The following is a 71,488-nucleotide window of genomic DNA, read 5'->3' as shown; positions in this document are numbered from 1 at the left end:
TAAGGAGGAATGAGAAATGGGATGAAATACCATATTTGGATTTGTTTTTCATTTTATATCAGAAAGAGGAATGGCAAAAGGAATGTGGTATTTTGGTTTTAGAAGTGAATGATGAAAGGGAGTGTGTGGGATGTAAAGAAAGAAAGGAGCGTAATTTGTATCCTTCAGTCGAGGAAGATTTGTCTTATTGTATAGCACCTCCGAGGGTTCCGGTTGCTCCTAATGTGCCCCCTGCTCCCTCTGCGGATATAGCTATAAAAACGGGATCTAGTGAGAGTGATAGTGATGGTGGTGATGGTGAAAAGAATGAGTGTGTTAAAAGAACTCCGTTAGCAGGGCGGACTCGCAAGGGAAGGAAGGGGCAGAAGGGGCCACATTTAATTGCGCCATTGAGGGAAGCTGTGGGACCACAGGGAGAAAGGATACTTATAAAGGTGCCTTTCTCCCCCGGGGATTTAGTAATATGGAAGCAATCAGCGGGGAGTTATCGGGAGGATCCTGAAAGGGTGGCAAGGGTGGTTAAAATGGTAATAAAGACTCAGGATCCGGACTGGAATGATTTACAGATATTATTAGATACTATAATGGATTCCACGGGAAAGGAAATGGTTATTAGAGCCACTAGAGAAAAGGCTGGAGGTAGCGTGGAAGGTATACAACAACAGGGAAAAAGAAACTGCAAAAAGACAACAAGCTAGTATTCTGGCTGTAATGCAACAGGCAGGGGCAGGAGGAAGACCCATTAGGGGTCGAGGTCGGGGAGGAGCTAATCACGGACAGAGGGGGTTGCCAAGAGGTCGGGGAGGATTTGGGTTTGCACCTAACATGGGGAGGTTGGATCCAAACCAGTGTGCGTTTTGCCAACAATTGAGACACTGGAAAAATGAATGCCCGGTTAGAGGAGGTATGGGCATGGGAAACATGGGATTAAGGACAGCCCCAGTGGGAAATGCCCCTGTGGGAGGATTCACGGGAGGACCAGCAGAAGTCGCTCAAGCACTAGTTTTGGGAAACTATCAGAATCAAAGCTGACTAGAAAAGGATTTAAGGGTAGTTTTAGAAATAGATGGAAAGGATCAAGAATTTATGGTAGACACTGGAGCTACTTATTCTGTACTCAATAGACGATTGGGACCTTCGAGTGACACAACGGTACAGGTGGTGGGGGCAACAGGGAAACTAGAGGAACAACCATTTTTACAACCTTTAAATCTTAGGTTTGGGGGGAAGGAATTAGATCACCAATTTTTGTATATGCCAAACTGCCCCACACCCCTTCTTGGCAGAGATCTGTTGTCCCGACTTAATGTGAAAATAATATTTGAAGGAGGAAGGGTGAAATTGGAAATACCTGAGGAACAAATAGCAGGCATTTTTGTAATCAAGGAAGTGGATGCCTCTCCTATTCCAGAAGAAATTGAGCAGGCTGTAGTACCCTGGGTATGGGAGTCAGGGGTCCCCGGAAAATCTAAAGCTGCGCAGCCAGTAAAGGTGGAACTAAAGGAAGGGGCCCGACCAGTGAGGGTAAAGTAATACCCCTTGAAGCTTGAGGCAAGGAGGGGAGTAGCCCCGTTAATTAAACAATTTTTGGTTCAAGGAATATTACAGGAATGTGAATCGGAGTATAATACTCCAATTTTTCCAGTAAAGAAACCTAATGGTAAGTACCGTTTGGTACAGGACTTAAGGGCTATTAATGAAATAGTGAAAGACATACATCCAGTTGTTGCTAATCCTTATACTTTGTTAACATCTGTATCAGAGGAGTTTAAATGGTTCTCAGTGATTGACCTTAAAGATGCCTTCTTCTGCATCCCACTGGCAGTAGAGAGTAGGAAATATTTTGCCTTCGAGTGGGAGAGTCCTGATTTTGGGAGAAAGAAGCAGCTTATGTGGACGAGACTCCCACAGGGATTTAAATGCTCCCCTACTATTTTTGGAAACCAACTGGCCAAGGAGCTGGAGGAATGGAAGATAATCCAGGTAACAATATCCTCATCCTTGTATGTAGTCCTGCAGTACGTGGACGACATTTTTCTGGCTACTAAGGAAAGGGAAATGTGCGTGGAATTAACAATTAAATTACTCAACATGCTTGGCCAAGCAGGGTATCGGGTTTCTAAGGAAAAAGCTCAATTGGTCAAAAATAGCGTTATTTACCTCGGTTGTGAGATCACACAAGGGCAGAGACGTTTGGGAGTAAACCGAATAGAGGCAATATGTGCTATTCCTTTGCCTCGTAACCATCAGGAATTGAGATCTTTTCTAGGAATGGTGGGATGGTGTCGACTGTGGATCATGAATTTCGGTCTCCTAGCCAAGCCACTATATGAGGCCTTGAAGCAGCATCGGTTGGAGTGGACGACACAGCAAAAGAAGGCCTTTCAGGAATTGAAGCAGGCACTAAAGGAGGCCCCAGCCCTAGGACTCCCTGACGTGACCAAGGAATTCCAGTTGTACGTGAATGAGAGGCAAAAACTGGCATTGGGGGTCCTCACCCAGAAGGTGGGATCCTGGAAGAGGCCAGTGGGATACTTTTCTAAACAACTGGATTCGGTAAGTTCCGGGTGGCCCTCGTGTTTACGAGCCGTGGCGGCAACAATAATTCTTATTCAAGAGGCCCGGAAATTGACTTTGGGGGCAAAAATGAAAGTGTTTGTTCCCCATATGGTCATGGCCGTTTTGGAGCAAAAGGGGGGTCACTGGCTATCATCCAGTCGAATGTTGCAATACCAGGCCATCCTGAGAGAACAGGATGATATTGAAATAAGGACTACTAATCATGTTAATCCAGCAGAGTTTTTACGCAGTGACCAGGAAGCTGGGGGACTGGTGCACGATTACGTAGAGGTAATTGAACAAGTATATGCCAGCAGACTGACCTAAAGGATGAACCGTTGGAAGAACCTGAATGGGAACTATACACTGATGGATCCAGTTTTGTCGAGAATGGGACTCGCTATGCCGGGTATGCAGTGGTAACATTGGATCAGGTAATAGAGGCAAAGGCTTTGTTACCTGGAACTTTGGCCCAGAAGGCAGAGGTGATTGGACTCACCAGAGCCCTGTATTTGAGCAAGGACAAAAGGGTTAATATCTGGACAGATTCTAAATATGCCTTTGGTGTGGTTCATGTACATGGGGCGTTATGGAAGGAAAGGGGGCTTTTGAATTCACAGGGAACCAACATCAAGCACCGGGAAGAAGTGCTACAGCTACTGGATGTGGTACACAGTCCCAAAGCAGTTGCAGTAATGCATGTTAGAGGACATCAGACTGCGGAAGGAGACGTTTACAGAGGAAATCGATTTGCTGATGTTACAGCTCGGCAAGTGGCACGGGAAGTATGGACTCAAATGGCATTGGTACCGGTAAGAACAAATCCGGCTACCCCATACCTGAATCAGGAGCCCAAATATTCAATAGAAGATGGAAAACTAATAAACTTGCTAGGGGCACAGAAGAATCAACTTGGGTGGTACGTTACACCAATGGGACAAATAGTGGTACCTACCCGCATAATGAAATTTATTTTGGAATCAGAACATAATAAATGTCATTGGGGGGCAGAAGTATTGGTAAAATTTTTGAAGAATGAGATAATCTCTAATCAGATGTTAACAATGGCAAAAAGAGTTAATGCAATGTGCCCAGTATGTTTGAAGAATAATCCAGTAGTTAGGAGACAAATACAAATGGGAAAGTTGCAAGTCGGGCCACAACCAGGAGATTACTGGCAAGCTGATTTTTCTGAATTGCCTAGGGCACAGGGATACAGATACTTGTTAGTGTACATATGTACGTTCTCAGGGTGGCCGGAAGCTTTTCCATGTAGAACTAATCAGGCTAAGGAGGTGGTAAAAACCTTGTTAAAAGAAATAATACCAAGATTTGGAGTACCTTTAGGATTGTCATCAGATAGGGGTCCGCATTTTATAGCTGGGGTAGTGCAGGAATTAGCATGAATGTTAGATATAACCTGGAATTTGCATACCCCCTGGAGACCTCAGTCTAGTGGGCAGGTGGAAAGGATGAATCAAACCCTGAAAGGACAAATCAAAAAGATTTGCCAGGAAGCTAAACTGCACTGGCCTCAAGCTTTGCCTTTGGCCCTACTCAGGATTCGAATTAAACCAAGGGAAAAGGTAGGCGTAAGTCCATATGAGATATTATATGGCAAACCATATCATGCAACTGTATTAAAAGGGGAGGTACATGTGAGTGGGGACCAGGCGATTGCAGAGTATGTTATGTCACTTAATAAGATCTTGAATTCTTTAAGAAATACGTTACAGTGGAATAGACCGCTCACGCTGGAGAATTCTGTCCACGACATCCAGCCTGGGGACCAGGTGTACGTCAAGAAGTGGATCACGGATCCGCTACGGGAATCATGGAGCGGACCCCACCAGGTGATGATGACGACCTACACGGCGGTGAAGGTCCAGGGGATGGATGCTTGGATCCATTACACCAGGGTAAAGAAGGCACCGTTCCAGTGGGAAACCCAGATAGTGTCTCCAACCCGGATGATCTTCCGCGCAAAGCCGCCTTCTTAATTATATTACTGCTAGTGATCATGAGACTAGTACCCGTTCAAGGGTCTACTCTTGTACAGGTTGAAGAAACAAAGGTTACAGTCATGGAAGGGATGGATGTTCAATTAACTTGTGTTATCTTTGACAGCCAGAAAGTTGAGGCCGGTGAAGTTATTGCAATATGGCAACGGGGGGCTGAAAGAAGCCGAGGCAAGATAGGAGTCGGTTGGGATCAGGATAAACAACAAGGAAACACGGTACTGAATCTTACCAAGGTAACCACAAACGATACGGGAGAATATACATGTTTGGTCAAAATACGGGATAGTTTTGATTACAAAAGAGTGAGTATGAGGGTTTTGCCATGGACAGGGGATCGTGCTGAAAACATAAAGGTTAATCCAGTATCAATGGCAGTGGACATGTGGGATTGGCCACCTCTCAGAATAAATTGTTCCTTCCTAGTAAGATCAAGATATCAAAGGAACCTTTGGGTCAAATGGTGGAAGCAAAATAGGGAACTGACCTGGGACAGAATAGAGGACGGGACCAATTGGTGGGGAAAGGAAGGCAAAGGTTGTGGGTGGTCGAGTGTCACTAATCCTAGAATAGGAAATGCATGGTGGAGGCATGACAGAATGATGTTATCCTTACAGAGACACGGTAGGAGTAGACGGGAGGTTAATGATACAATAGAACGAAATACTGAGCAGGAAAATTTAGTGGTAGGATTAATCAGAGATTTTGGGATCATGCAGAATGTGACTAAAATAACAGCTTGCCTGCCATTGCCACAGGCTGCAGGTGAACCAATTCCCTGGGGAATAATACCAGTAACCAAAATGCCTGAAACATTCAAGAATGTTTCATGGTCCTGCCAGTCAGTTCCCAAACCAGTAGATGTATGGAGGGATTTGTGTATGACCATTCGGGCTATGACTAGAGAGGAATGTGAAAAGAAATCCAATCATTATGGTTGGATTCAAAATACCAGGAGGTGTTTAATTGCAACCCCAATAGATGAGCCATGCAATACAGTACGAATAAGAACGAAATCCCAACAAAATGAGATTGGTAGATGAGTTGTCAGAATGTCACACAGAATTTTGACACCTGGAATAGTTGGAAGACATTATGGGGACCTAGTGTTTTGGAACACTATCATTACCTTGGGGAGGTACAATGGTGCATCCAATGGTCAGGAGTAAAGAATCAGTCACATTATAGGGCCCTTATCACGTCTACATCTTCCCGAGAGTTCAGACTGCAGAAAGAGGATTGGAATTGTACTGAGGTTTTTTACATGTGATACACCGGAAGACCGAATCGGATTGGTACCGGTGAAAATGGCATTAAAGTGGGGATGCGAGTGTAGGGGGTATGATCGCATGGTTAGCAGAGAGTCCATGGATGGGCCTATAGATTGCAGATATACTACTGTGCATAGCCCTGGAAATCTAGTCTGGGTGTTGGGACACGGACAGTGGACCACACATTTACCTCTAGATGGATCAGTAACACAAATCACCCTAGGGGTTCCCACATTGTGTCCATACTGGAAACAGAATAGATTGATCCAAAGGAAAGGACTCAGAAAGAGGGAAGAATCCCTAGAGGAGCAGTGGCATGAACCTGGCTCAGGAGAGCAATTTGGATGGATATTGGAGTCATTATTCCCTCCGGTAGCGACATATCGAAACAGGGAAATGCTCAACAATTTGTTAGGACAGACAGAAAGGTTGGCAGCAGCTACTAAGAAGGGATTTAAGGATCTAAATTTGCAATTGCAAGCTACATCAAGAATGACCCTACAAAACAGAATGGCATTGGATTTGCTACTGTTAAAGGAACATGGAGTTTGTGGTTACCTGAGTAGGAGAATAGATCATTGCTGTGTACACATTCCAAATGTTACACTTGAAGTTGAGAAAGATATTTCTCAACTGGCAGAAGTGGAAACAAAAACCAAGGAAATTGAAAGGGAAGCACAGCATAATTGGATAGGAGCAGTATTTGATTCTTTGGGGCTTCACCTGTCTGGCTGGATTACGTCTGCTATACAGTATGTACTAATGTTTTTAGTATTTTTAGTGACTATATGGATTGTATATAGATGCCTCTTAGGTGTGATCGAAAAGGAAAAGAGGCGATCTCTCCGGTTGCTGAAGGCGATGACCCGTGGGCGGCAGAATGAGGAACACTCCCCACCTCGTTATGAAGATGTTACTGTCAATACTGTTGATTGAGCATCCTTGCAGCAGGACTGAAGGATGCTCAAAAGGGGGGAAATGTTGGAAAAGAAATGAAATTTAGCAAAATATTTAATTATAGTGAGTTGTGTGTGAACTGGTTTGTTAAAAAGCAGTTTTGTAGCCGTTGAAAAGTGTGTTGAGTTATGTGTGTAACCTAGCAGGTAGTCTTAGGGATTTAATAAATAATTAAACTAGTGCAAGAAAGTAAGAATGCTAACCTGTCTAGAGGCAGCATACAATGCTCTTAGAATAAGATAAGCAGAGGATTAATGATCTTGTTTGTGAACCAAGGAATGTATCACAAGGGGTCTGTGACCAGGCAAGGGGAACGGGGAACTGTTTCTTGGAGGCTAGGCAAGGGGAACGGGAAACTGTTCCTTGGAGACTTTGTTGTGAATCGCATGTATAAGAGGGAAGCACCCATACGTGAATTTGGGGGGCTCGGACTTTAGGGACGTGAGTCCCCCAGTTCCCCGGGCCCTTAATAAAGCACCCACAAAACTTATCCGAGTTTTGTGTCATTTATCAATCGGGCAACAGGAACACGCAGGATGAAAGCGGCAGGAACTGGGAGCAACTGGGACCTTGCTGGGAGCAAATTGCAGCCTCCCTCCTCCTCCTCCCCTGTTCCCAAAGGCCAAACCGTGTGGGGAAAGGGGGCGAGGAAAGGGTGGGAATGGTGAGGGGAAAGGGGTGGGGCCAAGGGGAGGCACGGTCCTAAAAGGGCCCAGCTTGGTTTAAAATCACCCAAAGGCATCTCAAATGCAGCTGAAATCCAGCAGGTTTGACCTAAAATCAGCCAAATGGGATTAAAATTATCCTAAGGGGTCTAAAATCCAACCAAAGGGGCCTAAAATTGTGTTGGTATCGGTGGGAGAAATGCGGCACGCAATATGAATGATCAGCAAATCTCAAACCTTATTGATAGGTACACATCTTTATATCGGTGTTAATGAAGCTCATACATATTGCAAAGGCGAGCTCACTATTGGTTAGTTATTTATCAGCCAACTACGCCTACTTCTGCATTCTTGTGGATATTTTATTGAAACTACTCTTCATATTTCTGCCAAAGATCTTCTTCCCTATCCTGTTGTTGCACCAAGGGCATAATGTCCTTGCCTGTTATTAGACACTGACTGCTGATTCCTGTACTTGTGCCCTTCTAGCTTAACCAGCGGCATTATGTCGACGTGACCTTTCTCAGCTAACCAACTGTCTACAAAGCTCTCCACACTTCCCCCGTTTTTCTGTTGAATAAGCATAGTCTGATTAAACGCAGCAGATATCCTTTGCACCATGTTCTGTAAGCACCTGCAAAAATATGGCAAAACAGCACTACTAAAAGAGCTATATTGTTCACTATAATGCTAACTTTAACAATAGAGCGTAACTATGATCTTAGGCTTAACAATGAGAGCCATTTATCAATACTGAAACTTGATTTTACCTGTAAGTTTCTAGTTAACCTCTGCAATTTAGAGAGCTGGGCGTGGATGGACTGCAAATGGTTAGAAAGGTTCATGCAACACATGCTCTCAAATTCTTCCCAGCTATGGCTTTGTGCAAGTAAAAGAAAGTCAATCGCAGCTCTATTTTGAAGCGTTGCATGGTGAATAGAATCAACATCAAGCAAAAGGCTAGAAAGTGCCAAAGAGGTGGAATTGGTTTGCTTCCCAGGCCAGCACCCCAAATTATTTAGGGCAGCATGGACACCTGCAGCTGCTACTTTTGGAGTTAGAAAGGATGCTGCAATTATGGCTTCTAGGGACCAAAATTTTTGCATCGTCTTTGCAGTCAGCAGTAAATGCATGGATCATTCTCTTATTTCGATGACGGTGGCGACTCATGTTTAATATCATGGATGTATTGGGTGTAAGCAGAGACAGGTGTCTAATTGTACATGGCCCCCTGCACAGCATCGATGGGACACCGGGCCGAGCACGGTCTCTACAGATTAAGAAGTAACCTGCTGGCACTTGATTAGGGTCATTTGATGAGATTGACGCTTTCCCTGTGGTATAATTGCACCAAGCTGTTGCATTACGATACACAGCCATGCGGAAGTTACGATAGTGGAATGGTTCTTGGCTGAAAGCTGGCTTCTATGGTTAAAATTAAGGCATGCATTTGCCATCACTAAACTTAACAGCTCCAATTCTTGGGGTTCCTGTGGTGCTATGGGGAAATGAGAAACTCATTGGTCTTAATTATCTACACTTGTTCTAGCATTGTCGGTTTTGCAGGTCGGTACACATGAGGGGCATGGCCAGGGATCTGCTGGTAGCCTAACCAAACAAGTTGTAAATGGATTACCAGGAGAAGATAATGACAGGCAAATAGCCTCTTGGTTAGTTAAGTTTGCTAGGGTGACTTAAATGTTAGTCTTGGGCTGAGGTGGGGTTCATGCTTAATGAGTTTTCACTTCTCTGGCAGCATCTGCACTGTCTGTTAAGAGGGTGAAAATTGGCAGCATCTGCACTGTCTGTTAAGAGGGTGAAGATTGGTAAAGCAACAGCATAAATTTGCCACATCACTTTGATCTTCTTAGGCGCTGCTTTTAACCACTCAGACATTTGGGAGATAAACATGTTTCTCACAAGTCGTTAAGATTGTTTCTTCTTTCTTTTTCTTTTCTTTCTCCTTGATCTGCCTAGATTTAACTTCTTTAGGTCTCTCAGACAATTGTCCCACACTTGGTTGGGATCTTGATCTCTTGAAATTGGACCTATTACACCTGACTGTGAAAGGGGAATACTCTAACTACACTTAGACTGTAAAATATGCGACTGGGATTGTTCTTAAAGCGCGTTTAACTAAGTGCTGGGTTTCTCACAAACTATGTGAGAATTTTCTGTCTGGGGATTCATACAACTGCAGTCTTTGGCGGCTAGTTAATCCTGTAAAGGCCTGAAGTTCTGTTTGCCAGGAGATCAACTGCCAATAAAATTCACAGCTCCTGCACTACAACTCAGGTAATTGGGTCTGATGTACCTACTTAGTTTCTTGACAACTCTCGCAAAAAAGCAATACTCATGCAGCACACTCTCTATTTTGACAATTAATACAAGCTAGGTTCTTAAGTCTTCAAAATTCAAATGTAGAAAGCACTGGAAGCTGGCTTAGTATATTATCTAAGGATTTGCACTGATCAACCGCTCGGTCGATAGCCAAACTACACTGTCCTTTCAGCTTAACAAGTATTAGTCGAAGGATGATCAACAGCTTTGTCTCTACTCGCTGATGGTCTTCTTTGCTCAGTTGATGGAGGTCTGGTGGTTCCATCTAACACAGCTGCTCAGGTCCATTTAGCAGGTACCCATAAGGATCCTGTAGGGGTAGAAACACAAAGATATCCACGGCCCCAATATAACACCTTAGCAGGACCTTGCCATTGTCCTGTTTTGGGATCTCTGTATTTTACCCATACATCCTACTTTACACTTTCTTTCTCCTGTACATAGTGGCGAATTACAGCAGGAACTTTGCTTTCCCCAAAAACACATGAATGATTCAAAACAAATAGGCACCTTAGCAATCTTTCTTGTGGCTCTCTAATATCTTTGTATTTACCTAGATATCTTTTCAAGGTACTATTAGCTCTTTCTACAATCACTTGTCCTGTCAGGGAATTAGGAATGCCTGTCACGTGTTCTGTCTTCCACATTTGCATAAACTGCTTTATTCTTTTGCTGCAATAGGCAGGCTCGTTATCTGTCTTAATACACTGTGGCACTCTTATTACTGCAAAGCAGCTACTGAGATGCTTCTCTACTTGCCCGGCTTTCTCACCAGTCTGTGCTGTGGCTCATATAAAATGACTATGGGTGTCTATAGTAACATGCATATACTTCATCCTTCCAAACTCAGCAACATGTGTGACATCCATTTGCCAGGTCTCATTTGTATTCAACCCTCTTCGGTTAACTCCCAGACCTAACCCGCAGCCCCCATTATGATGACTACATATGAGACACGCTTTGACTATTGCCTGTGCTTCTTTCATAGAAACCTGAAATTCTCTATGGAGGCCCTTTGCATTTTGGTGAAACATGGAATGTGCTTCTCTGGCCATAGTCTGCCTGGGAATTGAGAGTTGTGTAATTGAGACTCGCTTATCTTCTTGTGCATTACTTTCTCCTAGACCAATATCTCACTTGTGACTTCTGATATGGATAACAGAAAAAGGATGTTTTCTCAGCTTAGTCACCCTCTGTAACTGTATAACCAGCTCATGTAACCTCTTGTTTTGAACTTCTTTTATAGAGGCATCCTCTATTCGCTCGCACACTCCTGCAACATACAAAGAATCTGTCACTATGTTGAGGGGCCCCGAAAAATGCGTCATGGCTCATACAACAGCCAATAGCTCTATCATTTTTAAAGTATCTGACTCGGAAGCCTGGAGAATCTGATGGTGCCATTGTCCCTTTTCTTGCCTGGTCACTGCAGCAGTTCTTGATTTTCTTTCTGCATCTGTGTAGGCTGTTATAGCGTCCAACAGGGGCTTCTGTGATCTTTTTGGGCATTGAATCTAACTTCACTGCCCTACTCAGTTCAACGGTATATTGGGAATATCATCAGTGGCAATCACGCTTCCAGCTCCCAGCAGCGCCTCTTGTAATTCCATACTGTTTATCCGCTACCAGGTCAATGTATCTTTCTTCATTGGTATCCGTATCTGATCAGGCTCCTTTCTTGTAATCTGTAATGCTCGATCACGACCTTTCTTAAACAAGTCAGCCAAAATTTCAATTTTTTGAAGAAGGGTTTTATGCTGTTGAAGTGGAGGAGATATCCATTCTAAGGCCCACGCTTCCCCTGTTTTCCTGTCATGCTGAGTAAGTGCACTCAGTAAAAATTTAGTTCTACACCAAACTGTCAGCTGTATGGGGAGGTTAAGATCTTGTCTTTGGACACTGCCTTGAGTTACACAGTCTAATATCTGTTGAAGTGTCTTAACCTGCTCAGAGGTTATATGGACAGGTTGTGCCGGATTAGTCTTTTTTAGTAAAGGTTGAAGTTCATCTAATAACTAATTTGGGATGCTTATAATAGGGTGCAGCCATTGCAGATTGCTAAGTAACTTTTGAGCATCATGCAATGTATGTATTTTAATATCAAATTGCAATTTCTGGGGGGTAACAATCTGAGTAGTAAGTGTTTATCTTAAATATTTCTAGGGTGCAGATAATTGAATTTTTTCAAAATAGGAGCTACAACTGAGCTATGTAGTTTCAGGGCTTTATGTATTTCTAGAATTTGTATGAACCAGTTGGGCTCCACATGCTTCCAGTTGCTGTCTTTCACCCTCGCTTTTGTTCCAGTTACTCCCAGTCACTCCCAGTGTAGGCCAGTTCCCTCCAACATGTTCCCAGTCACTCCCAGTTGCTCCCAGTTGGGTTTTTGGGAGGATGTTTGGAGAATGAAGCAGTCCAAGGCTGAGCGGAAAAGGCCCCTTGGGGGGGACATCGGGGGGTGCCGGTGGTGGCTGCCGGCAGAGGCAGCCTGGAGGAGCAGAGCCCTGTGTGCCCCAGGAGCCCAAAGTGGGGAGCCCAGAGAGGGGGGAGCACTGCCATTGGCGGGAGCCTCAAGAGCCTGGAGAGGGGCAGGGGGGACTCGTTGGAGCCGCTGCAGCCCCGAGCAGAGAATGAGGGGAGAAGGGAGCCCTGGAGCCCAAAGAGCCCTGGCATCCCAAAATGGGGAGAGCAAAGAGGGGGGAGCTTTTAGGATTGCTGGGACTGCCGGCAGCCTGGGGAGGGTGCGCACTGAGGAGAGGGGGGACCCCCAATCCGAGGGTGACCTCAGCAGCTGGGACAAGGGGGAACCCCTGAATACCAGAGGGGAGGGACCAGGGATGGGGAACTCCTGGGAGGCTTTCTCAGGGCTGAATCTTGGTGTTTGAGAGGTTTTTCTGGAGCCCAGGTGGCCAGTGACTTGTTGAGATGGAGTCAGGCAGAGGGACCTTCCAACTCTACGTGTGTTGGGTAAGATGAAACAGGAAAGCCTTATAAATATGATTGTCTGGCAAAAGATTTTGAGAATATGGAAAGTAGAAGCAAGATTGGAATGAAAGCAAGCTTTGAGATAACCTTAGTTACCAAACAACTGGAAAAAAATTGTGTGGCCCAAATGAAGGTAATCCCCTTTTGATGAAACAATTCCCTCTGCTTGCAGACAGGTCCAAGGGTCAGAGCAGACCCAACTAGCTCAGCAGAAGGGGTCCAAAGAGTAGTTTTTAGGGTTTAAAATGTAACACAGTATGGTGATGTAATGATTCTTACAGGCTGTATGTAAATGCTCTAGGATTTGTATCTTGCCCTAGATTGGTTAGTGAGAAATAGAATATTCAACCCAGAAGAAGACTTACTGTATTGTAACAGGAACCTTGCTCGCTTATGCTCTTCCCCTGTTACTCTCTTATCCTTTCATCCTCTCTACCCCTCTCTTCTCTCGGGCCTGCTCCAAGCTGTTGCTGGCAGCTCCAAGCAGGGCCCTGCACCCAGGCCCTTTGCAATAAACTGCAAGTTCCATGACCTGGCTTCAGATATCTCTCGTCTCCGTCTGTCCCTACCGTGCAACCGACGCTCCTACAAACGTGCCCATCCCTTGTTTTCCCCAAGCCAGGATTTTCCATTCCCAACCCCTGGGAGGCTGCAAGGACGAGGAATGTTGCCGGGCTTGCAAGGGTTCCTCAGGGGTGAAGAGAGAGATGAGAATCTTGACTCCATGAGCAGAAGGCTGGATTTATTATTTTATGATATAAGTTACATTATGACTACGCTAATAGGAATAGAGAGAAAAGTTCAGACGCTGCTAAGCTAAGAATAGAATAGAATGAATCAACAAAGGAGCTCTCTCTGATTCTCCCAGACAGAGCTTGGTCTCTGATTGGCCCTTAATTGTAAACATGGAACATGGGCCAATCACAGGTGCACCTGTTGCATTTCACAGCAGTAGATAACCATTGTTTACATTCTCTTTCTGCAGCCTCAGCCTTCCAGAATAGGGAAAAATCCTAAAGAAAGGATTTTTCACAAAAGATGTCTGTGACAGAGGAAGATGCCTCGGGACACTGAGGCAGGTGAGGAGGAAGTCAGTGCCCCTTTCCCCTCTGCTCCATCTCCCAGCCCAGCATGGCCCCGGCTGCAGCACAGCCCTGGGGGGATCTCCTTGCCCTTGCCTGTGGCACGGAGGCAAATCCCATCCTGTCCTTGTCCTTCCTCCCCCAGAGCAGGAGCTAAGCATGGAGAGCATGGAGGAGAAATTCCCGCGGCAGAACCTGGTGGAAGAGGCCGTTTTGAGCGGCTCCACGGTGCAGGAAACACACGGGGAGGAAAAGCCCTGGAGATGCCGCATGAGGAGGGGCTGCAAACGCAGCTGGCAGGGATCTGAGGGGGAAAGAGCCAGCCTGAGGCGGGAAGGCGGCTGCAGATGGAGGCAGAGCTCGGAGCTGGTGCTCCATGAGCAGCTCCATGATGGGGAGAAGCCCCACATGTGTGTGGAGTGTGGGAAGAGCTTCAGGAGGAACTGTGACCTGATCCTGCACCAGAGGATCCACACTGGAGAGAAGCCCTGTGAATGTGGGGAGTGTGGGAAGAGTTTCAGCCAGAGCTCCAACCTGATCAAGCACCAGAGGACCCACACTGGGGAGAAGCCCTACGAGTGTGGGGAGTGTGGAAAGACCTTCTGTGGGAGCTCCAGCCTTATCAGCCACCAGAGGATCCACAATGGGGAATGGCACTTCAAGTGTGGGGAGTGTGGACTGAGCTTCAGCCAGTGCTCCCACCTGATCGCGCACCAGAGGACCCATACTGGGGAGAGGCCCTACAAGTGTTCCAAGTGTGGGAAGGGGTTTCAGACCAGCTCTCCTCCAGCACTATCATACTCACAGAGAGGAGAGGCCCTTCCCATGCCCCGACTGCAGGAAGGGATTCAAGGACAACTCCACCCTCGTCCAGCACCAGCGCATTCACACAGGGGTGAGGCCCTACGAGTGTGATAAATGCAGGAAGAGGTTTCTGATCAACTCCCACCTCCTCCAGCACTATTGGATTCACAGAGAGGAGAGGCCCTTCTGCTGCCCCGAGTGTGGGAAGGGATTCAAGAACAATTCCAACCTTGTCACCCACCGGTGCACCCACACAGGGGAGAGGCCCTACAAGTGTCCCCAGTGTGGGAAGAGCTTCTCCTGCAGCTTTCACTTGACCCAACACCAACTGAGCTACCGGTAAGGGAAGCCCTGCGAGTGGCCCGACTGCGGGAAGATCTTTGTGCGCTGCCAAGATGCACCCGGCCATAATAACCTTTGCTCCATAGTCCTAGCCTCTCATAAAACTTTTATTAAAGTCCTTTATTAATTTTTTTACATTTTCACAGGAGAGTGAATGTGCTTTTGACAGGCAGCTTCACAGAAACTGGAAAACGGGGAGGTTCCCAGGAGGGGGCACTGCTGATCAGGGCATAGAGGCGCTGCCTGCAATCGTCCATAACCACCCCTAAGGAGCCTCCAGGGCTTTACCATCCATGTGTTGCAGCAGATGTGTTGGGAAAGGTAAAAAGAGCCCGTGGAATGGTCCTTGTTGCAGGCAGATTAGCCACTTGTAGCTCTTCAAAACTGCCTCCCATAAAAAACAAAAAAACTTAAACCGTTCCTAAATGTGAAAAACACGTTCACTCTCCTGTGAAAATGTAAAAAGTTTAATAAAGGACAATGGGGGACCAGGACCATGGAGCAAAGGTTATTACAGCCAGGTGCATCTTGACACTTAGCCAGGAGCACCCTGTTACCTTTGGGGATCTGTTGGAGAATTTTGCTCAGAAATGACTTATAGAGTTTTGTTCAGACAGGCCATAATCATATACAGCTGATGGAAAAGTAAAAGGCAGCTGTGAGGAGCAAATTCTCCAAACCTGTTCCTGTAAACAACAAAATTTTCAGGCACGTTTATGTAAACAGCAGAAGTTCTCAGGTTGTTTTTAATAACAAGTAAATATTTTGTCCTTGGATAGTTATGGGAAAGCAGAGTGACAAACATGGAGGCCTTGAGAACCATTCATAACAGGATGAGACAAACAAGTCTTAGTCTCAATAACAAACCACAGGTATTGAAAACAAAAGGAGGGGTTGATGTGTAATCGGTAACCAATGATGAGCTCGGGTTTTGCAATATGTATGAACTTAATTAACACTGTTATAAAATGTGCATGTTGGATCAATAAATTGGAGTTCGATGCTGATCAAAGGATGGGTCGTCTCCCTTCGTCTCTACAAATGGTGACACCCGGACGTGATACAGCAACACACCACGGAGGAGCGAAGAAACAGGTCAGGTCCGAGCAGCCCGGGCGGCAGTAAACGCAACAAAAGGGATAAAAAAGAAGCTGAGACATGTCATGCCTTGGGTGTCGTACAGGCGAGCCCAACTGATACGTGCTGCACGGCCCTTGAAGAGGCTGCAATCAGCGCTGACGATTTTAGGTATGGAAAGGCAAGCAGCATATTTACAAAAAAGGCAGGTTAAGGAGATTTACAAAAGGGTTTACCAGGACTTTGGACGTACGGCTACGGTAGGGGAGTTTTTATTAACCCCCATACGGTTTACGAGTTAACAGAGTGGCGTAAATTCGGTGATTTATTATGGGAGGCTACTTTAGAGAGTGATAAAACTGCCAAGAAGTTAAGTAAGCTATGGTGGGTAGTGCACAATAGACTGCTTCAGCATGTCTCTGAGTGCAAGGTAGCAGCCGCGGCTGATGGCGCCTGCGGGGCTGTGCTGCTCCGAACTCGGCGTGGGCGCTGCACCATGGAGAGCAGCTGCGGCGAGCGACCGCCTGAAATGCTGCGCTGCAGCGGTGGTAGCGGAGGCAGACGCGGGGGAAGCAGAGCCGCCGTAGAAGCCCAGCGCGGGGGGGGTTCGTCCACTCCGACACAAGCAGTGAGGGACCAGAGCGCTTTTCCAGCGCCAGCGCTTCTCTCTCCGCCCTGCAGCCGGCAAAAAGCTTCAGTTTTAGACCTAACAGCCGTAATAAATGTGACTCTTGTCAACAAAAAGAAAAGATTCACTGCAATTAAGAAACCAGTGATAATAAACAAGCGACACCAAGGAGCATTACTATCCAGACGTTCCTTGCCTAAGTTAAAAATACCTTTTGTCCTTCCTGACAGAGACTGTGAAACAGAAATCAGTGTACTGAATGAGTGAGTCAAATTTCAGTCGATTTGGCTTAGCATCTGTTATGCTGTCAGAATCACCTGTATTAACATAGACTTTAACATCAGAGACACACATGGCTCGGTCGGTGGAACATCAAACTCTAAAACTGTATTTTGAAAAATTTAAAGATGTTAAAGATGTGTTGAAGTGATTGTATGGGTGAGCTGTTATGAGTGTGCTTTTTGGTATAAAAATGCTGCAGCAAACACGTGAAAAAAGTTGTTTTAGCTTAGTATTTTAGAATCAGGCCTGTAAGTAAGTTATAGTAAATGCTATATTTTATTTCTATAGTAAGTTTTATCCGTTGCTAAGTAGTTTAAGTTAAATTATCTATTAAGTGCCATTAAATGTTAAATACTGTTAAGGTTAAGCTTTGTTAAGTTTATCTTCTGTTAGGTTTAAGTGCTGTTAAGTTTAATTTCTGTTAAGTTTAAGTGTTATGAAGTTTAATGAAGTTAGGTTCTGTTAAGATTAAAATTATATTAGGTTTAAGTTATGTAGAATTTAAAGTCAGTTAAGTTCTGTTAAAGTTAAATTTAAGTGATTTTACATGTAAGTTCTGTTGAGTTTAATTTCTGTTAAGTTTAAGTGATGTTAAGTTCTGTTAAGTTTAGATATTTTAAGTGCTTTAAGTTTAAGGCATACTGCTTTTTCACCACTCCAAATTAACAAAGGACTGAGAATCGCTCAGCTGGTGCCATGTGAGCCAAATGACTAAGGGATTACAGACTGTAAAAGGACAAGAGAGGGGGGAAGTTGTTTTGAATCCACCAGAGGACTTACCTTACTGACTTTGAACATTTCTGAGAAACCCAAGTAAAGGGTGGAAGTGGAATTTCAAGGACTCAAAGGATCATTTTCAGGCTTGTTGGACACTGGGGTCGATTCCAGCATTATTAGCCCTAGCTGTTCACCTCCTCTCCAGGTTCGCATGAATGAAAACGGCTAACAGCCTTCTTTTCTTAGTCAAATTACCACCTACCATACAATGCCTGATAAGGCAGGACATTATGGCTCAGTTGGGGGTGGTTTTAACCCTTTGGGGTAAAAGCCATTGCTCAGACCGTGGCTGGGGAACTTTATAGAGATACTGGGTGTGCTTTTAAATGCTTTTACTTGTTTTACCTTGTATTTTTAATTGTATTCAAGATATGGTCAGTAGAATAATAGAAAAACCCTAGCAGACTAACCTCCATGTGCATAAAAGAAAAAAGGGGGAATTTGTTGGAGAATTTTGCTCAGAAATGGCTTACAGAGTTTTGTTCAGACATGCCATAATCATATACAGCTGATGGAAAAGTAAAAGGCAGCTGTGAGGAGCAAATTCTCAAAGCCTGTTCCTGTAAACAACAAAATTTTCAGGCACGTTTATGTAAACAGCAGAAGTTCTCAGGTTGTTTTTTAATAACAAGTAAATATTTTGTCCTTGGATAGTTATGGGAAAGCAGAGTGACAAACATGGAGGCCTTGAGAACCATTCATAACAGGATGAGACAAACAAGTCTTAGTCTCAATAACAAACCACAGGTACTGAAAACAAAAGGAGGGGTTGATGTGTAATCGGTAACCAATGATGAGCTCGGGTTTTGCAATATGTATGAACTTAATTAACACTGTTATAAAATGTGCATGTTGGATCAATAAATTGGAGTTCGATGCTGATCAAAGGATGGGTCGTCTCCCTTCGCTTCTACAGGGATCCCCCTGAAATACCTCTCCCCTTACATCAACCTCTTGCATATTCATCGACCCTCATGCACATCCATAAACTGCTTTACATATTCCAGGAACAATTTTACATGGCCCCTCCTTGGGTCTGCCTTTCAGAGCATGTGTGTGTCTTGGCTGTGGTTTTGGCTCCTTCTCTTTATCACCTCCAATTTTTGGGCCTTGGTCCACTCTGCCGTCAGACACTGAGTGCTGATAGTTGCCAGATCTGTACAGGTGTCCTCATCCTGTGTGCATTGGATGTTATCCCATCCAAGCAGGCAGTTTAAAACAAGCAGCTATTTCACTGAGCTTACTTAACAACAGAAATAAAAATTGTATATTTATACCAAAGTTACTTTAACACCACACATATAAAATCCATTTTAATATTAGCGAAAAGCCAATATTATACTATGTATCCTTAACATTGCCTATATCTTTCCTTACCCTTTTGTTCCCAAGAGTGCAGCAAGGAGTAAAAACTGCCAGCACGGCACGGAGTTGCTGCCGTCTCTCCATCGGCCCGTGTCCCTCCCCTGTAAGAGCCTGAATGAGAGATGTGGGACTCCAGGCAGCTCTCCAAAATGCATTTTATTGTATCCAAGATGTTACAGCAGTCCAGGGTCGTGGGTGACAGAGCCTGTGCCTACAGCTGTCAGCTCCAGCTGCAGACATACCTGGATACCCTTTAGCTTTGGTTACAGTGCATTATATACTCTTCTTTGCTGAGCATCTTAACACAGAAGAATCAACCTATACCTTTACTTTTACCTATAGCCTGTCATAACTCCTATAATTGCCATATTGATGTTACTATTCTCCAATCACTAAAAGTTAGTACACTGCAATTTAAACTAGAAGTTGTTTTTCAGTTTTCTTGCAGTGGAAAATTCTGAGACTTTTTTTCTATTTGCAATATCGACAGTCTTCTTTGCCTGTGGAATCTTTTTGCTTGGTAAAAACATCTTCTGTTTGGGGTGGGTTTATCCTTTGCTCTAAGCCATAAAAACCCCTTGTAAGTAACACACTCTTTGCCTTCTTAGTTGTCCAGTAAGACTGGCTCAGCAATTCTTCTACATCAAAACTTGCTTTCATTTCTATTCCTTCTTCAGATTCTACATTCAAAAATCTTTCTGTCAAGCACATATATCTGTTAAAATTTCCTGTTGAAATTTCACCCTTCCCAACACTCTGTGCCACCTAGTCCCCCTTTTCCTGAGGGCAGAATAAGGCACAGAATCCATCCAGAGGTGACAGGGGAGCATTTCCATCCCCTCTCTGTCCTGTGTCCTCCTTCCTCCCCCATCTTCCCATGTCCCCCCTTCCCTGCCTGTCACTGTTGAGTCAGAAATGACACGGATAAATGAGTGACACACTCCATGAATCTTCAGAAGGCCAATAATCATCTTCATTAGGAAACCCATTTTTTTTATAGTTGGTCCCAATACAGGTGGACCTGATTGTTTATTTTACATTTCACATGCTTGGCTAATTAAGAAAACACCCCTTGGGGTAAACAATCCAGAAGGAAAACAATTGTCACAAACACCACCTGCGAGGCTGTTCAGAATTCTTCATCTCCAGATCCCTGATGTTTCCCAGGCTGATCCATGGAAAATCTTACCTGGATTGTGCATCCATACCTACCCGGGAAGGTGACGGCCGCGCCGTCCTGGGCTCTCCCTCTAGAAATGGCACTCATCACGCTGTTTAAGGTTCCCCTTTTTCCTGCCTAAGTCTTTCTTTTCCTGTCCCCAACCTCCCCTTCCCCCCTGCTGTTGGAACCCAGGGCACAGGGAGTGTCTCCCTGCCTGTCCTGAGAAGTCCTGATCCCCAGGAGAGCACTGCTTTTGACCTTTGTCCATGGAGAAAACTTCCAAGACTTTGGGATGAATTGGAATCTACGTGTGTGAAATAGATAGTAGTGTAGTTTATCACAGGGTGAAAAACTGAGAGCTTTGGGATTTTAGTATGAGGGTGTACAGAAGACTGGATGGAGGATTTTGGGCATTGCCTGATCTCCTTGTTCTTCATCTACTCCATTTTGTGCTGTGTTGGGAGTACAGGGTGATTAGTTGGAAAGAGCTGCAATGCAGATGCTGAGTGGCAGACAAAGAATTAGTTACTGGTAGAAAGAAATAAAATGCATTCTAAGAGTTAATTGGACAAAGTCATTTTAAAAGACCTTGAACCTGTGTGTCTTGTGACTTTTGGTGCCTTCACTTTGTATGCTAAGTCTGGTGTGCAGCCAGCGTGCTGAACTGTTGATATGAGAAAAATAAACAACAGCCTGAAGACCAAAAATCCAAAAGTCCCATTCATTTCGCAGTCCTGGCACAGAACTTTTTAGGGGTCTCCCCATCAGGGGATCCTCAGGGGGGTTTCACACCTCCCTCCCTCCCCCCTTCCTGCCCCGCTGCTCAGCCCCGCTCCAAGCCCTGCACCCAGGGCCCTCTCCGCTCCACAAAAGGACCCCAAATTACCCCAAATCCACCCAAAATTACCTCAGAACCCATTCTGAGGGCTCTGGGGGAAATTTGAGGGGGGTTTTGAGGGGATTGGGGGGGATTTTGTCTGGGTTTGAATCCTTCATGTACTTGGGCATCCACAAGGCACCAAAACCACTCAAAATTTCCTCCAAATTAACCCAAAATCCATCCCCAGGAGGTTTGGGGCAATTCGGGGGGTTTTGAAGAGATTTGGGGGGATTTTGGCTGGGATTGAATACTACACCAAATTTGGTGTCCAGGAGGTACGAAAACCACACAAAATCCACCCAGAATTGATTCAAAATTACCTGAAATTACCCCAAAATTCCCTCCAAATCCACCCTGATGGGGTTTGGGGGAGATATAGAGGGATTTTAGGGGAATTTTAGGGGGAATTTTGGGTAGGTTTGAATCCGATGCCCACTTTGGCATGCATGAGGTACCTAAACCCCAAAAAATCCACCAAATATTCATCCTGAGGGGGTTGCGGGGAGATTTGGGGGTGGGGGGGTGAGGGGATTTGGGGGTTTTGGGGGGGATTTTATGGGGGTTTTTGGCAGTCATCATCATCCAAAACACAACACCCCCTGCCAAAGCCAAGACCAAACCCCTAAGGACTGTGCCCCTTCTGAAGAGGAGATCAACGAACTGCACCCCTTCTGGGGAGGAGATCAAAAGCCAGAGGTGATTGAACTATTAACTCCTCAAGTAAAAATGTATTCATTTAATCAAGTACCATCATTTCTGTTACTTTATCCTTTGTGATTAAGTCTTGAATGCTTTTTTACTCCTTGTTAATTTAGCTGAATAATATTCATTTTGGTTTTGTAAACTATTAAGTCGTATTTTTCATGTTATAAATGAGGTCCCATATGTCTAATTTAATAAACCACAATCTTAAAATTTAGCAGCAGTTTTAACTGAGATAAAATAATACAATCAAATAGAATTCAGTAGTTACAAAAAGAAATTTGGCAGCGGTTCGGATAAAGCATAAGCAAAACCGATTGATTGGGGTGTGGGGAGGGCTTGCCACCCTGCCTCAGGTGCAAAAGGCAAAAGAATCCAAACACAACTTATATACTGTGTGCCAATCCATATTCATCAATATTTTCCTGTAAATCTCCTCCTATTTCTGATTCTTGAAATCTGCATCACCACACACACAGCGCATGCTCCCGCTGTGGCTAAGGGGGCTTCTGGCTCTCTGGTGCTCTTCTTGGAGAAGGCCAACAGTCTTCCTTGCTGTCCTCTGAATAACCTGGCAGGTTGTGCACGTGCCCCAAGTCCTGTGTTATGTAAGTAAGAACTATGTTCCAATTAAGCCTCATTATTTTACAGATAAGAACACTATTTTAGACTCCCTGTCTGGAATCGTCCCAACTTTATTCATGTCACAGCCAATCCTGTCCTGGGAGTTGTCTTAACTTTGTCTTTATGCCAATTCTGACTTGGGAGTCTTCCTAAATTTTGTTCATCAAGGCCAATTCCAATCTCCTGTATCCTGTTTCCCACATGTATCATCTACAAAGAAACACATTTGTTTCATAATATTAACACATATACCTTTCCAATTATTTCCCAAATATATTGAAATAATTACAATTTTGTTAGAACTAATCACATCCATTTATCACAGGAGGCCAAAAGCTTGGAAAAGGATGAAAGAAATGCTCCAATGATGACGATGACAAAAAAAACCCAATTTATTTTTGATAGCAAATGAAGGTCGGCCGCCCTCCAGTCCTCCCAGCCTGGCAGGCCTAGTGGGGCCATTCCCATGGCATGAGGTGCTGACAGCCTGTGGATAAAAAACCAGAGAGCCACGGTCAGTCGCAGCAGGCTCCTGTCCCCCTGTCCCACCATGGCCTGTGCCCGGGCCAGGCTGCTGGCTGTGCTCAGAGCCCAAACCTCCCGACCCATTCTCTGTTTTTAGAGAAGGGCAGCGTGGCAGGCCACGTTCCACCTCCTCTGCTTAATCAGAGCAGCAACCTTCTCAGCAGCTGCAAGAGCGGGATGCCTGTGTGCCCGCTGTCACCTGCCCAGAGCCCTTCTACCAGCTGAGCTGTGGAGCCGGGTGCCCACCTCTGGAGAGCTGCTGCCAGGAGAGGAGCCGATCCCACACCAGGTCCTTGTCCTTCTAGAAGGGGCTGTCCGTGCAGACTGTGGCCCCTGGGGTAGCGCTGGCACTGGATGCACTCCATGGACACTGCAGGCTCTTCCCCGTCCGGTCCGGGCACCAGGTGTTATCCTCCTGGGAAAAACAAAGAACAATTGCATGAAAGTCAATTCAAAACAAGACCTGGAAACAAGAAAAAGCACAAAGCCTGTCACTGTTTCATGGACCTGAGGAGGGTCTGACTACTCCATGTGAGAATTAAACCTGTCCACAGGTGGGGATTTTCCCCAACTTTTCCCATTCATAAACGCAGCCCTTCCTCGAGGGCCTGCAGAGTAGACCAGCTGAGGCATGGCTTCGGAACCCGTCCCCTCCTGCCGCCCCCCATGCACATGGATGGATGCTTTTGTCAGACTGGCTGCCCCCGCCTAAGCCCGTGCCAGGCTGGCTAGCAGAAGCTGTCAGCAAGGCCAGGAGCTGGCTCCCCTTCTACAACATTCGTCCCCTGTACCGCCAAAAAGCAGCTCGGCGGCCAGCAGAAAACTTAATATTCCCCAGCGCCGCCAAGTGGGGAACCTCTGGCGTGTAGTCAGGCTGAGCCCTGCTGTGCCTGGAAGCACCAGCATCCCCCCGCCCCTGCACCGGCTGGGTACTCATCTTGATTCCATTGGGGCGCAGAACGTGTCCTTCAGGCAGGGGCCGCAGCCAAAGACAATGGGCACTGTCCCGCCAGCGGCCAGCTCCAGGATGGTGTTCCCAGCTCCAGGATGGTGTTCCCAGCTCCACATCGTGCTCCAGAAGAACACGCCAGCTGTGCCTCAGCTTGTGGGGACATCACGATGCCATTGAGCTGCAGGGGGATGTTTCCCCTGTCCCAGTCCCTGGCACCTTCACCGCACTGCCACCAATTCTCCAGTGGGACAGGCAGCACGGAGCCGCTCCCTCCACAGCTTGTGGGGAGCAGCAGAAGCATCTCCTTGGCTGTGCTCTCTCCTCTGTGCCACGGTCACAGGGAAACACTCCATTTTCTTCCAGCACCACGAGACGCGTACCGCTGCTACTTGCTGGGCTCCTGGATCCTACTGTGCACAGGGATGCATTTCTGCTGTCTCCTGGGCCAGGCACAGCTCCTGCAGCCAAGAATGCTCAAAAAGGTCCTCCAGTGATGGCCTGTCTGTGGGGTCCACACATAAACACCACCTGATGAGGTGCTGGCACTCTGCGGAGAGAAACCAGAAACCACCGCTCAGCGGGACAAGGCTCCTGTCCATGCTCTCCCACATTCCACAGTGCCCAGGCCACACCAGGAGTGCTCAGAGTTGCACTCAAAAGCTTCCTATCGATCCTCTCTTGCCGAGGACACCAGCACAGAGGCACAGGTGCCACCTCCTCCAGCTGAGCCCAGGAGATCCACCTCCTCACCAGCTGCAAGGGCAGGACACTTATGTGCCAGCTGCCCCTCCCAACCCCGTTCTTCCCCTCGTGCCTTGAAGGCACATCCCCACCTTGAGACACCCGTGGCAGGAAGAAGAGCTGGTCCCGGACAATGTCCTCGTTTCTGTGGAATGGAAGGTGCCCGCAGACCAGCTCATAGAGCAGGATGCCCAGGGACTAGATGGTGGCTGGCTGGCCATGGTAGCAGTCAAAGAGGATCCACTCCGGTGGGCTGTACTCCGGTGTTCCTATGGGACAAGGGCACAGCTCATCAGGCCCATGCTGCTCCCTCCCTCCCAGCCAGCTCCTGTTCCACAACAGCCAGTCCCTGCCCTGCCAAAAAGCAACTTGGCAGCAGCTGGCTGAAGAAGGATTCCCCCTCCTTCCTTCCCCCCTTCCTTCTCTCCCTCTTCCCCCTCTGACAGCCAAGGGGGGAACCTCTGCTGCCCGGCTGTGCCCTGGTTTTGGGCTCACCTGACATCCGGGTGTAGAACGTGTCCTGGAGGATCATGCCGCACCCAAAGTCGATGATCTTTGCCTTGCCCGTGGCCAGGTGGACAAGGGTGTTCTCAGCCTTGATGTGGTGGTGCAGGACACCACGGCTGCTGCAGCGCCGCACGGCCTCCAGCACCTGGCAGAACAGCCCCCCCCACCACGGGCTCCGTCAGGAACCGCCACTCGTGCAGGAAGTACCAGAGGTCCTGACAGAGCTGCGGACCCTCCATGAGCAGTGCGAAGCCCTCGGGCACCTCAAACCAGTCCAGGAGCTGCACGACACCGTGGAAGCCAGACCGCGACACCTTCCACAGCAGCGCCAGCTCCAGGGGCACAAGGGCGCCCTTGCGCTGCGGGGGAAGCGCGATGCCATCAGTGGGGTCAATGCTGCGCCGTGCCTCGGGCAGCCCCTGCCCAGCCCTCGCAGCGTTCCGGCTGCCGCCCTGCCGGGCCTCGCCTCAGCCCCGCCCGGCATGCCCCGCTGGCCCCGCTGACTCACCAGCCACGTCCACTGCGAGATGCGCTCCCGGGACACTCGCTTGATGGCCACCTGTGAGCAAAGGTCGGCAGCGGACTTAAGATCACGCTTTGTTAAGAGTGTATAAGCGGGAGAACACGCAGAATAAAAAAAAACTTTTTCTTTTTGAACCCTGATCACGTGTGTATGTCACGTCCGGCCTAATGGTGACAGTTTCCCCATCTCTGAGTCAAGAAACAAGTATTGTCTGACAGGTAACTTGTCAACAAACTGAGAAAGAAATTAGTACCTGGGCATGCAGATTTCTGAAGGGAGGAAAGAAAAGTATTGACAAGAATAAGCCTAAGTTTTAAACACCTGAAACACTCAAAAAAATTATGTTTTAGGATATTGTACCATATGTTACACAGAGTTCAAACAAACCACAACTCATTAGTATCTGGACTTCATTGCCCACTATGCTTAGAAATGTTGCTTGAAGGCACTTTTTGTCAAAGATCCAGTTCCTGTAGGTCACTGTAGATGTAGATCAAAATCCTACCAAAAAATCCATGTCCAAACCAGCAAGAGTGAGACTTTTGTCCTTGGCAGTAGCTTCCAGGTGCTCCTGGAAATCACCAGGCCTAGACACAAAGATGTGTATTCAATGGAGGGAGAGAAGCACCATGCTTAGCTCTAACTGTGACCTTTGGTAGCAGATCTTACTAGCAGGTAATAAATTCCATTTGTTCTGCTCTTGGCCAGAGTCAAGATGGGAATCAAAGTCTAGATCGCAGGAGAAGATCACAGGAGCCTCAGCTTTTCCAGAAGAGGCAAAATACAAAGGATAGTAAATTTGTTTTGGGTTTTTTTACAGGGTGTTTTTACAGATCGATAGACAAGTGATGAAGCTTAAAAAATGACAGCAAAGGAGAATCAAAAGGTATGCTGAAACTGATTGAAGAGGAAGGAGACTTCAAATTAACTGAAAAGCTGCACAGAAAGCTTCTCTACTTTTTGAAGTTGCTTCAAGTTTGAAATGACAAACTCTAGCAGCACTTCCAACTTCTTTTTATTAATTCTATGTGCTGGTTTGACCAGAACCAGGAAATGGGAATTCTGGGATGCTGTGGTCAAACCAATGGGTGCTCAGATTTTGATATTGGCACCTGATGTGGCCAGTGGGGTTTGGACACACCTCTGAAAACACACAGGCGTTAAAAGCAGAGCTGCGCGCCTGAGAGGCTCTCTTTTGGACTTCCGTCGGGAAAGGCTTTGGATCTCTCCCCCTGTCCAAGTGACAGCTGGGTGGGGGGAGGGGAAAAGCCACGCAGCCCTCAGGTAGGCCCAGCCCAAGGATGGAAGGGTGGAAGAGCCCCAGGAGACATTGGGCAGCCACCCCCTGCCCAGGGAAGAGAGAGAGGGAGAGCCAGCATCTGAATTCGATAGCAGTGCTGGCCAAGGAGGAGAAGGCGGGGAATGCTAGGTCAGGGCAGCGTGGGAGTTCCGGAGCTCTGGGACAGGCAGAGACTGAAATTTTTAACCCTTTTCTTGCATGATTGAGACCTTGCAAAATGCTGATCCTCCTGGAGCTGAATGAGAAGAGAGATAAGAGATAAGATAAGAGGGAATGGGCCACGAGGGAAGGGCAGAAGACTCTTGAGTGGGGGAGAGATGACGGAGTGGCCTTTTGGCTGGACTTTTCTTGTGTGCTCATAGACTGAACCATTTTTATTCCCGTGACACAGAGACTGCATTCCAGGGGGAGGCAGTGCCTCAGAACCGGGAGGGTTCAGTGTGAGTACCCCTCGGCCCCAGGGGGTGAAAAAAATGGGGGGGACAGATGTCCCGAAGGAGAGACTGTGCCTTTTATGGAGTGAGACAAGGCATCCTTGAAAGACAACCCTAAAAGCAGCTCTGGTCCATGCACAGTGGTGAGAGCACTGGGCATGGAAGGAAGATGTCACAATGGCAAAGGACTTTCTGGGTGGTGCTGAGTGACATGGGAGCACACGAGGTTTCAATGTGTTTCCAGGGGAAGCCTATGGTGCAAGAAGGACTCCTCTCCTCTTCATGAACTGAAGACTGAGTATTCTAAAGGGTGGTGCTGGACTGAGAGTTGATGATTTGGGGGAATGTATTGCATTGGGAAATTTGGTGTGGGGGAGGAGGAAGGTGCTTTTGTAAGGTTTTCATTTTTTTTCCTTATAGTTTTTCCCCTCTTCTTTTCTTGTAGTTTAGTTAGTAAAGTTTTCTCTGTTTCTAAGCTGGAGCCTGCTTTGCTTATTCCTGGTCACATCTCACAGCAGACACCAGGGAGAGGGTATTCTCATGGGGGCACTGGCTCTGTGCCAGGCCTAAACCATGACATTCTAGAATAAAGACAATCAAAACTGTGTACTCCTGCTTACAGTAGGAAGTAAAGCAAAGGAAGCCATTGGAGTAAGAACAATTGTGTTTAGAAGGCTGAGGCAGCCTTAGGGGTAGGAGGAATGGGGAGGTGTGGAAATCAGGCCTGTGGGCGCCATTCAAGGAGCATCCAGGCCCTGAGTAGTCCCTCACAGGGGGTATCCCAGCAGATGGAGTCCAAATGGAGCAACAGATGGGTGGGAAAAGTGCCCGGCTGGTGAGCCGTGGTTAGCAGGGGCTCCTCCATCAAACTGCTCCCTGAGAGGTGTGGTATGCTCTCTGTGTGTGTGTGTGTGTGTGTGTGTGTGTGTGTGTCCAACAGCTGGCAACAACAGGCTGGCCCAGATGTGGGAAAAGGCCAAGGAGGCAGCAGAGTGGGAATGGGGCTGTGCAGGAGGCCCTGGTGGTTGCACACACCCATGGGGGATGAGGCTGGCCCAGATGGTCCCTGGGTCTCTGGGCTGAAAAGGGGGGAAAAGAGAAGCAGGGAGGAAGGGCCAGATGCCACTATGAGAATGCCATTCCATCTCATAGGTGACATAGTGAGAGGAGGGTGGGAACAAAATGGTGATTCCTGCTGATCACCCTGACATCTTCAAGACAAGAGGCCCAGAAAGGACTGCACATCTACCTCCTAGTGTTGTCCTGAATGTGAGCTCATTACCTGGCATTCATTACCCGCAAGTCTTGCAGATTTCCACGGGCATTCCACACTTCAGGTAAGCAAAGCTGCTTACCTCACTATGTTCTTTGGGCCTCTGAAAGGGACTGTCCACTTAGCTACCACCTGGCTAGGAAGGAAGTCTTACAACACTCTGGATATTTTAGACTTTTATTGGCACTCAGGCTGAAACAAAGTATCCCCTCGCTACTTCACCATCTTCATCCTTCTGTCCTGCAGGTGGCCTGTTCAGGCTGACAGTTTGGAGCACCTGCCGGCTCCAGTTGGGCTGCAGCCCAGCTTTTCCACTCACAGCTGAATTCTTATTATGACAATTCTTTGATTTTTACTTAAAAGATACCTCGGAGCTTCCCTAAATTAACAATACTCTATTCTAAGCTAAACAATCCTCTATTATCTAAGCTACCTATGTTCCATAGTGCTTAAAAATTGATCCCTATATTTCCTAATTTTTTAAACTTTCATCCTTTTGAGAAAGAAAAAACAACAGAGCTTTAAATTGAACCTAACACACACCTAACCTAACCTAACCTAACCTAACCTAACCTAACCTAACCTAACCTAACCTAACCTAACACCTAAACTAACTTAACCTAAGACCTAAACTGAGCAAATATGAAACCTATCACATTCCCTATCTATGGCACAGCTCCTCCTAATACTCAAGGGGTGGCTGGAGCTCTGCCTAAAGATGACACATCCCCTTTTCCCTCCTCTCGGCTGGTGGGGCATAGGGGCCTCCTCAGGCACAGGTGTCTCCTCTCCAGTCTTCCTGCACTTGCTTGGCTGAGATGATCAGAGCAGCCAGGCTGGAGGCAGGATCGCCTGAGGTCACAAAGGGATGCTTCCCAGAGGAAAAAAGAACAAAGAAAGGAACTCTTACTTTCCAGGATCCCATCCTCATGGACTCAAGCAGGATTCCCTGGCTACCAGCAAGACACACAAAGAGCACCGAGGGCAGCATGTCCCCCTGCACCTTCCTGTCCTGGGAGCTGTGTGCGCCACGTGGCCCACACTCCTCCTCATCCCTTCATGCAGGTGTCCTCAGCTGACAGGGCTTTTTGCCCCTTTGCTTTTTCTTACCTGCAGGAGTTCCTGGGCAGACCAGTGCCTGTCCTCGTCTGCCTGCAGGCAGCAGTGGAAGAAGTCGCACAGGAGAGCTGAGTGGTGCCTGGGCTTCTGCAGTTTTGGGGGACCGTTCCTTTCTATCAGTTCAACAACCTACAGCACAAGGATGCAAGAGGACACTGCACCTGCTCCTTTGCTAGCCACATCAGCTCTCTCCACACAGAGCCCTCTTGCTAAGCTGCACCTTACCCTGAGATGGGCTTCTCCCTCGTAAGGAGCTTCCCCTTCCACTATTTCCAGCCCCGTGATCCCCAGGCACCAGATGTCCACTTTGGGGCCGTATGCTTCTCCTCTCACCACCTCCAGTGCCATCCAGCTGGGAGTGCCAACGCTGGAGCTGTGCTTGCTGCACTCAGGGCTGAGCTGAGCACAGAGGCCAAAGCCACCTGAGGACAAAAACAAAGCCTGTCAAAGCCAGCTACCACTGGCAAAGTGGCCAAAACCATTGCCCACTCCAAGCCTGACCAGGCCATGCTGAATCGAGCTGAAAAAGCAGCTGAGCTCTCCTTCCACGTGCCTGGAGCCAGGCAAATAAAGCATTGGCCACTTCCAAAATATTCTCACCATTCACACACTGGCCAAGCGGCGCTTCTGCCCAAGTGGCACTCACCAAAATGCAAGTGCATGGCATGTGCTGGAAATGCTGCAGCCCAGCAGGGATACCCACCCAACTTGACAGATCCATCCATGCCCACAAGGACGTTGTTGCTTTTGATGTCTCTGTGGATGACTTGGTGGGAATGAAGGAAATGCAGTCCTTGCAGGCACTCAGAGAGAAAAAGGAGGGAGGGAAAGTGAACGTGCAGGATCTGACTTCATCCCACCAGAAAGGAAAGAGCTCGACGGCATTGATGGCTTTCTCAGGCAATTGTGAGCGAGGGCGTAGCATCATGGTTCTGTCACCAAGATGAGCTTGCTGCTTCAACACTCTTGGAAGTTTTTTTCTCGATTTCCAAGCGAAGGCATCTGGGCTCCCAAAAGTTGCACTGGCCTTTGGTAGGAAGCGCGTTACCTTTGGCTGGGAGGTGACACGGCAAAGATTTTTGGGGGAGCCTAGTGGCAGCAGAGGAGGAAGCAGCACCTTAGAGCTGTTCCAGAATTCGTTGCCATCTGGGCTGCAATGCTATCCTTTGAAGCTGAGGATGGCTTTTTGCCCTTAGCTTGAAATTCTGCCACCTGCATGCTGCCTTCCAGTGGTAAGGAATGTAGGACAGACAGACAGGCTCCAGGCAAACATTGCCAGGCAAAGCTGAGAAGAGGAAGCAAGTGAAACCAAGCGAGTGAGTGAGCACCAGTGCCAGAGGACAGACAGGATGGAAGAGTGCAAGAACAGAGCCTGAGGAGTGCAGGGACACCGGCAGGCAGTTCACTTCCCATGCTCTTTCTTCTCCTATGTGTTGTGACAGCAGCAGCAGCCGCAGCAGCAAAAGAAAGTTGAGAATAAGAAATCTCGGCTCTCCTTAACCTCCAGCTGGCAAGCAGCATCCTGGGCAGGCTCGGGGAAGCACAAGCGGGATCCCTCACCTCCTGGCAGACAGCGCCTATCTGTCCTTCCTCCAGGTACACTGCCCCGAGCACATCAAACAAGGTGCTGCCATCCATGAACTCCATGGCCAGCCAGAGCTCCGCATCCACCAGGTAGATGAAAGAAGGAAACCATGGCATGGAGAGACAGCAATGGGCACAGCCTCAGTCACCCCAGGGCCTGAACCAGGTTTTTGCAACTGCTCTCCAAGCTACGTGTGCCACAAGAGATTATTGAACACCAGCTCCATCTCCTCCCACGCTCTGGAGACCAGCAGAGAAATCATCACCATCTTCCTTCTCTGCCAGTGACCAAAGGGCATCGTCTCTTCAGGCTTGCACTACCTAAAGCTACATTGACAAGAGAATACGCCAAGCTGTCTAAGTAGGTAACAATATTGGGACACCTGTTGTCTCACATTGCCAGGATTTCATTGGCAGCCAGCTCCTCAGACATCCCTTCCTCAAGTGACATGATCTTGATTGCCACCTGAAATGACATTGGCCACCATTCCCTTGAGAAGACACACCTTGCTCGAGATCACAAGGAGCATGGAGCGAGTGCTGGTGCAATGAGGCAGTGGGCTGGGCCAAAGTGTCTTGTCACTAGACAGTAGAGCTTAGCAGAAGCACCAAAGGCCATCCCAAACGCATTCTGCCCCCTGAGCCTAGACTGTACTTGAGAGGAACAGCCTCTGCTGCACACATGGAGCTGCCACCCAAACCTCCAGGCAGAGCTCACAGCAGCAGGGAAAGGGCTCCAGAGCTGCAACATAGCATGGGGCTGTTGGCACTTTACCTGTTGTCCACTGCTGGTGTCAAGGGCTTTATAAACAGCTCCAAACCCCCTGGAAAGACAAAAGCAGCAGAAAGAGCCCTTTAGCCCTTGGCACTGGAATCAAGCCTAGGCAGCAGATCTCCCCAGGCTGCCTGCATGCCTTCCTTAGAAAATGCCTGGCTGCAGCATCTCTTCGGCCAACAGCACGTCAGCCCGCGAGCCCTCTGCCGTGCGGGGCAGCCTGTCCAAGGGAACACTAAGGTGCAGCATGAAGACCAAGGGCCACTGGAAATCTCCAAGGCGCATGCCCAGCCAGGTCATTTCCAAACCTAAGGGGAATTCTCCTCCTTGTGCAGGTGTGTCAAAAATGAGAACAATTAGAGTCAGAAGACTGTCCTTGAGAATCTGACATTTCTTGAATGGCAAGGTGCTCTTTCAGGCCAGAAAGCTGCAGGGCCAGGGCGTTTCCCAGCTCCTGCTCCTCATTGCTGCAAGCAAGACAATACCAGCATCAACTTGTGTTTGGTCAGGCCTTCAGATTGTTCCGACCGAGCAGTCCAGGCTGGCGACAGGAGGTCAAGCCAGAGCCTGACCGTCATTGGAGCTTGCCTGACTTCACATTTGATATTGCACCAGCCAAAGACCTGGCCCACACTTTTGTAAAAGGAGCTGACGCCACGCTTACCCTCGGCCCAGTTCTTCAAATGCCATGTATTTGCTCGTTGGCTGGCCCAGACTCACAATGCTCCCTGAAAGACAAAGCAGTGCAGGGCTCTCACTCGCACCCAGAGATGCCGCTGCCCAGAGCCTCCCAAAGGCAGCCCCGCTGCCGACAGCTCTGGGCCCTTTGCGGTCCTTTGCCTTCCAGCTGCTGTGACCAGCAAGTGGGAGGGCCATCTTCTCCACCTTTCATCAGGTGGCCTTTCCAAGAAGGCCTTGATTTCTTTCAAGTGCTGCATCCCATGCCATAAGCCAAAATGAGGAGCCCTTATAAAGTGGGCCCTAAGAGGTAACCAAGGGCCTTTGCAGCCTCTGCAGTCACAGCCACCATCACTGGCAGGTTCACTGCCAGGGGCACAAAGTGTGTGAGCTGGAGGAGGAGTAAGAATGGAAGCCCGAAAACAGCTGGGGCCAGAGATCTCCCTGGGGCCTAGTCACTTGCTAGGTGCCAGCCTTTTGCTGAAGCAGAAACAATCTCTGCTTTTGTCTTTGGCACAGAAGGCAGCCCAGGCAGAGCCAAGCCAGGCCCAGCTGCCCTCACCGACAGCAGGAAATCCCTGAGTGCTGCCGCATTGCCTCAAAGCGCAACAACAGGTTCTGCAGAGAGGCCTGAGTGCCTCTGAGACCAAAGGGCAGCTTCTGGCATAGCCTACACGCAGACACACACCCAACACACTGCTCTGGCAGACAAGAAATGCACCCGACTTAGTGCCTTCAGGCCCTGCTCCTGCCTCATCTCGGGCTGCTGGGCTGCACTGCTGCAGGCAGTGCCAGCAGCAGGGGGCGAGCGAGCTGCTGCAGGCCACACTGCTCCAGCGGCACCAGGTTGAATTGCAGAGCCTGTGTTGAGCTGGGACAAGGAAGGATTGCCCGTCAGAAGGGTGGCTGGCACACATGCCCCGCGCAGCGCACGGCCAAAGCAAAGCCTTGGCAAGGTGCTGTCAGCCACTGCCAGGCCTCTCCAGCCTGGGCGTTTCCCATGTCCTCTTCTCAAAGGCAACTTTGGGAAAAGCCCAAAGGCTGCTTGGATTCAGCCCCTCATGGCCACCTCCATGCTCCATGTTTGCAGCTTTTCTGCAAGACACTGGCAACAAGGTAGCCATGGAGCTGCCAAGATCCAGAAAGAGATCAGAGCAGGGCCCTAGAGCCTCGTTGCTTTCCTCTTCCTGTCTTTCCCTGGGCAATGAAATCAGCCCAGAGCTGGCATGCAAAGGTCTGCTCAGAAGCCCGCAGCATGTCCCTTCTCTGATCTGTTTCACGGATTTCCCCTCTCCATGGCAGCCTTTAGGGAGCGGCCCTTCGGAGACGCCTTCCAGCCCTGCCCAGACCCACCCACCCTTTACAAGGTAGGGCTGCCAAGGATTCTCTGCTCCAAACTCTGCTCTGAGCGGCTGGAAGTGAAGCACAGCCTGAAGTTAATTAGTCCATGGAGAGAGCAGGTCCCTTCCAGGAGCCAGTGTCTCCCAGGTCCCCTGCAAGGCTGTCAACTGCGCCTTTGGGCCGCTCTGTCCGCTGACCACAGGCAGCCTGCACTGACAGTGGGCACAAGGGGCTGACTCCTACACTGAGAATCATTGAATGCTGCCTCCTGTCTGATCCCAAGAGACATTCTCGGGCCCTCTCAGCATCCCAGCTTAAGTGTCAGACTTAAGAACCCATTGGGCAGGGCTCACTGGCTTGCCTGAAGCGGCACTACATCACGACAGGCACACAGCGGCCAGCATCTTCAGCCACCAGCAACAAGGGCTGCTCCAAAACTGGAAGCCTGGCCCTGCACCAAAGGTAGTGCCGAGCTCAGTTGCCACTTACTGGCTCTGCACTTTCAGGCTGTGGAGGGACAGCAGCTGGAGGCTTGATGTTCATTTGCTCCTCTTCAGCCTCTTCCTCAATGACAGAGGCAGCCAGAGGAGCTGCTGACCCTGCTGTTGAGCCCTGCAGACAGACAGAAGTGAGAGAGATGGGCAAAATCCAGTCTCTTAGGAGCTGCTTTCTATTGAGCTGGGAAAGGACCCAGAAGAAGGGGAAATCATACACCTTGATACAAGTGGGACTCTGAGTCCTGAAAACTCGAGGAAGTTGGCTGAATGAGGTGCTACTCCATCTTGCTGTGCATTTGAGCTTCCCTGCTGCCTAGAAGCAGCAAGATGCCTTGGAGCTGTCCCATTTGCCTTTCATCTCTTGAAAGGCTCTTCCCTTTCAAGAGATGAAAGGCAGCAAACAGCTGTGCTCCCTTTGCTGCTGCTGATGTCACTGGGCAGTTGGTCTGTTTCAGCCTCCCACGCTGGCACTCCACACTCGACTGCAACAGGCCAAGCTGGCAGAATTGCCGCACAATTCTCACACGCCAGCAACGTCACAGCTTCCTTTGCCACTCACCAAAGGACAGGCTTACCTCCATATGTGTGTCAGGTGACCTGCAGCAAGCAAGGCAAAAGGCCCTTAGAAAAGGCCCTGTGCTGGCCACTCCCACAGCACAAGGCAGTGGGAGCATTTCCCACAGAGAGCATTTCCCTTTCCCACAGGGGAAACATGCCTCCCAGAGCAACAGCTCTTTCCCACAGCAAGCAAGGGAACAACAAGGGTGCTATAGTAGGCTCTGTCTACATTTGGGCCTCTTTTGTCAAGAGAGAATCAGAAATACGGTGGTGGAAATGCCCATGGCTCTTCAACACTCTGAGGTTCTGTTGTGCCCAACAGCTCAAGCAGCATTTTCCTCTTTGCTTTCCTGCATTTTAGATAGATATTCTTTTAAATGGCATGCCCTAATTCCCATCCCTGGGCTGAAGATGGTAGCCCAGCAAAGCTTCCACAAAGGGCCCCTTCCTTGTGGCAGCTCCCTGCTGAATCAGCCCAGGAACAGCAGCAAACCCTCCCTGCACTGGATTTTGTGCTGCATGGCCAAGGGAATCACAGTCTGTGTCTGGGCACAATGTCAAAGGATCAAGTCACCCAGCCAAGGCCTCTAAGGGGCAGAATTTGGAGCGAAAGGTGCTTTCCTTCACTCCTGGAGAGAACCACTGAGTTGCTAGAAGTGCTTCTGAGGATCTCCCTGCAGAGTCTGCAATTTGCAGCTTGTCTCTTGGTTGAGGTAGCAAGCGGAGGAAATGACAGACTCCTCTGCCGTGCACTGTCTCGGGGAGGGAAGGCAAGCACTGCAGGTTGCACGGCAAATACTCTGCACCCGCCACCCAGTATAGAGATGCCCCCTTTTTAGCTGATGCTGCTGGCAGGACATTGACCCAAGCGGCGGCATCTTCATGGCCATTTTGTTCCCAAATACACTGGGTCACTAGTGTGGTATGAAGAGCAGAGTGAAGCAAAAGCCGGGTGATGCCAGCCCCAGGAGAAACCTTTACTTACGAGTCAGCTGGGTCAGGTAGTAGCCAGAATAGACAACAGAAAAGACCGTGCAAACCGCGGCACAGACCTGCCCAATCATTTTGGCAGTGCTGTGCGGGTATGCACACTGAATGCCACCCAAGGGAAACACCAGACTCCTCTCGGGTTGCAGGCCATCTGCTGAGAACTCCTTGAGCACAAGGATCCTCCTGCAGGGAGCGAGTGGAAGAGCCACTCTGGACAAGCAGGCCTTGTGTGCACCGGGACAACGCTGTGCTACCAGCACTGTGACGTGGCACCGCTGCCTTGGCCTCACAATAGCAGCTGCTCTGTGACTTTCTTGTGCCCAGCAAGCCAACCTTGTGTACAGCTGATGCCAAAGAAAAGCCTGGCAAGTTCTCCTCACTCATAAAGCAGCAGAAAATGTCCTCCCAGTCCATAAGGCAGTGCTCAAGGCATCCCAGGGGAACTCAGATAATGTGCCAAGCCAAACGACATCCAAGGAATCCAAGCAAACATGCCTTTTGGTCCCAAAAGCTTTGCCTGAAAGCAAGTCTGCTTCTTCTTGGTGGCATCATAGCTGGTTCTGAAAAGTCTCACTTCTTCAATGTCATTTAGGGGAAAAAAGAAGCAAAGATAATAAATTTCCAGGAGTATTTTAGGCTGCAATCACTTCTTGAGCATATGGGTGCATGCTGGTCTTTGCTCTTACTCGCTTTGGAGGCTGTCCTCCCTTTTTGTCAGGGACACGCTGGCTTAGGTCTTGGCACAAAGCTCCTCTGGTCCTGCTTGCTATTTTTCTGGCAACTGAAAATCCCAGAACATCCCAAAGAGACGTAGGCTGATTCTTGGGCTGCCACACTTTGGTTGTGTCAGAGCTCTGGCAGCGGCCTGCAGCCCGCTGTTCTGCAATGGCCTGCAGATGTCAAGCCCAAAGGAGCCCCCTTTGGAAGAGTCCAAAGCTGCAGTGGGACAGATGTTTGCCAAAGCTCCATGCTCCCTGTAAGATTCCCTGCAGAAATTTGGATAGCCACATCCCAGTACAAATGAGATGCAGTCATTCCCTTCTCTGTCAAAATCTTGAGGCCAACCCAGAAGGCATCTTGAAAGCACAACAAAATCCTGGGTGGGAGGGGGAATAAAGTGCATGCAACTCCTCTGCAAATCAACTCTGTTCACCCATGGAATCATGAGCCTTGGCTTAGCTTTCTTTTGTGGTGACTCAGCACAGACATGTCGTCTGATGTTTGACAGGACCGTGTCTTTGAGGAGCTTTAGAATGGGCCCATCAGACTTTGGATTTATAGGATTGGATTGCACTTCCGCCATGAGGAAGATCTGAAGAGCGCATGTGAGTAAGAAATAGGTTTGCCTTAGCATCCCAGGACATGTCAGCTACTTTTTATTTTGAGGAGATTTTTCACAAGTAGCAGTGAGTTGAAGACATCCCAGGATTTGATTGCCCATTCTGAGTCACAGTATTGCAGGTTGACTTTGTAACCCAACACTTTCAAAACCAGGGATTGCACAAATGGATTTTCTCAAAATTCTACAATTTTACCTCTGCTTTGTGAGCAAAGTTTCCTTACAGCTTTTTGATCAACTCACAGATCAACTCTTTTAGAAATGCAGCTAAAATGCACCTGTTTCTGCTACTTTGTGTAACTTTTCTTGCATGAGATGGAAATAGTCAGTTGTGCTCTGCTTTATAGCATACTTCATAATTGTAGGACTGAAAACAGACCAGAGGAACTTCTCCCAGCATTAGAAAGTATGTAGAATAGCATTATAAAGATGCCCTGGCAATATTCAATTTATGCTTTATATGTAACTTTATTAAATTTATACTTCAGAGTAAATGTTACTTTGCAGGATTTCAGCTCAATTGTAGGAATTGATTTCCAGCTGTCTAATTTTCCTGTAAGACAGGACAGGGAAACGAATCATTTAGGAAAATGAGTTTTCCACATACATGTGCAGTACTGTCATGTCTGGGTTATTCTTAAAATGGCTCCATCTTGTTGACTGAGCCCACAAGAAACTTAATTTTTCTTGAAAAGAAAGTAATGTGATCCATTAAATTACAAAATAGCATCTGAAACACCACTTCAAGGTACTATGTACTTCTAGGACCAACAGCTCCAGGGTAGATCCCTGCTGTGGATGCATCCCTCAGAGTTAAAATCAAGCATCCTTGGGAATCTCGAGTTTGATTCAGAGATATCATAGTCAAAAGTCACATCTTGAAACACAGCTCCCATCAGTTACAAAATAAAATTCTTCCCTATATATGTGCAATTCAGAGATGAGGAGGAAGGGAGGGAATGTACTGGAGGTTTCTGAAAGGAGGAAAAAAATACTATAAAACTACTCATCCTTGTTCATTATTCCACCTGAATGAACTCCTTGCTGTTCAATTATTAGAGGTAAATTACAAAATGATCAGCCACTGTATTAAAGTTTAAAGGGTTAGCTTAAGAGTTATGTTCCCTCCTTCCCATACCACTGCTCTGGGGATGGGGCACATTGTCACTCATTTCTAAGGGAGTAGAGGAATATATTACTTCAAGTGGATTCTGTCCAAGAACACAGTGTGAGCTATTCTAAGTAGTAATTAAAGTGGCAAGAACTGAGAAATTTGTCAGAACTCTATTTTTCCATTGCTTTTTGATTCTTGGTCCATAAATTCCTTTGACAAGCCAGATTGTACCTGGGACTAAATTTTCAAATACACTCATGTTTCAGTATGTCCAGCTCTCTCAGCTGCTGAGGGCTGGATGTTTATACATTTACTCAGACCCCTGGTGCTGAAAGCAGCCTGACTCATTTCATCTCCTCATGCCCTGGCTGATCTCCCCTCTTTCCCCTCCCACCCATTGGCTTTTGTCTCCCACCAGCCCCCCTGTGAAGAGCCTGGCTCTGTGTTCTCCATCCCCTCCTCGCTGGCACTGCCAGGCTGGGATGAGGAGCCCCTCAGCCTTTCCTGCTCAGCCAGCCCAGCTCCCTCAGCCTCTGCTCACAGCCCAAGGGCTCCAGCCCCACCTTGGAGGCCCTTCCCAGACCCTGCTCCAGCTGCCAGACATCTTTCCTGACCTGGGGAACCCAGGCCAGGCCACAGTGACCTGGATAATCCCCGTCCTTGATGTCCTGGTCACACAGCCCTGGCCCCTTGTCCCCTGTCAGGCTCTGGGGTGGTGGATCCTGTGGAACATCCTTTGGTGGAGGCTGTGGCTCCAGGTGGGCTGGGAGGATCCTGGGGGACAGGGACCCTGCTGGGCATGAACAGTATTGGACTTGTTGGGAGAAACTGTGAGGGGGAGCTGGGGCAGAGTGACCAACCCAGTGACCTCACACAGCCCTGCTGGGATGTCACACAGCCCCCTCTGTGATGTCACAGCCCAATCTCTAATGTTACACATCTGGTCTCTGATGTCACACCAGAGTCTGTGATGTCATAGTATGCCCTTTGATTTCACAGCTGGATCTCTGATGTCACAGAGATGGCCTACGATGTCATAGCTGCTCAATGACCTCACATAACCCACTCTGTGATGTCACAGCCCACTCTGTCACCTCATGTTACCAGATGATAAATTGTCTACACCAGCTGAGCTGACACTTGGAGCTTGCTCTCCACTACCCCAGGCCTATTGAAACCACACAATGCCCATTGTGTGAGAAGGGGAACTGGAAGCTCACCACCCTCACTGTCCTGCCAGCTCAGCCAGGCCCACAGGAACATTGGGGTCCACGAGCACCAGGGACCACCAGAGAGACCCCCAGGACAGAAGAACACATAGGTTAAGGGGAGGGGAAATATGTTAATGATTTTGGGGAAATGATTATCAAATGTGTGAAAAAGAATACAAAATCACCAAATCTGCCGATGACACCAAGCTGGGTGTGAGTGTGGATCTGCTGGAGGGTAGGACGGCTCTGCAGAGGGCCCTGAACAGGCTGGATCCAGGGCCCAAAGTGAGGTTTAACAAGTCCAAGTGCTGGGTCCTGCCCTTTGGCCACAACAATCCCTGCAGCACTACAGGCTGGGGACAGAGGGGCTAGACAGCAGCCAGGCAGAAAGGGACCTGCAGGGACTGAGGGACAGCAGGCTGGACATGAGCCAGCAGTGTGCCCAGGTGGGCAAGAAGGCCAATGGCTCCTGGCCTGGATCAGGAATGGTGTGGCCAGCAGGAGAAGGGCAGGGATTGTTGCCCTGTGCTGGGCACTGTTTGGGCAGCACCTTGAGTGCTGTGTCCAGTTCTGGGGCCCCCAATTTAGGAAGAAAATGGAGGGGCTGGAGCATGTCCAGAGAAGGGCAACAAGGCTGGGGAGAGAGCACAAGAGCTTTGAGGAGCAGCTGAGGGAGCTGCGGTTGTTTATCCTGGAGGAGGGTCAGGGGAGACAAGGTAGTTTCAGGGCACAGGTTGGACTTGATGATCTCCATGGCCTATTCCAGCCTTGCTGATTCTGGGATTCTCTGAAAGAACCCTTGGAGCAGTTGAAGGAGGAGCCCTGGGCCTCCTCTTCAGAGGCTCCAGCAGCCCAGGTCCCTCAGCTTCTCCTGCCAGCCCCAAAGCCCATCCTGTCAGTCCTGCAGAGCCTCTGCAGCTCCTCCTCATTGCCCAGAACAGGGAGCCCCAGAGCCAGACACAGCAGCCCAGCTGTGCCCCCCTGGCCTGGGGTGCCTCTGGCAAGGGAGCAGCACCAGGCACTGCAGGAGCCTGCAGACAATTCCTGCAGCACTTTTAGGATGATCCTGCTGCCCAAGGGACGTTCCCATGGGGCCAAGTCAGGAACTGCAATGGGGAGTGGGGCCACAGAGGAAAGGGCAAACAGGGATGGGCTGTTTGCAGGGGAGGGAACAGGGGTGGGCAATAGGAAGAAATTCATAAAAGGGAAGTGGAAAGAAAGCAAAGGTGAAGCCCAGAAAATGCTCAGGGCAGTTTGGGGGTGGCTGCCAGGCAGCCCTGGCTCTGAGCAACAGCGTCTGCAGTGGGACAGGAAACTCCCAGCTGATGGGAACAAACTCCTGGCTGACTGCAGAGGCCAGGACAAAGCTGAGTGGTTTCCCTGGTGTCCCCCAGCCCTTGCTGGCCCCAGGGGCTGATGGCATTTGTGCTCCCTCAGCTTCATATCCCCACACCAACAGCATTGGGGTGCTCCCCCTGCTCCGTGCAATGCAAACAGGGGCTGCTGAGCCAGTGCTGCCATGTCTGTGCCTGCAAGGATGGGGCACCTGTGTGAGCTGGGGGAGAGGCCAGGGCTGCAGAAGGGGGATGTTGTTGGCAGCTCCATGAGGACGCTCTGGGACGCTGCCCTGGGCTGTGCAGCGCACTGGGGATGGATCAGCCCCTGCTCTGCTGCTCCTTCCCATCTGCCCCAGGGCCCTTGCAGAGCACCAGCTGTTGCTGTCCTCAGCTGCCATGGCAACCCTCAGGACGAAGCAGTGCCAGGGCCGTTCCAGGTACAATTGCAGTGACACTCGTTGGTGCCACCAGGTGCCATGGCAATGGCCACAGGGACCCGGTCCTTGGTTTGGTGCCATGGCAACCAATGCCCGGCCCCGTTGTGATGGTTGGTGGCCATGGAAAGCTGCCCTGGGCCCTTGCTCAGGGCTGGTGTCAGTGCCCAGAGCCAGAGGGGATCCCTTGCTGGGGGCTGTGCCATGGCCACCTGCCCTGTGCCGCGCTGGCCGCTCTGGCATGAGGAACCAGCAGCCAACGGCACTGCCAGGGCCAAAGGCCAGGTCAGCCAGACAGAAAGGGGCAGGGCTGAGCACTGTTTCCATGGCAACTGGCACTGGGCAGGACACCTGGGTCACCTGGCCTGGCAGTTGCCATGGAAACCCCTGGCAGGGACTGAGGGCACAGCCCCTGGCACTGAGACACTGCTGGGCCGGGTGCTGAGCACAGCGCTGAGCATGCAGAGATGGTTTTGTTCTTGCTGAGCTGCAGCACAGCCAAGGCCTGTCCTGCCCCTCGTCCAGCCACGGTGGGGAGGGGCTGGGGCTGCGGGGGAGCTGGGCAGGGGACACAGCCAGGACAGGGGACCCTAACTGAGCCTGGGCATAGCCCAGAGCAGAGCACATCATGCTCAGTGTGTGAAGGGGGGAATTTTGGAGGGAGGGCTTTTGCCTTCCTAGGTAACACTTAGGCAAGAGGGGGCCCTGTTTCACCAGTGGGCAGGGTCACTACCAAAGACACAGACACCAACTGAAGGAATTGTGTCCTTTATATCATGCACAGCTGCAAAGATTGACAAAAGGATAAGCTCAGCAAAGTACATCAACATTAGCAAAGAATTACAAAAGAAGCTCAGCAATCCATCATAACCCATCATTACATTTTGATGACCAATCCCTTGGTGAAACACTAGAGGTGATTGTGGTAGACAAAGATTCTGGCTGACTATCAAGGTACACCTTACAGACATCAGTAGTACATTAGTGACACCCCGTTCTTCATTCTTTTTTCTCAATCTCATTCGAATTAGGAACAAGAATTCTGTTGTCCATGGAGCTGGCACCTTTTTAATTCCAGAATAATGCCCCCAGGCCCTTTGCAGCTTTACCATGCTGTCTGTGGCTAACAAGGCCTGGGGGGGCCCTTTCCCCTCTGGCTGGAAGGGGCTGGGTCCCAGTCCCTGAGGCGCACCCAGGCTCCTGGATGGAATTCCTGTGCAAGTCCCTCAGTGTCACAGCAGCGTTCACATGGAGCCCCATGGATCAGGGCATTTTCCAAAGGGGCCCTTGGGGCAAACAGGGAGATTTGGTCTGGCAGGATGTGTAAAGTAATCTCCTTTTAGATTCTCCTGACACAGACTCCTTGGCTTAGGGACACATTCCCATTGTTCCTGCCCAGGTTTCAGGACTCAGAGTTGTCTTTCCTAGGAGCTGCTCCTTCAGCTGCCTTGGGAGGGCCTTTTGGCCTTTGGACCCACACTCTGGCTCCATTATTAGGGCTGCTGGATCCTAATAATCCTTTATCTCCACAAATGGTGGTGACTGGAGGTGGATCTCCTTTTTTCACAATCATTCTTAAAATTGCAAGATCAATAATTGTGCTACCCTGTCATGGGGTCGAATAATCCAGTCTTGTTATTTATTGTTTAACAGAATTACTGTAATTTCTCCTTGATATTCTGCATCATTTCCTCCTGCCATAACAGGAACACTTTGCAAGGCCAAGCTCCAAGGGAGCAGTTATCAAAGCAAAGTGTCCTGGAGGAATCTGAATTCCTGTTTCAGTATTGGTAGCTCTCATTGGCTTTGAATTTATCCTAATGAATTCCAATGCATGAAGGGCCAGCCCTGCAGCCTCTGGGCTGGCCCTGCCAGGGGCCATCACAGCCACAACAATTTCCCAGGCAGCCCAAGTCTCACTGCCCATGGCTGGATTTGCAAATTGGGGGCAGCTGTGCACAGCCAGGCGGTTCCATTTCCCCCATGGGCCATTGTTAAGGGCATGGAGCACATCTGGGAGATGGGTTCTCCATGGGCAAAGGTTCCCATCTCCTCATTTTTCCAACTGCTCTTTTAACAACCCCTTCACCCTTTCAACCAATTGTGCAGCTTGTGGATAGTCTGGTACATGAAAAACCCTGCAGGCAAAATCACTGTATTTTTCACAGGAACAGACAAAGCACTCTGCATCACAGTATCAGCACACTCTGTAAAAATAGCCAATTTCCTGCCTTCCTCCTTTTTCCATTGTATACAATCTCACAAAGTTGACCACTGACATTAGGGTCCTGGCCAATTCTGTTCTGTAGGGTATTTAGTGTTACATCCCTGAGAAGCCAAAGTCACCAAATTAGCATTGTCAGCACTATTTCACATTATTATTATTTTATATGTAGATAGTGATATAGAAATAGATACATATAGCCATATATATATCTATGTGAATATATTAATATATATATGAATTATATATATATATGAATTATGTATATATATATATGTCTCATTATACTATAAATATATATCTAGATTTTTATGATACCAATATTTCACTTGTATAAATGCATACCAGCTCAAGATTAAAACCTTCTTCTGTTGCTCCATGTGGGAGCATTCCAACAATAATTGTTCCTTCTGAAGGTGCTGTTTCCTATGTACTCTCAACAAATTCATCTTTGTCTGCCCAAACCCACACGGCCTTTTCCTTTTCCATATGCAATTTTTGGATGCATTTGAAGACATGCAGGGGTGCAGCTTCTTTTACCCGACTGCCCCACTGCTCCCACGGGGCTCCGACCTCAGCCCACTCCAGAGCCAGGGAACTCCAGGGAAGGGCTTCCCAGCTGGGAATTTCTGATGGGACTGATTGCTCACATTTACACTGAACAAGTGACATTTTGTTGGGATTTGGCCAGACTGTGCCAGTTTTGTTTTACCAGTGGGCAGGGTCAGCACCAAAGACACAGACTCCAACTGAAGGAATCAGTGTCATTTCCTGCAGTTCAGAGCAGCAAAGAATCACAAAAGGAGCAGCTCAGCAATGCACCCAACCATCTCCACCAATGATTGCCTGCAGTGATTAAGAAAGATCCAACGGCATTTACCCTCACGCTTTACCATCCCCCAGATCCACACAGCATCTGGCGAAGCTGTCACAGCCAAGGGCTGCAGAGCCACTCCTGGGCACTGGGAATTCCTGCAGGTGCCTCCAGCCCCAGGAGAGGCTCCAACCCCGCTGGGAGAGGGCCCAGCTCTGACAGTGCTGAATGAACAAACTGACAGCACTGCTGGTGTGGCAACATCTGCTTTCATCCTCCTCTTGGGTCCCTCCCAAAGCCTGGCCAGGGCTCAAGGAGGAACCAAGGGAGGTGACTTTGACCATACAGCCCCAAACAAGGCCAGATGTCAGATTTCATGGCCTTGTCTGGCTTCTAAATACACAAAGGTCAATACATGTTTCACTAAGGAGTGGCTACATCTATCACAGTGCTAATGACCTGCATGTTTCATTAGGGAGCAGATACAAAGATAACCTTTGCTTGGAAGGTTTATCCAGAGGCCACCTTTGGTTCAGGGGCTGCTGTCCAGGCCTCACTCAGGGCTGGTGTCCAGGCCTTGGCACTTCAGGGACGTGGTTTAGTGCTGGGCTTGGCACTGCTGGGTGACCGGCTGCACTGGGTGAGCTCAGAGGGCTTTTCCAACAGCAAGGATTCTGTGAGTCCATGATTCTATCCACTGCATTCAGCTGGGGCTATTTTAGCAGCATTACTTTGCTCCAAAAGTTCCCTCTTGCCCAGCTCCTATGGCCTGAGGCTTCAGCTTCTTCAGCTCCTGGTGCTGAGCTGCTCATGCTGAACGAGATGACATGGAGAGAAGAACACAGTCCATGCAATTCCTTCTGGGACATGGAGAGGGGAGGCTGTGCAAAAAGGAGCATTGTTTGGTGTGGCCTCCTCTCTGCCCTTCACACCTTTCAGCACTTTGAACCAGCCAAGAGCTTTCTCCAAGAGTGCAATGGAGCAGCTGTTCCTGCTCCCAGGCCTGGCTCTCCCCAGTCTCTGACCGTGCCTGGTTCTGTCCCTCCTGCTGTGCCCTCTGTTCCCCCAGGGCTCGCTGGCTGCTGCCCAGGACTGTGGCACTGGCACAGATCCAGTGCTCCAGAGCCTCCTTTCTGTGCCCTTGCAGCTGCCTGGGCACAGCAGCCTTTTCCATCTGGAAGCTCCCCATGCACAGGGAGTGCCCAGCTCAGTTCCCTGCACAGCCTCCAGGAGCCCAGGGCTGCCATCTCAAGTCCCTGCTGGCACTGGGGTCTCCCAGGTGCCTCAGGCTGCTGTGACACCGCTGCACACGGGAGGGAAGAGGGGCAGGGGCTGTGCTCAAAGTCAGCTCCATCTGCTGCTGCTGCTGCTGCTGCTGCTGCTGCTGCTGCTGCTGCTGCTGCTGCTGCTGCTGCTGCTGTGCTGCTGCTGCTGCTGCTGCTGCTGCTGTGCTGCTGCTGCTGCTGCTGCTGCTGCTGCTGCTGCTGCTGCTGCTGCTGCTGCTGCTGCTGCTGCTGCTGCTGCGGGGTCATTTATGCAGCCCTGGCCCAGAGTCAGGGATCAGATCCTGCCAGTCTCTTCCAGCCCTGTCTGCTCAGAGTTTGGGCCTTGGAGCCTCAGGTGGCCAAAGGCAGCTGCTGCTGGTCCCTCTGTGTGCCACAGTGTTCAGCAGTGCTGCTCCATCAGTCTGTGTCCAGCAACGGGAAAAAGCCTCAGCCCTGCAGGCCAGGAGCTGTCGGGCTCTGCCTGAGCAGCTCAGTCAGCAGGAAGGGAGCTGCTCCACATGGGAACCAGGAGCAAAGGCCATTCCTTTGATATGACATGTTTTCTATTTAAAGAAAAAAAAAGGAAAAAGGGAAAAATAGGTTAATTGTAAAATATAAGAATAAAATCCAAGTGTTAGTAAAAAAATATAACATAATGTTAGTTAAAAAAACACAACATAAATGCACAGTTACATTCTTTGCATTAAGAGGTAAATAATCTTTTCAAAAAGAGAACTCAGTTATTTACAGTGTAAATGTGCTAATGGCATGGATCCACCTTACTGACCTCAGCAGCCTCTTAAAAGATTTTGGGCTTTGTTTCCAACATTGGTATTTGAAATTGTAGTTGAAGAAAGAGGAAATTGCTTTGCACCCTTCCAGCTCCAAGAAGGACTGGGAATGGAAACTCTGTCAAAGCCCAAATCCTTTAGAAGATTACCTTTCTTTCTCAGCCTGGGAATGAGCTGCACATTCCCTTTGAAACTGTCAGGGATTTCTTAGAGACACGAAGTCCCACTTACAGCTTTTTGCTCTGGTTTGGAAGTACAGAAGGGCAATACTCCATCCATCAGCTCCAGACTGCACTGCCTCAAGAGCATGGCCCACTCGCCAGCCTTGGCCCACTTGTGGCACTTCTAGAGGAGGAAGAAAGTGCAATTGACAATTACAGCCAATCAAGAAGGAAGAATGGGACAGATGAAACACCCTGTGCAGACCCAAGAATTCAGCTGGGACTGTGGAGAGTTTGGGTCCTTGCCAGTTGGATGTGTGTCCCCCAGCTGCAATCTCTGGGCCTGCAGCAGAGTCTCACTCACCTGCCAAAGCAGAAAGCTCAGGCACTGTGCTTGCAACAGGCTCATCTAATGCAAAGCTGTCAGAGCAATGTGAGGGCAGAGCCAGCCCAGCTGGGCCCAGGGCTGAGCCCAGCAGAGCCCTGGCAGAGCCCAGAGCAGCCTCAGCACCCGCAGAGCCCGGCTGCAAGGAGAGAAAGCAGAAACCGCCCGTCAGCTGAGGGCTCCTGTGCCCTTGTGCCAAGGCCTGCGGTGCCCAGGCCATGCTGGCTGTGCCCAGAGCTGTGCCCAGAGCTGCCCATCCCTGCTGCCTTTGGCAGCAGAGCAGGAGGGCAGCACATGTGCCCAGCCTGCAGCCAGCCACAGCACATCCAGCTCTCAGCAGCTGCCCAGAGCAGGATGCTCCTGTGCTCGCTGCCATCTCCCAAAAGCTCTGATCCCACCCTGCCAAGCACACAGGGACCCACCTCATGCCAGCCATGGCTGGAAGAAAAGCTGCTCCCAAACCACGGCCTCAGACTTCTCCAAGGGCACGGTCCATCCACGCCACAGCTGCTCCCAAGCACTTTCCCATCCACACTGGACCACCTAGAATGCTTCCTCTGGAAAAACAGACAACACATTATTGAAAAGAGATTAGAGACAAAAAGGGAAAACAAGAAAAATGGTAAAAACTCTTATCTCTGTCAGGGCCTTGAGGAAGGCCCAACTCCTACATGGTAGGGAAAAACCCAGCCATGGGTGAGGGAAGCCCACACTTTCTCTCTTCCCCCCTGCACTGCCCCCCAAAATCACGGTGATCCCAAAGCAAACAAGGGCTGCTTATGGCCTCTGACAGCCCATTGGTCAGGGCTTGCCAGCGCCCCAGCCCCGCAGGCTCTGCCCCAGCCCGGCCAAGCTGCCCGGCAGCAGCGCCGCAGCCCCACAGCAGCTCCAGAGCAGCCCCATCCTGAGGCACCTGGGAGCCCTCAGCAAGGCAGCCAGCAGCACACGGGCAGGAGGACACAGATGGCGCTTCCTGCCCGGCACAGGGCTTGTGGCCATCTCCAGGCACTGCTCTCACAGGGATCCCTGCAGCTCCAGCCCCTGCCCAGCCGCTCTGTGGGCAGCACAAAGGCTTCAGCAGAGCCACCACAGGCCAAGGGGCTTCTGGCCATTTCCCCTTGCCCACTGCACGCCTAGGCAGCTAGCTTAGCATGAGCAACCTTCTCCCCTGTCAGGGCCTCACCACCCCTCAGCCTGCTGTGCTGCTGAGCACAAGCACCCTTTTCACCCTTTCCGGCCTCTTGCCCTGCAGAGCCTGGGCAGCAAAGAAAAGCTCCTGGCGGTCTGTGTATCATAACACATTCTAGAATTGATTTATCTACAGTAATCTATAACATATAATAATATATACAATTATAATATACCCTAGAATTTATTTATTTACAATATAGATAAAAACTGGAAAAGAAGAAAAGAAAAATCTTAAAGAAAAGGAAAATTACCCCTGTGGCTCAGGTTGCCCCAGCAAAGACAGCCTCCCAGATCAGCTCTCCTCCTCAAGTCATCCGGCAGAGCAGGCAGCCGAGCCCTGACAGACGAGGCCGAGCCCTCCATGCCCTGCACAGCTGATCGTGCAGCCTCTGCATGGTGGAATATCGCCCACGCTGTATTGCCAGGAGGACATGCAGTGTTTCAAGTGCCAGCTGTGACACGGCACTGCTCCTGTCCTTCGTCAGGCGTTCCAGGGCTGTAAGAGAGGAACAGAGGCACGGTCAGAGCCAGACCTGCGGGGAGCCCAGGAGAGCCCCCTGCAAGGGCCATTGCAGCCAGCTCTTGCCATGGCCAGGAGGGAGCAGGGAGCAAGGGGATCAGCCCGAAGCTGCTGGCCACCAATGGCCTACGTGGCCCTGAAAGCTCCGTGTCCTCTGCCCATGGGAACAGAGCCCTCCGCAGCCGGGGCAGGGCTTGCAGCTCTCCCCCGGTAGCCCCCGCGGTCAGCCCGCTGCCCTCACTCACCAGTGCAGATCAGCTGTAGCTCTTGCTGCTGCCCCCTCAGGTGCCACGCGGCCATGCCTGTGAACACAGAGCCTGTCACGGCCCCAGCGGCACAGCTCCCTGCCAGCGGTGCTGCCGGCGCTGTGGCCACACGGGCTGCTGGCCCAGCAGGGCTCAGCCCGGACCCTTGCCGCACGCTGCCGCCCCAGGACACGGCTGCCAGAGGGCGGCAGCAGCAATGCCCAGGCCAGGCGGGGCTCCACGGCGCCGGGCCCAGCTGGCGCTGCCAGGACTGCAGCCAGGGCTGGGGCCGAGCTGCGGCGGGCCGGGGAGGGGAAGGGCAGCCCGGGCTCGTGGCTCACCCATGAACCTGATGGCCGCCTCTCGCAGGGGCTTCTGTGGGTTCTCCACGTAGCGCAGGGCCTGGCGCAGGTGCTCGGTCGCTCGGCTCCTGTCCTCTGCCAGCTGGAGAGAGCAGCAGGAGGGAAGGGTTGGCACGGACTCAGCTGCCTGCGCCCAGCCCCGGCCTCCCCTGGCCGCACAGCCCTGAGGCGCGGCCAGCAGCCGTTGCCCAAGGGCTCCCGAGGGGAGGGGAAGAGGGCCGGCTGCTGCCTGGGGAGCCGCGGTGCCGCCCCACAGCCCCGCCGGGCCGGGGCTCCATGGGCACCCAGCTCGGGCCCACGGGAGCCTGGAGCAGAGCCCACGTGGCCTCTGGCTGCAGCAGCGGGCGGGGGCACAGCTGCCAGCCCTGCACACTGAGGGGCCTTCTCCAGGCTGAGGCTGGGGCTTGCAGGCTGTCCTTACCAGGAGCTCAGCTAACTTCAAGAATTTCTCTTCCTTCACTGTTTTTTCAAGATCTTTGCTTTTCAGGAACTTGACCGCACAAAGCAGTGTTCCCCGAGAAGCCTGGAGAGCAGCAGAGATGCAGAGATGGCCCCCACAGCCCAGGGCACAGGACTCGCATCCCTGTGCCAAGGCCTTGAGGAGGCTGCAGTCTGGCAGGCACAGGGCAGGAGGCACCCGAGCCCCCTCTCAGGGGGACATCAGCAGCGCATGAGTCCTCACCAGTGCCACACGCAGATTCTCATTGTGGCAGTGGAAGAAGAGTGGGAGCAGGCTCTGACACACTTGGGTCATCAGGGGCTTTTTTCCTTCTTCTTCTACAGCAGACATCAAGGTGTGAAAGAGAATCATGGAGAGCTGCTGCACTTTGCTATCACCCTGTAGAACAGGAAGGCAGCAAGAGCTCAGCATCAGCTGATTCTGGCCCACATTGGCGCAGACCTGCATCTCCACAGGGCACCAAGTGTCCGGGCAGCAGCCAGTGGCCGTGTCTGGGGGCACAGAGCCTTACGTTGTCAAAGAGTGGCAGGAACAGCTTAGTCAGGTCCAGGGCCACGGGGCTGGGTATCCCGGCACCATCATCCAGGAAGAGATAGCCCAGTATCCTGGTGGTCATCCTGAGCAGGAGGTCCATGAGCCTTTCGGTCAGGCTCCGCTTTCTTTCCGCCTGAGCAGAAGGCAAGTTTGTGAAAGGCCACCCTGCTGCCGCAGGGCCCAGAGCCAAAGGCCTCTCCTGAAGTGTGACAGTGGTTTTCAGGATAAGGGAAGAGATGTAGATCTGACTTTTATATTTCAGAAGGCTTGATTTATTATTTTATGATGTATATATTACATTAAAACTATACTAAAAGAATAGAAGGAAAAGGTTCATCTCAGAAGGATAGCTAAGCTAAGAATAGAAAGGAATGAAAACAAAAGTCTGTGGCTCGGACAGAGAGCGAGAGCCAGCTCTGCTGTGAGTGGTCACTAATTCCAAACATCCACATGAGACTAATCACGGATCCACCTGTTGCATTCCACAGCAGCAGATAACCGTCATTTACATTTTGTTTCTGAGGCCTCAGCTTCTCAGAAGGGAAAAAATCCTTAGAAAGGATTTTCACAAAAAGATGTCTACGACACTGAAGCACTTGGGCAGCTGAAGCGGGAGGCAGGAGAGCTGGGAGCAGCTGCCCCAGCGCCCAAAGCCCAGGCAAGGCCAAGCGATTGCGTTGCCCAGCCCCACACTGCCTGCACAGCTTCAGCCACTGCCCCCTTCTCACCAGCGGGGAATGGTCCCTGAGATGCTGGCTGCCAGTGTCTGCGCGCTCCCTCTGCAGGTGCCTTGGCAAGACATCCATGATGCTGTCCCTGCATTCCCTCAAGTCCAGGCACTCGAGGCCCTGAAAGGCACAGGGCAGTGATGGCGGAGCCAGCCTGCAGGAGCCCAGAGCCACACAGGGCCAGGCACAGGCAGCAGCGCAGGGCACGGGCACCGTCCCAGGCAGCTGCGGCGACAAGAGGGCAGAGAGCGGGGAGGCAGCTCAGCCAGGTCATGCTGGCCTTCAGGCTCACCTCTGCAAGGAATGCCAGAGCAAGGAAATCCCAGTATGGCATCTTTTTGCTGAGCATCTCAACGAGGCAGTCTAAGATCCTTTTACACAAGGGCCTGGATGCATGGCGCATCTCCCTGGAAGGCAGAAAATGGCACTAAGACCCTGAGCCAGGGGGGAAGCCTCTCCCAGCACTGACTCACACAGTTCTTGTCTTTCCCTACTACCCTGCCAGGGGACCTGGGCCCTTTGAGATGTGGCCGCTCCTGGGCACCCTTCTTTCCCAGCCTTTTCCAGTGTGCTTGGCTGTCCCTCGTCCCTTTGGCCCACCGCCACGGGGACCGTGTGGGACAGCCCAGGCACAGGGCACAAATGCCAGGAGCAATGGGGAGAAGGGGGGTCTCACCCGGCCAGCAGAGCCACGGCAGAATGGTGGGTATCAACACAGAGCAGCGTGTCCCAGCCACGCTTGCCTTCCATTGACACCACCACATGCTCACACTGGAGAAGGCAGAGCAGGGACTTCAGGGTCTGCACTGCAAACCTGTGTGAACAGCAAAGCCCAGGTCACCCTGGCAGCACTGGCTCCTTTGTGGGCCACGTGGCAGGGACAGGAGGACTGGCATGGAGCACCTGTTGGGGCTGGTGGCAAGGCCATGCTCTTCCTGGCATCGCTTCCACAAGGTTTTGACCTCCTCTGGCATCTCTTCTGTGCTGAAGAACACTTGGAAGAGCAGATGAACAAATAGGTGGGGGAAATACAGCGTCACTACACGTGGGACAGGGGGCTCCTGGAGGATCTTCCACATCACCACAGTTGCCTGCAAAAGAAAAAGCGCCCCGAGACAGCGCTCAGTGCCGAGGTGTGCATGTGGCAGGGCCCGAGCAGGGCAGGGAGAGGCCCCGAGAGACCTTAGCAGGGGGAGCACAGGGCCTGGTGGGCCTGAAGCTGCCCCTGGGCCAGGTTTCAGGCCAGCGCTGAGGCAGGCAGATGTAGTGGGGGAAGGAGGATGGAGAGCTGCTGGAGAGGAGGCCTTGGGGCCAGCAAAGGCCAGTTGCAGGAACTCACAGCCAGGCCAAAGACACCCGTTTTGTCCCCATCGGAGGTGCACGTGCTGCGCTCTGGCCAGCTCCCCAGCACATCCAGGAGTATCAGCTGCACTGGCTCCGCAGTCCTGGGCGAGCACATGATGCTCTTCCACATGGTGATGGCAGCTCTGCAGGGTTAGAGCTCTGTCTCAGGGGCATCTCAGACACAGCACCGTGGCCTGGGCATCCCTAGGGGCCCGGGCTTAGCCCCGGCTTTGTCTCTGCCCACTGGCCCTTGCCAGCAGCACCCAGGCAGCCCAGCCCTGTGGAGACAGGGCCCTGAGGGGCAGCAAGGCAGCATGGCAGCAGGCTCCAGGGGCTGACGTGCCAGGGCTGGGAAAGGCAGCAGCCAGAGGGCCCTGGAACTCTCTGTTGGTCAGACACCTGGGACAGGCTGTACAGGGTGATGGGCTGGGAGGCCTGAGCCCTCTGGGCAGGTGGGCCCCATACCTGTCACAGGATGGGGCCACACGCAGGAGCGTCACCACTGCATCATCTGGGTGTGCTTTGGTGACATTCAGCAGGGCCTTGTCCAGTCTGTGCTCAGCAGAATCATTGGCCTTGAGCCATCGGTGAATGTACCTGACCATGGCGGGCACCTGGAGAGGGCACAGGGAGCCTTGGAAAGCTGCCAGAGTGAGCAATGCCCCCAGGGTCCCCAGAGAATGCTTCCCTTCCCAGCACACTGCCATGGCCAAAAAGGCTCCCAGGGACCAGCAGGCATGGCTGGGGAAGCCACGGGACTCATGGGGAAATTGAAGCCTGGCCCCAGGCTGCTTACTTGTTCTGGCCTGGCAACACCCTTCTCCAGAAGCAAATCCAGCAGGGCGGCACTGGTCTCGTGACTGAGGAGCTCGGAGTGTGCTCTGAGCCCAGCGCCCATGGTGCTGCTCTCTTCCTGCCGAATGCTCCTGATGAAGTCGCAAATGAGCTGTAGCAGAAGGGCAAGAAGCTGGGGATGTTGCAAAACGCACTGCACACGCGGTGCTGGGCTGAGAAGGGACAGCAGGCCCAGCCCAGGTGGGGGTGGCTGCAGGTACCTGCGCTGTTGTTCGGAAGCAGCCAGGGGTGTGTTCCTGCTCTTGGGTGCACTCCAGGGCTGCATCTGGCAAAGAGCAAGTGCAGCCAGAGCTGAGGGGCTGAGGGAGAGGCCGGAGAACACAGCCCAGTCCTGCACTGCCAAGGCAGAGAGAGCCCCAGGATGCTCCAGGGGGATGGAGCAGGGCACTGCGGGGTGTCTGCCCGGCCCCTCTTCCCTGCTGTCCCTGAGCATTTCCCCAGGGGAGGGCATGGCATGGCATGGCATGGCATGGCATGGCATGGCATGGCATGGCATGGGGCCAAGTTGGCTGCAGGCTCCAGCCTTGCAGCCCAGCTTTGCCACTCACCCTCCTGCGGTGGAGGAAACGGCACCACCTCTTCCGTGTCCTGCGCTGGGGCAGCTCCAGGGCCTTCTTCCTTCTCCTCCTCCACGCAGGCCAGCTTGGGCACTCTCGGGGCTCTCTGCTCCATGTCTGTGCCTAGAGCGCGCCCCAGCAGCGAGCCCAGCTGGTGCCGCTCCTGCAGGGCCTCGTGCGCCTCCCCTGCGGGCGGGACGCGGCTGTCAGCGCTCGGCCCGGGGCCAGCAACGGCCCCCGAGCGCCCCTCACCCGCCCCGGGCCGGCCATGCCCAGGCGTTCGCTCCTTGGAATGCGGAACGGGAGGCCCGGGGCCGGCGGCCGCGCTGCCGAGCGGCGGAGCTCGGGCCGGGGAAGCCGCAGCGGAGGCGGCGGGAGCGGCCGCGCCGCGTGTGTCCTCCGCGGGCTCCGGGAGGAGCCGGGGCCAGGGCCGGGACTGGACCCTGCCTCGGGTCCGGGGCCGCGCTCGGGCCAGGCGGAGGCAAAGGGCGGCAATGCCGCCCCGGCCCACGGCACTGATGCTCGCCCAGCAGCGCCACCGCCAGTACGGCCAGAGCCGGGCGGAGGCGAGACCGCGGCGGGACGGCCGGGGCCGGGCACGGGGCAGCCCCGCCCGGGGCCGGGGGCGGGCCGGCGGCATGGCCCGGCCCATCACGGGGAGAGGGAGGCGGGGAGAGGAGAGGGATGCCGGGCAAGGGACCCCGAGAGAAGGGCGCCCGACCGCGGGAAAGGGAGAGAAAAAGAAAGAAAGAGAGAAAGAGTATTCAAAACTATCTGTTTTCTGCTGCCGCTGCCGCTGCTGCCGCCACTGCCGCTGCTGCTGCTGCCGCCGCTGCCGCCGCTGCAACTGAAGCACCGGGGCCGTTCGTCCCCGTGTCCGTTCCCCGCTCGCCCCACGAGCCCCACGTTCGAGCCCCACGTGCCCCGGGGAACAGCCTCTTTGTCTGTCCAAACACGGGAACTTGGCAGCCTTGAGCCCGGATGCAGAGCCCTGACTCCTGCACACTGGCACGGCAATCCCCTCGCTTGCTGCTGTGCATTGTCCTTGCTGAGGGTCAGACACTGCCGGGCTACCTTCCCTTGGGGTAGGATTCCTACCTGAGCCCAGCACTGCACTTGCACCTCCAGTTTTGCCTTCCAGTAAAAACAGGGAAGGAAAACTGTGTGTGGCTCATGGTATTTTAGAGTGTCTAAAAATCCCTAAGTCATCGATCTTAGAGGTGCTGTGCATCTAGAATTACTGGGATGCAACATGGAAAAGGGGAGTATAGAAATAAATTGAGGAAAACATCTTGGATTGTTTCTTTCATTTTCATTTCACTTCCAGAAAGCCATTTCAAGTTTCCAGGAATCTTCTCCTGTCTGCTCTTCCCAAGAATCTCTCATAGAGAACAAGGTCAAGCTTCTGTCACAAGATTGCCACCAGCTGCAGCTTCTCTTGGCTTTCCACACTGCACAATGTGTGCAGCAGGACTTTTGCTGCAAAGCAGGACAAATGTTTGGAGAACTTGACATGTCATTTCTTTTTCCTGGTGGGCTGGGGAGTTGTGCCGCTGGTGAAGTTTTCATTGTGACTGTTTGTGCTGGCTTAGCGCAAATTTTGGGAGGAAATCTCCAAAACGGGTCCGTCTAGAAAGCAAGTTCAAGCATCCCCTCCCCCTACTAGTTCAGGAAAAGACTTCCCTTGCTAAAAGTGAAAAAAACCCCAGTTTATTTAACAAGTAAAGTATTCACAAGCATGAAAAATGAGTAATATTAAATAAAACCTCTGACACTGCTGAAGAGATGGCAAATTCAGAAAGTCCTTTTTGTGCATTGTAGTTGGCTCACTTGGTCTCTTCTAAGTCCCTCTGGTGCTGGAATGCAGCATCCCAGAGCTCAGTGGGCCACAGGTGTGAGCTGCTGCCGGTGTTTTTCTGGGTTTTCAGTCCAGAGCAGGTTTAAACAGTTCCAAGAAAAAGGAAAGTCACAGTCCAAGGAAATTCTCTGTCCCAGCTAGCTAAAAAATTTTTGCTAGACCTGGGCTGTGAAGGCACCGGGAAATTTCCAAATCTGGGCACTGGCGGTCCCAGCAAACACCAGAGCTGGATGGTGCTGAAGCCAGAACCTGCAAATTTCCAAATTTTGGCTTTCTGTGTCAGCAAATCACTGGACTTGGGCTGTGCCAGCACCAGGAAGTTTTCAGATTTGAGCGCTGGCGCTGCCAGCAAACACCAGATCTGGGTGATGTCATTGCCAGCGACAGAAATCTGCCGGATTTGGGCTCTGCTGGCACTGAGAAATTTCCAAATCTGGGTTTTGGTACGGGAAACACAAGATGTGGGTGGTGCCAGACCCAGTAGCAGGAAGCTGCTACGGGTTTTGGATTTCTGTGCCAGCAAATTGCTGCACTTGGGATGTGCCAGAATAGGGAAATTTCCAGATCTGGGCACTGGCAGTGCCAGCAAACACCCCATTTCAGGCTCCAGGCAGGACTGCATCTGGATGCCTTCTTCTTTGCCTTCCTTCTTTCTTTCCTTCCTTCCTGGGGTCCTGCTGCCAGCAAACTCCAGATTGGGCGGTGCTGGCAAGGGGAAATTGCCAGGTTTTAGCTTTCTTTGCCAGCAAATTCTGGACATGGGCGGTGCCAGAAGAGGGAAATTGCCAGATGTGGACACTGGCAGTGCCAGCGCACACCAGATCTGGGTGGGGAATGTGCCAGCACCAAGAAATTGCCAAATGTGAACTTTCTGCGCCAGCATATAACTGGAATTATGCTGTGCAGGCATCTGAAAAATTCTGGATCTGGGCACTGGTGGTGCCACCAAACACCGGATCTTGGCATTGCCAATGACGGTAGCAGGGAATTGCCAGATTGTGCCTTTCTTTACCAGAAAATTGCTGGACTTGGCTCTGCCAGAACAGGGAAATATCCAGATCTGAGCACTGGCAGTGGCAGCAAACACCAGGTCTGGGTGCCTGTATTGGCACCAGGAGATTGCCGGATTTTGGCTTTGCAAATTGCTGCACTTGGGCTGTGCTGGCCCTGGGAGATTTCCGGATCTGGGCACTTGCGCAGCAAACACCAGACCTGGGTGGTGTGTTGTAGTGGGGTTTTATACTTTGTAATACTTTGCAATAGTTTTGGTTTTGAATCCCTGTATTTTTCCCAAATGGTTCATCCCAGATGGTGTACCCCTTCCTTTACCTGTGTAACCCCTTTCCCTTGCTGAGATCATCCCCAAATCCCCACCCTGGCTCTGTCAGTTGCACAGCATCCCATCCCCTCTATCTAGAAGCTTCGGCCCAGGATGTCGAGTGATCAGCCAGAGGCCAGGGGTCAGTGCCCCAAGCCTTGCCCCATATGCTGTCCTAAATATCAATCCCCCAGTACCCATCCCTTAAGGTCACTTATTGGTCAGTAAAATGTTATCTACTTTTGGTTTCCACCTCCCTTTAAATGTAACCTTGGCACATCTCCCGGGGCTCTCAGCAGAAACCCCCTTAAGTGTAGGGGCTCCTTTGGGACTCCTAGAATAAAACCTTGGATTAACCCCTGCTAAGAGTCGGCCCTTTATCTCCTACCCATGTCTCTGGTGTCTCTTGTGCTGCAAAGGTGACCAGCCCAGGTGCCCTCAGTACCCTCGGGGCACAGAGAGCGTCTCCCCATTGTCGGCCATGTCGGGGCTGCCCCCAGGTGTCTGCCGACTCGGGACTGGCCGGAGATCCTGAGAGGCTCCCAGAGAGACAGAGACAGTGCTGCTGGTGGCAGCACCAGGAAGCTGCCGGGTTTGGGCTTTCCGTGCCAGCAAATTGCTGCACTTGGGCTGTGGTGGCACAGGGAAATGTCCAGATCTGGGCATGGGCGGTGCTATCAAACACCAGGTCTGGGTGGTGACAGTCTTGGCACCAGGAAATTGCTGCCTTTTGTCTCCTTTTTCCAAAAAATTGCTGCACTTGGGCTGTGTTGGAAGCGAGAAATGTCCAGATTGGGGTACGGGCGGTGGCAGCAAACACCAGATCTTGGAATTGCCAGTGCTGGCAGCGGAAATTGCCAGATTTTGGCTTTCTTTACCAGAAAATTGCTGAACTTGGCTCTGCCAGAACAAGGGAGTTTCCAGATCTGGGCACTGGTGGTGGCAGCAAACACCAGATCGGGGCGGTGCCAGACCCAGTAATGTTGGAAATGAATTTGTAGAGATTTTTTAAGGTTTGATAGAAGGTTTCTATAGTATGTATACAAGTGTCATGATCCGTCTTTATGAACTGGTTTTGTGATGGTTTGTGGGTTGATCTCAGAGTGCAAAAAACACCGACACGGTACACGGGGTTGCTGTGATAATCAAAACAAATGTACCATTATTGAATATCCACAACAAAATGTGTTGAGGAGAAACTGGGGGGAAAGGGAAAAAATAAGGAAAAGGAGGGAGGAAGAGAAAGGAAGGTATAGAGCTACCAACTGTTTTACTAGACTGGGACTAGACCCAGAGCTAAGCAAACACATACAGCCAGGTGACATTGTGTAACATCAGAAGCTGGCAACCATGAGGACTTTGCTGTCAAAAGGTTACAGTTTGCACTGGCCCAGAAGTGTTTTTCCCTAAGGCAAAGGAAATTGAAATGTGAAGTTTAAAAGCTTCAAATGACTATGAAAGGAAACTGCAGAATAATTTCTGGAAGGGCAGCATTGTCAATGATCATGCAGCCCACCAAGAGCTGGAGCTGAATCCAGAATTGCTTCTTCCAGCTGTGCAGGAATTCATTCCACTGGCAAGCACTGGTCCATGGGAACAAATGATCCCCTAGCTCTGGGCTGAATGGCACCCAGGCTGCAGTGCAGATCTGAGGAGACCTTGTCACTTGTTATTGGCCTCCCAGGGCACTCATCCTTCTGCAAACAAGGTGCAAACAACACAGCTGGACTTCTGTCCCCAGTAAATATACATACAGGTGACTTTGCCAAAGCAGTGCATCATTTCCCAGTGAAATACATGACCTCTTCTTACCTATGGAATTGTGATTGAAGACACCTGTGAACCAGATCTGTGGGAGATTGCAAAGGAGCAAAGATTTGGGATTTGGGCACACCTCTCTTGGTTTCTTTGCTCAGGCCTTTGGTGAGTACAGAACACACCTAGGTAGAAAACCTTTGACTAGACAGGATCTTTTGGATCCATTGTCCCCCAAACACATCAACAGGTGACCCCGTTGTAATGCCAAGTAACAAAGAGCAGCACAAATGACACAAAGAAAACATGGCCAAAGAGGAAGAGAAGAGGCCCAATGAGGAAAGGATGTGGTGAGACACTGGCACATCGAGTGAGCTGCACTCCCATAATCTCTAGGCTAGCAGGTCCTGGTCTCACATTCTCCTCTTGGTTTATTTTAATTTTATTTATTTATTTACTTTTTTTTCATCATCAAAATAAAATACATAAAATTATAAATATGTCATCAAAACTTAAAGACAGAATCAAAACACATTAATTCAAAACTACATCTAAAGATCAGAACATATGTACAGCTGTAACTATGAAGCCTAACGCATCAATCGTATTCTTCAAACACTCTTCATACAGGCGGCAGCTTCTTCCTGACCTTGGAGGACAGAGAGCTTTTCTGGACGGGAGGCAAGGACTTTGTGGGTGACGGAACATCAAAAAAGTCCTGAGAAAACTTCTCGGTAAGACTGTAACCAGTCAGATCTGCAAAGTGGAGACACAAAGTTAAACAGAGGCCTCCATGCAAACGTAAAGCAGCTAAAGCTCCCTATTTAATGGGACATATTTTTTTCTGGAAATGTCTAAACAGCTGCACAGGGAAACATGCTCCTGCTGGCAGACACTTGAGGCAGGCCAGGGCACAACCCTGAGCCACTCGCCCAGGGCTAGCACAGGCACAGCCTGGCCTCTGGGCTGCCCTGGGACAGCAGGGAGCCCAGAGCCCTGTGCTCTCCAGGAATGGCTCAGCTGCACATGCACCCTCCTGCTCCTCTGCCTGCCCCACAGCTCAGCAGCCCCACAGCTCCAGGGGCACTGGCAGCAGCACAGCTCATTGCAGGGGCACATGCAGGGTACAGCTGTTCCCTGGCAATGTGCACAGCCTCTCTGGGCTGCCACAAGACCCTTCCTCCCAGCAGAGATTGGCCCAGCTCCCCCCTCACCTCTGTGTGAGGCTGAGCCATGATTGCCTTCACCTTGTTCTCAATCTTGAGCTGCTTCAGGCCCCCCATGCCATGACTAGGAAGGGCAATGGAGAGATTGGGGACAGATGCACACTGTTGCTTATGATTTCATCATTTTTGGCACAGCTCAAAAGGCAAATCCAGAGGTGTCCAACTCAGTGCTTCCTCAGCCTTCTGGAGAACATCTCGCCTTCACCAGCCAAACATTTTGGAGAGGTTTTCCTGCACATGTGGAGGCTTGCTGGCAGCACATTTCTTCAGCTGGCTGCCCATCACCTTGTAGAGGGCAGAGGCGAGCTTGGTGGCCACGGTGCGGACGTTGGCGCTCCGCACAGGCAGCGCCTTGTTCCCCAGGAAGGACCATAGCACGGGCTGGGCGTCACGCTGGATGACTTCAGGGCTCCTGGCATGAACCCACTGCACAAGCACTGCCGGGACAGAGACACAGCTCCTTACCCACCAGCCTCACTGCAAACAAGGATCTACCTCTGCTTTTGCTTCTTGCCAGCCTCTGTGGCCAAGATCAGCAAAATAGCACCCACAGCCCCTTGATCCAGAAACAGGAAAAGCAGCTGATCATCTTGGAAACAGAACCACCAACCCCTCAGGACTAATTGCTCCAACCAGAGCCTTGTCCCTGTTGCACACTTCTTACCTTTACTAAACTATTTCACAATCTCTTTCTGTATGAACAATAAATGAAATGTCCAATTGCCTTTGATTTCCATTAAGAAGTTGTCTAAACCCACACTGAAGACTTGGAAATGCACCATAGAGAGGAAATGGAGAGATTTCTAATAAAAGGGATGATTCCATTTTTGTAACTTTGATGTCAAGTGCCAAATGTCTAATCTGGCTCTTCCCTGTGCTCAGCGGCACACAGCAAAGGGCAGGATTAGAACACACCTCAAAACTCCAGCCCACCAGAGATGGCTGCTGCCTGACAGTTGGATGAGAAACATCAGTGACCAGCTGGTGTCTTTGGCAGAGTGCTTTTGGGGCTTCCAACAAAGAGCTGTTTCAAACCTCAGGGTGTCTTAGAGAATTAACCAGACCCCATTGCTGTGGCATTTGAGCATCTCCACATTTTAATGCCATTTTTCCTCTCAATGTTAATGGCATTTTTTCTTATAATGTCCACTGAAATAGGGGCATAGAGAAAGAAAAATGCTACATGGGGGACTGAAATGTAATCAAAACATGAGTGTTTTCTCATATTGTCTCTGAAATCTCAGCCCAGTTTCTGAAGTGAACTGTATGAAACACAGACAAATACTTACTACCAACAGGCTTCTTGCATGGCAGATTTGGCTGAGAGATCAAAACCTGAAATGCTTTGGAGACCATTCTTATTTTCTGATCAGACAAAATGTTGTCTAGCAGCCATTTAATATTCTGTGGTGGAAGAGACTTCATTTTCTCTATGTTGTTAATACACCAGCACTCATCAACATTGAAACAGCTCTTGCAAGTACCCAAAACCAATTCTGCTAAGCAGGAAAGGGTTATGGTACCCATTTTAAAATGGGAATTCATTTGAGTTTAAGTATAATTAAAGGCATCGGTGACTACTGAACATGAGGAACAGCTGCCTGTTCCTATTAAACCTTAGAGAGAACATCTGCTCTTTCTAAAGTAGTCCTAATGTATGGTTAATTCCTTTATTTGAAAAAGAGATCAAAAGAACTGTTAAACTAAATTCCCTGTTCCTGGAGATCTACTTTATTCAAATGCTCTTTAAGGGCCTTTGACATTCCCAATCTCTGAACATGCCCTTTTGAGATTCCTAATGAAGACACAAAGTGTATTAAACCTTGCATTCAAAGACATTGGCATAGTTAGAAGTGGATTTAGCCCCAGTTAAAGCAAGGCTATCAATCGTCTTCTCTACTATATATTGAGATTATAATTTTTCCATTTCTTGGCTCTTGCTGGCATAGCAAGCTCCTCTGAGGAATCAATTATCAGCTGCATTTGTAGCATTGTGGACAGCGCTGACACAGGCAGACACTGTTTGCACACCCTGAAAGGCTCAGTCCAAGGCCCCTCTGACAGCACAGGCAGGGAGCTCAGCACTCTGCTTCTGTCCCTGTGCCCCAGAGGCTGCCTTGCACTAAACCCATGCCTCTGATACCTCTGTTGAGTTCTGGCCTAAGCTGTGACCCCCAGGCTCTGCACGGTTCAGCCTCAAAACTTTCCAAGAGAAAAGCAAGAATTCTGTGAGGACAAAACAAACTGATGCTCTGAAACAGCATTTGCCACCATTTCCCCTCAAGGTCACAGATGTCCCTGAGCTTCCCAGAGAGGAGCCAGCTGGGGTATTTTAGCCCCTCCCTTTGCTGGAGGTGGTTCTGAGATGCCCCAGTGAGAGCTCAGCCCCAGGCCAAGTGCCGCCCCCATCTCAGGTGCTGCCCAGCTCTGCAGCTGCCAGGGAAAACCTGCCAAACCCACCTGCCTTGGCTATAGGGCAGCAGGGACAAGCTCAGCACCTCCTGATTTGGAGGATCTGCTCTGCTGTCTGCTCACAGGCATTCCCTGTAAATACTCCCTGGGAAGAGCTCTTGGCTCAGAAGGGGAGGCCATACCTGTGATACGCTTGGTGACATCCAGCAGAGCTTGGCCACTCAGGTGATTCCATTGGTAGCTGAACTCTTTCAGCAGGGACACTTTATCTACAAGGGAAACACACATTTCTGCTCACTTTTCTCAGGTCATAGGAGAAAGGACAGTGGGGAGGGAAAGGGCAGGGCCAACCACATTTTATAAAATCATGTACATTTCTGCTGATTTTTGAATAGTTTTCTTCTTTCCTTCCAGCCTACTTGGCAGGGTTTTAAATTCCAAAAGAAAAGCTCTCCTTTCACATTTGTAAATCCAAACATTTCTGCTGTAGCAGGAGCTGTGTTAAAACATTTCACATCAGGGACCTCAAGAGTTCAGTCACATGGAAGCAGTGAAAAGGTTCTGCATTCCAGAGCAAAAAGGAAGAGCCCCATACTTGGGGCACAGAAAGGCACTGAGTCAGGCAGTTCCTGAGCTCACAGAGCAGCTGGGGAGGAAAAGTGGAAACTCCTCTTGAAGACCTGCCTCTTCAACACTCCTTTTTTCAGGCATATTTCCCTAGTGCAGCATTTTCAGAGCTGACATAAATCTGTGTGGCAAAGGAATTTAGACAGCCCTTGCCTATGTAGTTAATTGCTGTGGCCATCTTGCTCCATGCAAAACAACATGTGGAAAAAGGCATCATTGACAGCTGGGTTTTTACCTGTTTGTTCTAAAGAAATTAGCTTGTTTTATCATAAGTTCCCCTCTGAAAATAGAAGACAAAGAAGAAAAGTGGAAAATAGGCAGCTAATGCCTCTAATGTAGAGCCTTGCAGGTGGCTGCTCTGCAGAAGCTCTGATAGGTGAGTGTCCCTTCATGCCAACAGCAAGGCTGTTCATTTGGGAAGTCAGACGGGGCCCAAGCAAACTCCAAACCCCCTTTGCCTCTGAACTGTAGCAGAGCTGTAGCCCAGGACTTGCTCTTCAGACAAGCAGCACAGAGCCAAGGGCTCCTGAGACTGTTGGGAAATGCTGATCCCATTCCAGCCTGTTGGGGATGGTGCATAAGGAATGCACCTGCACAGCCTCTGGTGGGTGTCAGCTGGAGGGTTCCACAGACAAGAGCAGCTGTCAAGGCACTCAGCGCTCTCCTGTGCAGGAGAGACAGAGACGAAGTTGAGGAGAGCCCCTGCCAGGGCTCAGCCTTACCCAAATGAGCAATGGATTCTTCCAGTGCTTTCACAGCTGCCCCACGAACCCTGGGATCCTTTGAGTTCAGGTTCTTGGTTATTCCTTCCACCAAACCAATGATCACCAGGTTCAAGGCATCTTTCAGGGCTCCTGTGATTTCAGCCAGCACGTCCAGCGCCCTCTGCTTCACTTTCTTGTGGCTGTCAGATATTCTCAGGACAAAATAATCAAAAAGCTGTGAAGAGAACAAGGAATGTTAAAGATGGATTCAAATGTCCTTGTTTGAAGAGTGGATGTAGCAGTCAGCAATGTCAAAGATGAGAGTGATCCTTTCTGTCAGGTCAGCCCTTGATTGCACAATTTCACTGTTTTCCTGTGGGCCACTCACTGGAATGGTGGCACAACCTCATGCTAGTTGAAAGATTTTCTTCTGTTTTCTGGAGGTTTGGCTGGGGACAGAATAGTTCCTATGGTATTTCTCTCCATTTATAAACCATTAAATCAATTCCATTTATTAATGCTAAAGAGTACCTTTGCTTTGAATGCAAGCAGATGTTTACAATGCCTGGTTTTCTATACAGTTGCCTCAAGTACTGAGGGCAGTTATGATTTTGCCGTGGCTGGAGGAGATCTAAGTTTTCTTTTGTTTGTCTCAGAGCCAGTGTCTGGAGAAGTGCAGGGCTCTGATCAACTCTTCCAGGATCCAGAGCATTTCTCTAAGTAATAGGTGGACTTCTGAAATGTAATGTGCTGTTCAGTGCTCATTAGAGCAGGTTCAGTCCCTTGACAGCCACATTATCAGGCACCTTTCCCTGGAAAAAGGGAAAAAGCAACTCCTGGGAAGAGAAGGCAGAGATGAGTCCTTAGCTGTTGTCCTCCTTTTCCAAAGAGAAAAAAAGACCCCCCAAGAAGGGTGAGCACTGTCTTTACCAAGAGGAATAGGAACAAGGATGGAAATGAGTAGCCAGAGCTGTGCCTGTGTAAGACAAGATGAAGTATATAAAAGTATTCTTTAAAAAAACAACTGGGTCTAAACCAACCCAGCCTGATACTTCTCTTCCCTATGCAAACCCATTTTTGTCTAGAGAATAACTGCCTTGCTTTCAGGGGCTGGATTCCCTTCACTTAACCCAGCAGGGAGTAGGAGAGAGCAGCAGTTACACCAGCAGAAAGTTCTGCAATCATCAGAGGAACAGCAGCAATAGGCACCTGCCAGACAAATTCAGCTGAAATAACTGAAATAACTTGTCCTGAAGCCTGGACCTGAAATACATTTATCTAGGTAAGAGGGACCAGCATGTCCCAAACAGCCAGAAGAGAGTGCCAAGACACACTGAATTAACTTTGCTGCTACAGGCTTAGGAAAGGAGCTAAAGGAAAGGAGCAGTGAAGATACCCTACATACTTGGGCAATGTTAGTGGAGATGAGCTGGGGGCTGGTTTTGTACAGGTCTCAGAGGAGTTCCACTCCTTCCATCCTTTCCTGAAACCCCTTGGCTTCCAGGAGATTGTAAAGCTTCTGGAACAGCTCCGTTTCTCCCACAGCTGGAGGTGATGTGACCTGGGCTTGTGCACAGTGTAGGAGGTGTCCATCAGAGGGAGATTTCACCCTGGGAAATAAAACCAAATGAGGACCTGGTGGTGATAATTATCGTAGCATGGCATCCCTCTGGAGGAAATAATTAGCATTGATTCCAGAAGCCTGATCAATCACTTTATTATACTATACTATACTATACTATACTATACTATACTATACTATACTATACTATACTATACTATACTATACTATACTATACTATACTATACTATACCATACCATACCATACCATACCATACCATACCATACCATACAGAAACTCATCGCCCTTACAGACAGTCTGATACATACAGACCAGATTGGTCAATTGAATCCAAAACACCATCATCAGTGGCCAGTTAAGAAATCACCCTTTGGTAAACAAATCTCCCTAACACATTCCTCATGTTCACAACAACAGTTGCAGCAAGTGAAGATAAGAATTATTTCTCACTCTTTTCTCTGATCTTCTCACAGCCTTCCCCAGGACAATGCCTGGGAAAGTTGTGCCTGCTGCTCTCTATGGAGAGAGCTGCAGCCACAGACAATACTTTCAGTTAATTGTGAGCAAAACATCTTGAGCAGCTTTCCTAATTATGTGATTTCAAGCTGGAAAGTTATGAGGGTCTGAAGAACAACCTCGTGGACCTCATGGCAATCATTACAGGAGACAATCTGCCAGTGACATTCTCACCAGTGCTCACTTAGGAAAACCAAGGATGAGATGCATCTGATCTATCTTCAGATGGCTGCCAAGGCTCACAGGTCACATTGCTTTGTGGAGAAAGAGAGACACTACTGCCAAGTTTAAATGCCTCCTCATATGGGACGTGTGTGTCTTAGAATAAGGAAACTCATCACTCTGGAGAAGTTTCTCTACAACCAGGCATGGCAATCTGGAAAAGTAGCTCAGATGCATCTGAACAGATGAACAGGGCCATATTTCAAGGATTCAGAAAATCAGTAAGAGAGATAAAAACAGAAGCCAGACATCCCAGAAGTAAACTCACATTTCATTTGCTACCCTAGAGACTAAATGCACAGCTTAAAAACCCCACTGGGAACAATTCTCCTGGATCAACCTGTCTCTTCCATGAGCTTGCTGTGCTACTGAGGCATGTGGTCACTTTCCTGCCATTGCTGAGCAGGACAGAGCTAAATAAATCCCTCTGCTATCAGAGGAGAACAGGTACAAGTGGCTCTGCAGCTGCCATGAAGAGACAGCAAGGAGCAATTCCTGTCTTAAATGCTGATTGCAGCACAGGGGGAAATAAACCAAACATGCTGTCCATCAAGCAAATTACATGAAGGACAGGAATATCAAGACAGAAAGTCCACATTCAGACACCGGTTGAGTGAAGTTGTTCAGGAATTGCCTTGCTACTTACTACTCAAACTAGATACTGTTTGAGGGCAAGAAAAGTATGATTCAGCCAGGACAAAGCACATGGGTGAGAACTCCATCTTTGTGGAATGGCATCTTGCTTCCAGACTGATATTTCTCTTCAAAACACCCATCTGAAAAAGACTCCACTCAGATGAAAAAAAGCCCTAGTCGAATTTACTTGTCCTAAGTCAGGCAGCAGAAACTTGGCCCTTTCCCAGCCACTCCCTTGCCACTTCACTGGATTGTCTGAGCTGCAACCAATGGGTGTCTTTTTGTCTCTCCATTTTTGTGGAAACCCCTCCCGAGAAGTTGTGGTCAGCACAATGCAGAAGTAGACATTTTTTATCCTAGAGCATTTGTAGGGAAAGGAAACAATCTGTGGCATTGGTCATCTCTGCCAGACAGTTTTTCCTGAGGAAGAGGCATGAAAAGCTTGTCATGTGCTTTGTCACATCTGAAAAAAGTGATCAGTACCATTTGCTAGCAGACAATGTGGCCTGGGGCTCCTCTGAGCCATCGTTCCTCTCCTTCACCGGCTCCTTGAAAGATGGGCCTTCAGCCTTCTGGTTTTCAATCCCCTACAAAGACATAGAGAAACCCCATCAATCTTTAGAATATAAACCAGGAAATTCCCTGTTGAAAACACAAGTTAGAACCAGGATCACTGCTACCAAGGCTTAGGGAAACATTTCCTAACTTACAGATGGAAACAGACCAGAGATTCAGTGATGCCAACTCTTTGTTTTCAATAGCCCAAGGCAGGTTATGGGTGTTACCAGTCTGAGCAGCAGTCTAAAATCCCAAATTCCTTAGTCTTGAGCATAAGTGGGAGTAATGCAAACTGGCAGGCAACGAGTGTTCATGAAGGAAGCAGCAGAAATCACTGGACTCTCTGGGGCTTGGCTCTCTGTGTTGGAAGTCAATTTGGTTCAACACTCACTCTCCCTGTGCCTACGCAAAGGCAGGCTCCCTTCTGTAATGTTGATTAAAAAAATAAAATCCTCTCCCCAAAAAAACAAAGGATTTTCCAGTGGATGCTGCTGAATTCACCAAGCTTCTTCCAGCTCCACAGGGCTTGACAGCAGGGCAGTATTCACAAACAACAGACAGTCATTGTAGTAACTAGGATTGACCTGGACATCTTTTGTAAATCTGGAAATTTTCTTGGCACTACTACTTCCAGTGTCCTTTGCAAAGACTCTGTTATCTTCAGAAGCACAATTCTCACTTAATTTCTTTACAGGGGCCAGAGTAGGGAGAGCATGGTGGGGGCTTACGCTTAAATGTAAACCCATTTTATCCTCTTTTCCTTTCCTCTTTGTGACCAATATTGAAAATATTCAAAACGCTACATTTTCCCTAATAATATCAGTTCCTTTGTAGTCTGCAGATGAAAAGGCTGAGGATTAACAGCTCATTCCCAGGAGCAAAATGATTCAGCAGAAGAGGAATGAGCTAAAGACAGATTGCGTATGTTTGATCTCATATTAACAGTGGCAATACTTGCACAAAGGAGACATTTCTCCTGCCTAGCACTTACTTTCTTCTTAATTCTTGTCAGAATATCTTCCAGGTCACGAGGGGAAAGAGATTGTTCCAAAAGCATTTTAAATTGTTGATGATTGAGAAACATCTTCACCATCTCGTTTCCACAATTCCTGAGGAAGGTAGGAAGGAAGGAAACAAAAGAAAAGTGAAAAAACACAGGAAGAGTGTCAACAGAAGAGGCTGATGCCTTAAACTCATCAGGTGCAATCCTTGCATGAGAAGGCATTACCTACTCAGCAAAGAGGGAGATTTACCTCACTTGACACTGCACAGTGAGGTACAGAGCTGAACACAAGAGGCAAGAGGAGAATGTGGGGCAACAGAAAAATATCATTTCACTCTGAAACTGAGGGTGTGCTTCTGTGGCATCAAAGGATCCCAGGGAGCAAGCAAAACACATCTGCTTTGTTGTCAGAGCCTATTAGCAGTGTCTTGCTTGCTGCCATTGCACAATAATTTGCCTTTCTTTAACAGGCAGGGAAGGCAGGAGAAAACACCTCATGCATCCTCCTGATTATTCTATACTATGTGTATGCACAGGGACAGCTAGTTGCTCTGATGTTCTTGGCAGTTATTAATGGCAATTTCATCATCAAGGAAGGGGATTTTGGTGGTTTGGGTTGATTTTGCCACTAGGAAACCACAGTTTTCTTCAAGAAGAAATGTGGAGCTCACTGAGCCACAGATAACATCATTCTAGAAATCTACAGAACAGGTTTAGAAAGACTGAATATGTTGGCTAAAGACCCCTGACATATTTCTAGGATAGTCTGAAGTTAATGAGAAATGCATGTTTGGGATCCTTCAGTGATGAACGTTAGCCAACACTTTGGCTTTCTCTTGTGCACCTAAGGCAAATCAAAACTGTTGGACTGGCTGATCTGAGCTCTTTTAATCTCAGTAAAGAATCCTTCAAGCCACAGCAAAAAGTTGGCAATGCTCCTTTTTTGCTGGCCAACCTCAGGTTTCCCAGTACAGCCATTTGCCCAGGCAATCCAGACCAAGCAGTGGTCACAGTGCCAAGGCTGACAGAGCTCAAGAAGAGTTTGGACAATGCTCTCAAGCACATGGAGTGACTCTTGGGGTCACTGCACATGGCCAGGAGATGGACTCAATGACCCTGATGGGTCCCTTCCAACTCAGCATATTCCATGCTTCTGTGACCTTTATTCACACTGTTAGGTAACTTCATATTCCCTTTAGTTTCCACTCTTGTGTGGTTTCAACTTTATAGCCAGACACAAAATGGTTTTCCTGTTTTGGGAGGTGAAATGAAGATCATTACCTTGTGTCCTTGTGACAGTCCTGAGCAAGCTTCCCTGCCACGTGTGGCAGCCTCTCAGCCCTGGGTGTGCTTGCGAGCTGGGTGACTCCAATTCTCTCCATCAGGGACAGGAGGAGTTGGGCCGCACACTCGCGCACCAGGGCGTGGCGGCTGCTGGGGAGGAGAGAGCAAACCCTGGGCACAGGGACAAGGAGCAGCAGCAGCGCCGGCCTTGGCCAGAGCTGCTCCCTGCCCTTGCTGGGGGAAGGAGCCTGGGCTCTCCCTGCACCTTCAGACACCTGCACAAGGCTCTGTCCTCAGCTAAACACAACGTTAGCACTGTACAGAAGGCCTGCCTGCGTGGAAGAGGGAGGAATTCTGTCTCCCTGCACTGTCTGATACTCAATTTCTTTCACAGTATTTACTCTGAGAAAGATTAAAGAAATAGATGACATATGAATAATTTAGAAATTAGGGACAATTGATGCTGACCCATCAGAAGGTATCAGGTACACAGAGCTTCAGCAGGATTGAGGCTCTTTCCACCCATTTATCCCCAAATCTGCAGACCTTTGGAAAACAACAAATGCAGGGAAAACACGTTGCTGGGCTGTGAAGTTGCAGAATATCCAGCAATGCAGCCTGTTTCTTCTCTGGGGCTTGGCAATGGATCCATCTGAATGTTTTACCCTATTGCAAAGCTGAGGAAAGACTGGCAGGCAGTTTAGCCAGGCTGTCCTGTTCTAGAGAGTGTCTCTTGGGAACTATCAGGCCCAGCACCAACATTTAAGGCAGCATTTGCTCCAACTGTCGCATGGCAGTCAGCCTGTGAAGTTGCCTGTGAAGTGATTCATCATCTCAAGGCTAACATGAAACATCAGTTTGAATAGAAAGTTGTCATGGTTTGGGCCTGGCAGAGCCAGAGCCCCCATGAGTATATCTTCTCCCTGGTGTCTGCTGTGAGATGTGACCAGGAATAAGCAAAGCAGGCTCCAGCTTAAACATAAGGAAAACTTTATTACCTAAACTACAAGAAAAGAAAGAAGGAAACAAAAAACTATAAGAGAAAAAAATTGAAAACCTTACAAAAAACACTTTCCTCCTCCCCACCACCAAAATTTCCCAATCCGATACATTCCCCCCAAAATCACCAACTGCCCAGTCTGGCACCACCCTTTAGGATATTCAAACTTCAGTCCATGAAGAGGAGAGGAGTCTTTCTTGCACCATAGGCTTCCCCTGGAAACACGCTGAAATCTCATGTGCTTCCCTGTCACTCAGCACAGCCCGGAAAGTCCTTTTGCCGCTTGTGACATCTTCCTTCCATGCTCAGTGCTCTCACCACTGGCATGGACCAGAGCTGCTTTTAGGGTTGTCTTTTAAGGATGCCTTGTCTCACTCCAAAAAAGGCACAGTCTCTGCTTTGGGACATCTGTCCCCCCCATTTTTATCCAACCCCCTGGGGCCAAGGGGTCCCCACAATGAACCCTCCTGGTTCTGAGGCACTGCCTCCCCCTAAATGCAGTCTCTGTGTCACAGGAATAAAATTGGTTCAGTCTATGGCTACACAAGAAAAGTCCAGCCAAAAGGCCACTCCAATCATCTCTCTCTCCACTCAGCAA

The 71,488-nt window shown here is 49.7% G+C and overlaps 2 pseudogenes; both read right to left on the bottom strand.

Annotated features, from left to right (window-relative positions):
- Nucleotides 1-24,404: 24,404 nt before the first annotated feature.
- LOC134413707 (serine/threonine-protein kinase pim-1-like) lies at nt 24,405-28,795 on the bottom strand (annotated as a pseudogene).
- Nucleotides 28,796-29,846: 1,051 nt separating this feature from the next.
- LOC134413706 (serine/threonine-protein kinase PAK 3-like) lies at nt 29,847-60,402 on the bottom strand (annotated as a pseudogene).
- Between the last annotated feature and the right edge of the window lie 11,086 nt (nt 60,403-71,488).

This window comes from Melospiza melodia, unplaced genomic scaffold (genome assembly GCF_035770615.1).
Source record: "Melospiza melodia melodia isolate bMelMel2 unplaced genomic scaffold, bMelMel2.pri scaffold_48, whole genome shotgun sequence".
Taxonomy (NCBI): Eukaryota; Metazoa; Chordata; class Aves; order Passeriformes; family Passerellidae; genus Melospiza; species Melospiza melodia.
This window is presented reverse-complemented; position numbering and strand designations above follow the sequence as displayed.